A 72089-nucleotide genomic window follows, 5' to 3' on the forward strand; every position below is an offset into this window, starting at 1 on the left:
AAGAACATGATGTGGCAGTTGTCTGGTCATAGCATGTTGTGGGAACGTATGTCAGGGATGTGAATGTGTCCTGTAGGGTTCCCCTGAGGATTCTGGGTGGCTGACCCAGGAGGTTGGGAAGTGTCCTTCTACTCACCAAGACTTTGATTATACACTGTGGACAGAGTGTGGCATATGTCTCTGTTAAGAAAGGAAGCAAGAGGAAGGGAAAAGGCAAGTGTTCAGGAGCTGAGAGGTTGAGAGGATGCATAGTAGGAAAAAGGAGAAGAGGGTAACCTCGTTGGAGATGTAATCACAGAGGGCGCCCTGCCAGGCTAATTCAGTTCCCCACTCAAGGATGTCTTCAACACTGGAGTGGCAGGTCAGGGCCAGTCTTGGAGCAGCTCCTGTGTGAAGGACGTGAAGTGGGCCTGCAAGAGTGAGAGGATAATCACCAGGGGAAAGATCATCCTTCTTCTGGGATTGGGGGAAGAGTGGAGGTCCTGGAGATTTTCAATTTTGTGGGCCCTAAAATGGATGAAGTGTAAGGAGATGTTGGGTTGGAGGCTGAGCAGAGGGACCCCTCTGGCTTGGTGTTAACAGATTCTTTGGGTAAAGTCTCAGGTGCTAGTTTTACCAAGGATAAGTGATACCAAGGGGCCTTTCCTAGTACCTTTACTGCCGTGGGGGTGGTGAGAAGTGCTGTATAAGGCGCTTCCCAGCATGGTGAGAGGGGCTTTGGGATTCAGGTTTTAATATACACTTGCTGTCCCAGGCTCAGTTTAAAATCTGAGGGAGTGGTGGGGAAAGAATGAGGTAATAGAAGGTTGGCTTGTTTCCGAAGAAGATCCCTAATGAGTGAAAGAGTAGGGAGATACTGGCCTAAAGGCGATGAGCTGGAAGGGAGAGGTGTGACAGTGAAGGGCCTACTATACATAAGTTCAAAGGCGCTGAGGCCACTGGGTCTGTGGGGGGGCAGCTCACAAGCGAGTGAGTGCTAGAGGGAGAAGCTGGGTCCAAGGGAGGTGAAGTTCTGTGGACAGCTTAGTGAGGTGTGCTTTTATGAGGTGATTGGCTTTTTCTACTTTTCCTGATGACTGAGGCCAATATGGTATATGTAAGTCCCATTTGATATGTAATGCCCGTGCTGTGAGTTGTGTAACCTGAGAAATGAGTGCCAGGCTGTTAACACACTAGAGGCTGGTGGGAAAGCCAAAATGAGGGATGATTTCAGAGGTGAAAGCATGCATTACTGCTGTAGCATCCTCTGAAATGCACGGAAAAGCCTCAATCCATCCTGAAAAGGTATCTACTAAGGTGAGAAGATAGCATGTCCTTTTGTGGGGAGGCATGTGAGTAAAGTCAATTTCTCAGTCCTGGCCAGGAGTGTATCCTCTGGCCTGGTGGGAGGGAAAGGACTGAACTTGGAGGCCACCTTGATTGGAGCAACAAGTACACAAAGGACAATTTTGAGTGATTTAAGTAAATTGGCCATGTGGGGAGAGTAATGTAAGGGCTAGAGAAGGTGTAGTAGGGGTTCATAGCCTGTATGAACTGAATTATGGAAATCTAAAAGGATTTTCTCAGCTTGTGGGTAGGGAGGACATAGCGACAGGAGAGAGTATACCAGTTGTCCTTCCTCTGTGCTCCCAACTGTTGGAGGTGTTGCATTTCTTGAGGTGTGTATTGGGGTAAGGGCATAGAGGCCATGAGAAGGACCTGAGCAGGAGAGGAAGAGTGGGGGCCTGGTGATTGAGCAGCCTGTTTTGTGGTTAGATCTGCCAGTTTGTTTCCCTGGGCTATGGCATCATTGGAGGTTTGGTGTCCTCTGCAGTTTATAACCCCAACCTCCTGTGGGAGTTGTGCAGCCTCAAGAAGTATCTTGATAAGATGTCCATTTTTTATGGGCCCTCCTTGAGTGGTCATGTATCCTCTCTCCTTCCACAAGGCCACACAGGAGTGTAGGATATGGTAAGCATACTTAGAGTCAATGTATATATTGAGTCGTTTGTTACTTGCCAGAGTGAGAGCATGGGTGAGGGCAATGAGTTCTGTCTGTTGTGAAGTGGTGTTAGGGGGGAGGGGGGCTGCCTCAATAGCTTGTGTTAGATTTACTATGGCATAACCCGCCCGGGGGGGGGTATGGAGGTGGCACTCCCATCTATGAAAGATGTATGTTGGGGCCGCATAATGGGATTCAGGGAGATCTGTGGAAAGGGATTGAGAAAGAGTCTAAAGCCTCCATGCAATTGTGTTCTAAAGGTTGAGAGTGTTTGGGGATGAGAGTGGCTGGATTTAAGGGAGGGCAAGGTTTAAAGGAGAACTGGGAAATTTCAATGAAGGTAAGGTGGATAAGTTGTAGGTGGGAAGGGGAAAGAATTGACATGGCCTTATGGCTGAAAAGGTTTTGAAGATGATGGGGGTGGGGAATAAATGACTGTTTGTTGTCCAAAGTTAATTTAGAGCTTTCTTGTGTTAAAAGAGCAGCTGCCGCCAAGGCCCATAAACAGGGGCCCATCCCCAGGCTGTGGTGTCTAGCTGTTTAGAGAGGTATGCAACTGGGGAGAAAATATCTCCTGCTTCTTGTCCTAAAACCCTGACCACTGGGGCCGGCCCGGTGGCACACTGCTACAGTGCGCCGCTTGGGAGCATGGCCGCGCTCCCGCCGAGGGTTTGGATCCCACATACAGACCGGTTCCCGCTCACTGGCTGAGCGAGGTGCGGGCGCAACACCGAGGGTTGCGATCCCGTTGCCGGTCCTGGTCCAGTACGGGCATGACACTGAGGGTTGCAATCTGTTGCCAGACACGAAAAAAGACAAAAAAAAAAAAAAAACCCTGACCACCAATCTTTGGGTTTCAGTGACATATAAGATAAAAGGATGAGATAGGTTTGGGAGGGATAGAGCTGGGGCTGTGAGGTAAGTGGCTTTTAATCACTAGAAGGGAGAATGAATGGGCATTGTAGGACCTAAGGGAATGGCAGGATCCTCTTTGGCTGCCTCATAAAGTGGTTTCGCTAGCACACCAAAGTTAGGAACCCATAGGTGAAGATACCCTGCAAGCCCCAAGAAAGAAAGGATTTCACCTTTTGTGGTAGGAGTAGGGAGTTCAGAGATTAAACTCTTGTGATTCACCATTATTTCTCGGTTTTGGGGGTGAGGTGGACTCCCAAGTGGGTGACTGAAGAAGAAATTTCAGCCTTGCTGGGGGACACTTGATATCCCCAGGAGGCCAGGAAATTAAGCAGAGCAACAGTGTGGGCCTGTGAATCCTCATAGGAGGGGTTACAAAGGAGGAGCTCATCCACATATTGTATTAAAGTACTAGAGGTTGGAGAAAGTTCAGATAAGTCTTGAGCTAAGGCCTGGCAGAAGAAGTGGGGGCTATCCCAAAATCCGTGGGGCAAAACTATCCAAGTAAGTTGTTGGGAATGGTGCATGTCAGTATCAGTCCTGTACTAAATGGTATGAGCCATTAGGCTTTATGACTGAAAGGATGGGAGTGTTAAAAGGTGAGTGGGTAGGCCGTAAGAGATGAGAAGAAAGGAGTTTTTGTATGATGGGTTAAGCCTATTAGGTGTTTGTTAGCAATGGGGTATTGTGGGACATTAGGGAAAAAAGAGGGGTTTCACAACTTAACAAGTTTAGGGGAATGGTGTGTAGCAATGGAGGGAGAAGAAGTGTCCCATACTATGGGATTAACTTTGTCCAAAGGGAAGTGGAAGGTGGAAGCCTCAGGAGCTAGGTCTGGGGTGGCCTGTAACAGGAGTATTGTAGCTGGAGTTAAAGTGTTTAGGGTAAGGGTAGCTTTGAATTTGGAAAGAATGTCCCATCCCAGTAAAGGGGCTGGGCATTGAGGCATTATTAAAAATTTGTGTGTGAATTGGGTGTGATGTAGGGTGCAGGAAAGGGGTTGAATGATCCGCGTGTGGTATTCTGATCCCATGACCCCTACTATTGTGATAGAGGATGGGGTTGTTGGCCCTGCATATTCAGGAAGGGTAGAGTAAGTGGCCCCTGTATCGATTACAAAAGAGATTGGCTTACCTGCTACAAGGAGATTTACCCTGGGCTCTCACATGGTGATCTCTGTGGGGACCTCAGGTCCTGGGCATCATCAGTCCTCCTCCTGGGCAAAGCTGAGAAGCTCCAGTAGGGATGGCCACAGAGCTAAAGTTTGTGGGTTAGGGACTGGACTGCTCCCTCTCTGGTGAGTGGAACAGTCAACCCCCCAGTGACCTAGCTGCTTGCAGTGAGGACAGTGCTTGGGAGGGGACCTGGGTTTAGGACAGGCCCATACTCAGTAGCCCAGTTGACCACATTTGAAGCCATTTCCAGGTGGCTTGCCCCTAGAGGCAGCCAGCTTTGGAGTGTGTGAGCCATGGATGACATTAGCCAGGAGCTGGTGTTTGGCCTGATCTCTTTTATAACAATCTTTCTTCTCCTCCTCCTCCTCCCTATTGTTAAAAACCTTGAAAGCTGCATTGAGGGGTCTTGTTGGGTTGTATGTGGACCATCCTCAAGTTTTTTTTAGTTTTGTTTGTTTGCTTTTTGAATATCAGGGGCTGATTGGGTAACGAAATGAGAGTGTAAGTGGGCCATGCCTGCAGGGGAGTTTGGGTCTATACATGTGTATTTATGTAAAGCCTCAGAGAGGTAGGTTAGGAACACGCTGGGATTTTCAGAGTATCGCTGTGTGATATCTCTAAGCTTGTCATAATTGACCAACTTGTGAGTAGCCTTTTGGAGGCCATAAATCAAGTGTGTAATCATGTTATCCCAGATATCCCAATCCCCATGGCTGGCCTGGTAGTCCCAATATGGGTCCGTATGAGGGATGGCAATGGCTCCCACATGCCACTTGTTATTTTGAGCATGTACCTCATCTGCCTGTTGTTGGGCCATTATCCAGACCTGCTCCCTGTCCTTGGGGGACAAAATAGTAGTGAAAAATCATAAAAATATCATGCCAAGTGAGATCATAAGACTGGGTGAGATATCTGAATTCCTTAAGATACGTGTCCAGGTTGGACTGGAAAGATCCCAGTCATTTTTCAATTTGGGAAAGGTCCAAAAGAGAAAAAGGGACATGGACTTGGACAATTCCCCCCATCCCAGCCACTTCACAGAGGGGGATATAAAGGAACTGGAGCTGAGGTGGGGTTGTTACCTGACAAAGGGGTAGAAAAAGAGGGGTTGGGTGGCCAAGAGCATGCGCCTTTAGACCAGGTAGGGGGAAAAGAGGAAAAAGGCGAAGGGGCTGGTGAAGGATCTGGAGCATAAGCAGGTGGTCAGGGAGCACAGTGGTCTGACAGATCAGAAGATTGATCCAAGTCCAGAAGAGGAGGTCGAGCATGAGCTAGGAGAATTTGAGATATAGGACAGTTTTGACAAAGAAAAGGACATGATTGGAGAAGTGGGAAAGGCTTGAACATAAGGAATTTCTCCAGCTTTTGCCGTTTTGGTGACAACAATAAGGAATTTCTCCAGCTTTTGCCTAGACAATAGCTGTCTAGGTCTCTGAGAGTATCTAAATCAAGAGTGCCATCTTGTGGCCACTGGGATCCATTGTAATGAGATGTTTGAATTTTAATGTCTCCCTGGAGGCCAAGAGATTGTAGACAGCCCAGAGGCATAGAGCACGGAGGTTTGGATTGTGAGGATCCCATGTAGAGGGTGAGAAAGGAAACAGGCAGTCCTAGTAGAAGAAGAGTGCCTACAAAGAGCATCCTCTTTGCTGTGCACCTTCTTTTTGAGAGAAAAGCCACTGACCAGCTAGAGGAGCATCTTCCAATAGCTGTGGGGCATGAGAGGGGTTCCCTCAGCCAGGTGCCTGGTCTTCAGGAAGTAGACAGTAGTCATAGAGAGTAGTCAGAGGAACCTGTAGAAGTAGGTAGGACAGACCCACTGACTCACACTGAATTGAGGCCTATGTTGGATGTGTTGATGAAATGGCAAAAGGGGAGAGTCCCAGAGGTACCCAGTTTGGCAGGTCCAGGAAGGGCAGCCGGGAGGGCCAATCAACCCAAGAGAGGGAATCATCCAACGTCCTGGCCTGGACCCTTCCTGGGTTGTGGCACCAAAATGAAAGAAAGTGAGCCAAAATGCCGGGTACTGATCAAGCTTTATTAAAAGAAAAGAATCTGCCAGGCTGCACTCAAAGTGGAGGGCAGCCCGGGGCTGTGCTCAAAGTGGAGGACAGCACCAGTTGTGGGGATGGGAGAGCTTATATGGACTGTAGGGTGCCAAGGGCTGGCTGATACAATCAAGGAGAGGCGTTATGCTAATGCAGAAGCTATGCAACCAGAGTGGAGGACTGCGCCCTTGCAGAAGCAAAAGGGTTTCTGTTTCTCAGAAATCATGAGGTTTTTCATAAAGGGAAGTGGGGAGGGGTTAGGGCCATTTTGTGCTTGGCCTTGCCTAAAATGGCGCTGGTTATGTTCATAACATATCATACAGGTGTAAGCTGTATGTTGTGTCTACATGTGTGTGTCTATACATGTGTCTGCATGCCGTCTGCATGGTGCCAAATTGGCTTATAAATAATGCACACTTGAGTGGATAGGTCTGGATGCTTTTCAAGTTCACATGACTTTAGGAAATGAGGCTGTTTTTTAAATTGTTGGTAAAATAATATGTTTTCAGGATTTAAATTAGACATTTTTGCCTAGGTTTGTTTATTGATCAAAACAAATTTATAGTATCTCTGATGTTTTAAGATCATAAAATTGTTTTTGTGATATTTTTGATGCCTGCTTAATTTGTGGACTAAAAGCTGTGAGGATTGGCTGCTGGGCTTCCTCCAAAGCATTGCATCTTGTTGTCAGCTTGTCTTTGATTTTAAATCTCAGATTTCTGGGGTCTAGAAAGTTGCATGGTGAGGTCAAGGGGCTTTTGTGTCCATAGTGCAGGGGCCACCTGTTAGGGATGAAACCCAATATGGTCTCTTCCTTATCTCAGCATGCCTCCTGGCCGTGCTGGGAGAGACAATATCCTTCAGACATTATCTTTGTAGCTTCTGTTCTTGGGCCGTCCTGGATTCCACATGGGTACTTGGGACCCAGGACAACTAGGAAAAGAGTACCAATGTTCAATGCCTCAAAGACCTTAGTTAATACTGGTTAATAAATGTTTGGCTTGGTATGAATAAATTAGACAAATGTGAATGGACTAAATGCTTATAAATTGTCATAGCTTCGGGCCGGCCCGGTGGCGCACTGCTACAGTGTGCCGCTTGGGAGCATGGTGGCGCTCCCGCCGAGGGTTCAGATCCCACATACAGACCGGTTCCCACTCACTGGCTGAGCAAGGGGCGGGCACAGCACTGAGGGTTGCGATCCCGTTGCCGGTCCCAGTCTGGTACAGGCGCGACACTGAGGGTTGCGGTCCGTTGCTGGACATGAAAAAAGACAAAAAGGAAAAAAAAATTGTCATAGCTTCAAAAATTCTTTTCAGTAGTTTAAAATCTTAAAGTCATGCTATGTTAAGTAACAGGTAACCATAAACCCTTGAGTCATTTCTGAGTAAGTTAAAATACTAAAACATGAATTATTATACATATTTAAGTTTATATGTTTGACATTTTGCTTTTATGTGAGATAAAAAAGCTAAATATATTTGAATCTATTAAAAAATATTAAGAAAACATGTCTTTTCAAAAATTAGGAAATGGAATAGTCTGGTTTTTCTTCAGATCGTATACATAAATCTTTCACCTTTTACTAAAGATTTCCATGAAGAGTAACAAACCTGAGTTTATAATTAATTTTTGAGGTCTTCCCTTGGCAGGGCTAAAAAAAAAAAAGAAAGAAAGAAATTAGGAAATGGTTTTTATCTACGAATATTAATATAAAGCAGTTCAAAATTGCTTGCTTCCTAGGTTTTTCACTGGAAATTAGGGTTACTAAGAGTTAAACAATAGGTAATATATATAATTAAAACTTCTAGATAAAAGAAAATTTTATATAAAGAATAGAATGTTTAAGAAAAGTAGGATGTGAGGAAAGTAGAATATGTTTTTGGTAAAGGCTATAAAAAGCATGGAAATGTGATGTGGTTTTCATTAAAGGAAATTCTTTGTCTAGGTTAAAGGGTATTTAAAGCTTATTTCAAATTAAAGGGATAGAAAGAAATGTTAGGGACATAAATAAATGGATATGACTGGAAATATAAATATATAAAGTTTATAGAAATCTTGTTTTGTGTGGTCAAAACTAATTGAGATTGGATAGATTTGTGTAAGTTTTTATTGAAATTAGCTTCAGTGTTAACAGTACACTGGTACAAAAATGAAATTTGGTATTTTCCTTTTAAACAAGATTTTCCTGTTCTATTGATAAGAGTAAAGGTTTTTGCTTTTCAAAATCTTACTTTGGGGCCGGCCCAGTGGCGCACTGGAGCGTGCGCCGCTTGGGAGCACGGCGGTGCTCCTGCTGAGGGTTCGGATCCCATGTGGAGACCAGTTCCCGCTCACTGGCTGAGCACGGTGTGGGCGCAACACCAAGGGTTGCGATCCCGTTACCGGTCAGTAAAAAAGACAAAAAAAAAGGGAAAAAAAAATCTTACTTTGGCTAAAAGAATGACTATTATTTTACAGGGATCTGTAATCCTATTTTTTTTTTTTTTTTGTCTTTTTCCGTGTCTGGCAACGGATCGCAACCCTCAGTGTCGTCCCCGTACCGGACCGGGACCAGCAACGGGATCGCAACCCTCGGTGTTGCCCCCGCGCCTCACTCAGCCAGTGAGCAGGAACTGGTCTGTATGTGGGATCCGAACCCTCGGCGGGAGTGCCTCTGCGCTTCCCAAGCGGCGCACTAGCGCATGCGCCACCAGGCCGGCCCCCTGTAATCCTATTTTGATCAAGTGTTTTAAACGTTTGACATAATTGACAGGCTTCCCAAAATCAAATTTCAAAACCAATATTAAGTCTTTCTGACCTCAAACTAACCTTGGCTCCTAAGGCATTCAAAAGAGAGATAATAAACAGGCTTATCTGATGCATTGTTATATGGGAAGCATTGTCAAACAAACAACAATGTTCAACCTTTGTTTTTTGAGTTATATTTGTATGGATATGTTATTAATATATGTTCCAAAATTGTATAAAATTTCTAAAGTTCTAATATGTCTTGGTATGTTACCAGTTATAATTATGATTATTATGTTAAATTTTCATAGGTCAAAGAAATAACCAAATTTTTCCTATCAATTGCATCTTTAGTCACAACCATTTTAAGTTTTTTTGTCTACAGTTAATTGCTTAATTCTGATGCTTTTTCTTAAAGCTCTTTACAGGCAATTATAATCCTAAAGTGTTGTGTCTTCAAGGAGGTTCGTGGAAAGGATGGGAAGGACTCTGTCAAGTGTAGTTTTCTTTTTCTTCTTTTTTTAAAAGATGACCGGTAAGGGGATCTTAACCCTTGACTTGGTGTTGTCAGCACCACGCTCACCCAGTGAGCCAACCGGCCATCCCTATATAGGGATCCGAACCCGCGGCCTTGGTGTTATCAGCACCACACTCTCCCAAGTGAGCCACGGGCCGGCCCTAAGTGCAGGTTTCTGATAACCTTAGATCATGTCATTTCACAACATCATTTCACTAAGTAAAAGCTTCCTAAACTCTAATGGGGAAAAAAAAAGAACTAACTGGTTTATAAAACTGCTAACCAACATCAAGCAAGACAAGAATTAATTAAATACCAAGGGAATACTTTGGGCAAATTTCACGCTAAGTTAGACTGTACCAAAATTGTTAAGGTATGTAATTTGAATGAACTCCATAATCCAAGTCAAATTACCTGTGATAACCCATTTGATAAACAATGTGATGCACCTAAATTGGAAAAACAAAATCGGTACTTAAAAAAATATAAATATATCCATTGTTAAGTGTGAACTTGTGGAGAGTCTGGATGGCTGCTTGGTCCTTTCTGAGTCCTTAAAGCTTTATTATTAAAAGTTTTGACATTCTTAAAATTAATTATTTACTTTTTTAAAAGATAAAAGCTCTGCACTCCATGACTCATCATGGAAGAGATAAAATGTCTGAATTATGAAAAAAATTGGTGTGACTGTTATAAAATTGCTAAAGTGGTTTATGACCAATGTTTGATTTGTCAAACCCATAATTCTGGTAATACAATCAAAACTTTAGGTACATTTCTGCTGCCTGATGTGTTGTTTAAACATTTAAAGAGGGATGTCATTCAATTGCCATTTTCAATGTGTGTTTTCTGGTTGTATGGAAGCTTTCCCATGCAGGAAGGCCAATGCTATAACAGTAGCTAAAAGATTATTTTTAAATGTGTTTCTCTCTTGGGACATTCCTGAGGAAAATCTCCAGTGACAGAGGTATTTGTTTCACTGGATGAGTTATAAAACAGTTAAATAAGGTATTACAGATGCAGTAGCATTAGGTAAAGCTAACTTAATTGATTGATTTGCCTTTGTCAAAAGTATTGTAGCTTTATGACAATCAGATCTACTTTCATTGGAAAACATAAGTTGACACCTTATGAAATATTTACTGAAAGGCTTATGCCCCTTATATTGGAACCTCACATATCTCCAGCTGTCCTAAACTCTGGTATGACTAAATGCTGCAAGGCTTTAATAAATCTGCCAAAATGCATTTTTACCAGGTAGGAGAAGCTATTTATGATCCACTGACCGAGTATAATCAAAAACCCTTGGGGCCGGCCCGGTGGCGCACTGCGCTAGTGCGCCGCTTGGGAAGTGCAGTGGCGCTCCCGCCGAGGGTTCGGATCCCACATACAGACCGGTTCCCCGCTCACTGGCTGAGCGAGGCGTGGGGGCAACGCCGAGGGTTGTGATCCCATTGCCGGTCCCGGTCCGGTACGGGGGCGACACTGAGGGTTGCGATCCGTTGCCGGACATGGAAAAAGATTTAAAAAAAAAAAAAGGCAGTTATGGCAATGACTAATGCCCCACAGGATGCCCCTCGTGTCTAGAGGCCAGGTCTGCTCCAGGAATAGCTCTCTGGAATAAATCTGCCAAAATGCATTTTTACCAGGTAGGAGAAGCTATTTATGATCCACTGACCGAGTATAATCAAAAACCCTTGGGGCCGGCCCGGTGGCGCACTGCGCTAGTGCGCCGCTTGGGAAGTGCAGTGGCGCTCCCGCCGAGGGTTCGGATCCCACATACAGACCGGTTCCCCGCTCACTGGCTGAGCGAGGCGTGGGGGCAACGCCGAGGGTTGTGATCCCATTGCCGGTCCCGGTCCGGTACGGGGGCGACACTGAGGGTTGCGATCCATTGCCGGACACGGAAAAAAAAAAAAAACCCTTCACAATCTAAAACTTGGGGATTGGATCTTTTGGAAAGGACATTATAAAAAGACTTCCCTTGCCACCCACACTGCAGCAAAACTTTGGGACCCTGATCTTTAGGTTCACATCTCACAGCTCAAGGGCCCCTCTAGACTCTTGAAACTGTACGCCCCTTGGAAACTTTAAGGTAAAGCTAACCAGGGAAGTTTCTCCTCCGATGGCATCCTAAACATGGGCAACTTCCCCAAGTTCATGGATCAAGACTTCTCTGCCATGAAAATCTTATTTCTCTTAATTTTTCCTTACTAACATCTACCTCTTTCACTTGGCAGAATAATGCTGTAATTAGAATTGTACCAAAACACCCAAAGAAGTTTCTTGCTAACTATCTATGTGCCAGGGTATTATAGCACTCTTTCAACCTGTGAGATCTTTACCTCAGACCGTTGGCTAGAAGCTGCAAGTTTCACCATTCCAAGTAATATATTTATGGATAATAGAATTAAAAGAAAGAGCCTCGTGTGCACCCATGGGGTATACTTTTATTTATGAAGGATTTTTCAACCAACCTCATAACAGGCAGCCTTGATAGATGAAAAATGAAGAGTCAGTGTGGGCTAGAAATTTTAATAGTATCTTTGCTGCCCCATAATCAGTCAGAAACAGAACATTAGTTCATGTCTCTAAACCTCCATCATAGGTTAAAGGGAACATTGCAAGAAGGCATTAACCCTTCTGGATGGGCATCATTTGTTAAGTTTTTGTTCTGTTTTCTATGGCACAGAGTAAATATACAAGAGACAATGATATTAAAATTATCCCTCACAATAGGCTCTATAGCAGATTCTACTGCAAAGTCTATGGTTGCACAACAAACTTATTTATGTTCTCATGCTAACGTGCTATATGATAAAAGTGCTCGAGATTGCCCACTGCACAAACAGGGAAGAATCTGTGCAGTTGCTGACATTCTCGTTACACATGGATGAACACATCAGGTATTATAAAGACTCAGTTGCGGGGATGAACAAATGGTTAAAATGGGTAGACTCTTCTGGTTTATTCTTTAATCTATTTGATATTGGTTTGTTTGCTTCATGGGAACCCTGGCTAAGAAATATATTCCAAACTCTTGGTATTATCCTCCTGATAGTCATAATAGTAGTCTCCCTGGGTGCTGTATTCTCTCAAAAATTTTAAGTGTTTGCATGCAGTCACCTGTGGGATGTCAAGTGGTCTCTCTTTGAAGGCCATGACAAAAAGTCAAAGAAATGTGTGATCATAAGAACACTGTACCCTATAAATGACATTGAGATTAGAAACCTAAAATGATCGTAACTGCAAGTCGCAATAATGCCTAAATTTTTGGTCACACTTTCACCTAGGTAAGAACTGAAACAAAAGGAGGGAATTATAAATAAATGTTATGGGAGGCCATTGTTTTGGACTGAGCTCCTGCACTAGTCCCCAACAGATCTGACCAAACCAAGATGGAGTCACTCATGTTAAGTGTTACATAATCAAACTAAAACTTTAAGAAAGCAGATAGACCTCAAAACAGACCAATTTCTTTTTCTCCTGAAAACAGGAGATTCCAGCATAATAAGGAAGTCCCCTCTGCTCTAACCCTTATGAAAAAGCAACTTGATGCTAATCAGTCTTGTTTGTTTATTTCCCTGATCCTACCTTATAAGACCCACTGTTCTGGAGTTCCAGTCAAGATGGCAGAATAGACAGTCCCCAGTGTCACTCTCTCTCACAGATCAACCAATTTACAACTATAAAAATGTAACATCAGCCAAGCTGGGGTCACCTGAGCTCAGGGGAAGAGGAGGAGAGACCTACGGAGTTCATGAAGGTGGGAGAAACCACAATTAGAGAAAGAAAAAGCTGCTCTGAGCGTTTTGGGCTGTGGCTGCTTTAAGGCTCAAGCTGCTGAGCACATGGAGCAGGAGCCAGCAGAAGGCACAGCTGTGCCCTTGGGGTGGAGTTACTTGGAGGTGGCAGGAGAGAAGAGGGCCTCGGCAGCCCCCAGGACAGCAAGACCACTAATAGGGTTCCAGTGGACCCATACAGGAGTGAGGAACCAGAACAACTGAAAAAAGGGAGCCATTCAGAGGTGGGTGAGTCATTGCAAGGGACCGGCACAGGGTCCCTCTCATGGGAAGTATTTGGAGCATGGGTGGTGGGGGAGACAGGCCTACCAAGGGATCACTGGGACACAGCAAGGACAGCCGACTTGCCCCCCAATCAGCACAGGACCACTCAGAGGAGACTGGTTGGGAATGCAGAATTGCATGGGAAGCAGTTTGATGAAAAAACTCAGGCCCAGATCAGAGATTCTACAGAACACAGATCCACCGGGGCTCTGGAGAGCCAGAAGTACCTATAACGTCAACCATTAAACCCTGGGCTGCACAAAAAGCCTTCCCTAGTGAAACAGCAGCAAAGTAGAAACTTAGCTCAACCACACAGGTCAAGTACTGGTTCCCACAGGAAGTACCCCTGTTTCAGATGTAAGCAAAGGACGAAAAATTAGTTCAGGCCCAGGCACACTACCAGTACCTTGGGGCCTTCCTGGGAACCAGAGGCTTGGAGCTGGGGACCAGACCCCATTCCCACATCCAGGCACACTGTGCCAGAGTTTTGGGGCCCACCCGGGGACCCAAGGCATGGAGAAGGGGACCAGATCCCCCTCCCACAACCAGGCACACTGTGCCAGCACCTCAGGAATCACTCGGGGACCCAAGGCATGGAGAAATGGACTGGACCCACCTCCCACAACCAGGCACACTGTGCCAGCACTTCGGGGCCCACCCGGGGACCTGAGGCATGGAGAAGGGTACCAGAACCCCCTCCCACAACCAGGCATGCCACACCGGTGCCTTAGGGCCCATCCAGGGACCCAAGTCATAAAGAAGGGGACCGGATCACCCTCCCACAACTGGGCACACTGTGCCAGCACCTTGGGGCCCACCCAGTGACCCGGGATATGGAGAAGGGGACCGGACCCGCCCACACAACCAGGCACACCATGCCAGTGCCTCAAGGCCCACCTGGTGACCCAAGGCATGGAGCCAGGGACCAGACGCACCCCACAACCAGGTACACCGTCAGCACTAAGGAGCATGCCAAAAACAGCATCTCCATGTGGGTGGCCCACCACAGCCACCACAATAACCACGGCTGCTGCAAAAGCAGCTAGATGCCACAACCACCATGCAGATAGCCCGCCAACCACTGAAGTACATTGACACAAGGAGAGTCACCAGTAGAGATAAAGAAGAGGATGTATCTCTCCACAAAGCCCATTTCAGAGTGACAGAAGAAGCATCTGCTGTATGATAACATTGGAGGACTTGATCACACCTCTCAGCATTGGACAGAGCATCTAGGCAACAAATCAACAGAGTAACCATTATTCTTTCAGATGGAGAGAAGAAATCTAGGGTAATTAGAGGGGGAAGGGGGAAGGGAGAGAGGGATGGGGAGGGATTAGACAAGGGGCATAAATAATAATTATGATTTGTAACAATACATATGCTAGTAATATTGATTTGATCAACATATCTCAATGTTGAACCCCAAAAATATGTCTAATCAATTTTGATTTGATAAATAAAATAATTTTAAAAAATAAGTAAATAAAACCCACCATTCTGATATTTCTCAGTGGAATTTGAGACCAAATAAATCTATTTACAGTGATACAGAGTAATGTCAGTGCTTAAGTGTTGGTCAATCTCTCAAAATTGAGAAGTTGACCAAAAGGGGGGAATTTTTGAATTAAATTTGGTCTAACAGTTTCTCCAGACACCATAAACTGTAACCTAACTTGCTGTGCAAGCAGACTGTAACCTATTCCTGTAACAAGCAGCTGAGTCTCAGCCAATTACAGGCAGCCAACTGTTCTTTATGTCACCTCCTTTTTCTGTGTGTCACTTGCCTTTTTCTGTCATATTAATCTTAACTGGCCACATGGCAATTGCACAGTTGCTCTGAATCTGTTCTGATTCTGGGGGCTGCCCAATTCACAAATCACTCTTTGCTCAAATTAAACTCTGTTAAATTTAATTTGTCTAAAGTTTTTCTTTTAACACTGTCTATTGATTGTCTTTTCCCACATAAGTTGAGATTTTCCTTGTTGTTCATATGCCAGGTAATTTTGGATTATCTCCTGTGTATTTTGGATATTATGTAATAAGACTCTAGGTCTTATTTAAGTCCTATAGAGAATGTACATATTTTTGTTTTAGGCAATAGACCTGCTTAAGTTCAGGCCACAATTTCAACCCATTTTCTGTGGATTGTGATTTAAATGTCAGTTCAGTTTTCAAAGCCCTTGCAGTGCCATTTGGATAAGTCCTGAATATGTATTATCCAGTGACGATCTGGGACCTGGGTAATGGTCAGTTAGTTCGGTTCTCAAAGTCATTGGGATACTGATCAGATCCGTGCTTGTATGACTCGGGGGTGAGTCCAGAAGTTTATAAACAACTTTATGGGAATTTCTCATAAAGGTAAGAGAACATTCCTCTTAGGATTTCTCCATTTTTTTCCGGTTCCCTATGATTCCCCTTTTTGCCTCAAAAGCTGGAGCTAGAAGTTACTCCACTATTGTATACTTCTGTGACTGCTCCCGCATCTGTGGCCAGAAAGAGAGAAGACAGAAAGGTTTTTCTTTAAAGAAATAGGTGTTGGTCTATTGGAGAGGGATGTTCCCCTTCCTCAGAGTTTTGGCTCCTCCCGGCTTCTTTGCTCATTGTGGCCTTTGCTGCTGTCACCACAGGATGACTTGGGGGCTGCGGCTCAAGAAAATGGAGAGAGGGAAAAAAAAAAAAAACACGAAGAATTTCCACATTCACTCTGGGTTTTAGGAGTTTCCTGCTACTAAAGCCAGAACTAAAGGACTTCTCCTGCAGCCCTCTCCACAAGCATCCCAGTTCCCACTTCTGGGATTCAGGCTGTATTGCATCCAGGACAGCAGCTACCAAAAGAACAAAAATGGTAAACTGACCTCCTGTTCACTGGTACTCCAGGCTTTGGTGTTCTTCTCTAATCAGCCTGCTGTTATTTACTTTTCAGTCTTCCCATAGGTGCGCCATGCATTCTGCCCAGGTTATATAGTGGCGTTCAGTGGGAGAGACAGGATGGAGTGTGTTTATTCCATCCTTACCCAGAATAAGAACACTGATACCTTTTATTAAGAATATATACATAATAAACTCTTAAAACTCAATAATAAAAATAAACAACACAATTATTTTTAAGTGGGCAAAAGACTTGAACAGACACTTCACAAAGAAAGTCAAGCAAATGGCCAATAAACACATGAAAATTGCTCAATATTATTAGTCATCAGGCAAATGAATATTGAAACCATAATGACATGCCACTCCACACCACTAGAATGGTTAAAATTTAAGACTGACAACACCCAATATTGACAAGGAACTCTCAGACATTCTCGATGGAAGTGCAAAGTGGTCCAAACAGTTTGGGAAAACATTTAGCCATTTCTTATAAAGATAAACATGCTCTTATCCTTGACCAAGAAACTCCACTCCTAGTAATTTGTCTAAGGAAAATGAAAACATATGTTACAAAGAGACTTGTATAAGAATATTCATCACAGTTTTATTTATAATAGCTAAAAATTGGAAATAGTCCAATGTCCATCGATAGGTGAATGAATAAAATGTAGTATATTCGTCAAATGGATTACCACTCAGCAATAAAAAACAAACTACTGATACATACAACAGGGATGAAACTCACAATAAAGGATGTACATACTATTCTCTTCCTCTGGAAAGTTCTAGCAAGTCATAACTAATCTATGAGAAAAGAGAGTTACTATGTGATTTCATTTTTATGAAGTTTTAGAAAGGCAAAACTAACATATGGTTGAGAGTGACAGAAAATGACAGAGAGAGGGAGGAAGAAAACGGTGGCCTCTCTGAGGGGTGTTGACTAGGAAAGAACACTAGGGAAATTTCTGGGGTGGCGGAAATCTTGATAGGGTGTGGTTTGCCTTTTGGGGTGAGAGAAACATTCCAAATCTCGATGGGGCATATTCATTTTTTAAATTATATACTTAAAATATGTACATTTCAATATAGGTACTTTTTACCTTAAAAGGTTTTTTTTTTTTTTTTACTGACTGGTAACGGGATTGCAACCCGCAGTGTTGCGCCCGCACCGCGCTCAGCCAGTGAGCGGGAAGCGGTCTCCACATGGGATCTGAACCCTCGGCGGGAGCGCCACCACACTCCCAAGCGGCGCACTCTCCAGTGCGCCACCAGGCCAGCCCTACCTTAAAAGGTTTTGAAAATAATTATAATAGTTGAATGGGGAGAAAGGGGAGTACAGCTGAAACAAGAACGTCCGGATGCTGATAGTTGTTGGAGTTGGAGGATGGATAAATGAGAGTTCACCATCCTACTGTGTTTGTTTCATATATGTTTGAAGTTTTCCACAATAAGAAGTGTTTTTTAAATAAAAAATGAATAAATACCACAAACTCACTGCCAACAATTGTCCACTCATGGTCAATCTAGTTTTATCTTCACCCCCTCAATTTCCTCTCCTTTAATATGATTTTGCAGCAAGTTCCAGAAACCTAGCAAGCACTCAGTACATATCTCTAAAATATGTGTTAAAAAATAACCACAGGGCCGGCCCGGTGGCGCACTGCTACAGTGCGCCGCTTGGGAAGTGTGGCGGCGCTCCCGCCGAGGGTTCGGATCCCACATACAGACCAGCCGCTCACTGGCTGAGCGAGGTGCGGGAGCAACACCGAGGGTTGCGATTCCGTTGCCGGTCCCGGTCCGGTACGGGCGCAACACTGAGGGTTGCGATCCGCTGCCGGTCACGAAAAAAGACAGAAAGGAAAAAATAAATAAATAAATAACCACAATACCATGATAACCCAAAAATGTTAAGAATAATTCCTTAATAGTATCAAACATCCAACCATCTCATAAATATCATAAGTGGTGGGGGTTTTACAGTTGGTTTAAATCAGAGTCCAAGTAGGGGCCACACATTGCAAATGGGAGAGAGATCTTTTAAGTCCATTTTTGTTACTTACCCCTCTATCTTTCTCTTTTGCTTTCCAATTTTTTTAGGGATCTTTTTCTTCATTTTTTTTAATTGACAAAATTGTATGTATATATGATGTTTTGAAGTATATATGCACTGTGGAATGACTAAATCTAGCTAATTAACATAGGCATTACCTCACATAGCTTTTGATGCTGAGTGGTAGAAATTCATTCATTTAGAGTTGCAAGATGGTGATTGATATTCTAATTCTGTGATTCCTTCTTCACTTGTTAGCTGAAGTATTTCTGTAAAAACAGATTTCCCTTCATTTACTGTGTAGGCATCCTATGATATCCTATATACAGTATAAGAAATAAAGGATAAAAGGTTAATTCTTTTCCTTTAATTTCAAAATAATGAGTATCCTTCAATAGCAGTGAATATTGTTATTAACCCATGAATTTCAGTCAACTTATTTTAAAATGAAGATAAGGTTAGTCATAAAATATGCTAACGCTCTAATACAGGCCCTTATCATCTCCCCACCACCAGCTTTACCTTCCCCAATTAATCTGCAGATTGTGGAGACTGGAGACTCCTGTGGAGGCTGTAAAAGCCTAATCTGTAGCTTTTATTAAGTCAACCAGCAATTATTAAGCACCCATTGTGTGCAGGGCACTTTCAAAAATACTATTTTGTTTGATCTTAGAACAAAGCTCTTTCTGAATTACACATTTCGTCTTATTTTACAGATCGGGGTTTGAGCCTCGGAAAGCAAGTGACTCAACCCAGGTCTCCCATCCTGTTGCCCAGGCTGTTTCTGCTCAGCACCAGACAGCAGGGGCCCCAGGGCTGGGCCTCTACCCAGCTCACGGCATACATGGAGCCTCATAGCCAGAGCTGGGGCCATGTTCCAAAGATGCCTGGCCCAGGGAAAACAGTCAGCCAAACAGTCTGGCAACAATGTCACCTGAGGACAAGTGGGAAGAACTTGGAGATGATTAGCCCAGTGAAAGAAGCATCCAAGGGAAGCAGGACATCCATCTTCACAATATTGGTGAAGTTATGTGGAGCAGAGATGCAGCAACAGAAGAATAAAGATGTAAAGGTGAAAGGCACAGGGAGGCATATTGGGGGTCTGCAAGAGAGCATTCTCATGTCGTAGAGCTGACCTTCAGTGAAGCAGCTATCCCATAAGGGAGTGAGCATCCTTGCGCTGGAAGTGTTCAAACACAGACTAGACACCAGTGTGGCTTCTATGGCTCTCCTGGATGCTCTGTCACCCTCAGTTTGATACTTAGCTTGCATTACTAGGCTCAATATATACTTTCTGACTGACTGATTTAATACAATAAATTTTAAAATATACCTCAGGTTAGTATGACAGCCAGTTAGTAGAGTCCAAAAGGGCAGCAGAGGAAAAGAAAGAAAGGAAAGAGACAAAGAAACCAAAATAGACAGGAACATACACAGAGAGATGGAGTCATGCAACTGATGACTTAGAGACCAGATGGGGATTTGTGCAGAGATTAAGAGAAGCACAGAGAGAGAGGGCACAGAGGTATGTGGGCAGAGACTGATGGGAAGATGGATCGAGTAACAGAGAGAATGAAGGGATCTAGTCCATCTGGTGACATGGGTGCAGGGCCATGATGGAGCCAGAAACAAAACTGGTGTGTGGAGGAGTGAACAGGAAGGGGAAGTGGACAGTGTGGACAGGTGGCTCAAGAGGCTGAGCTGTGGAGCCAGTGGGGTGGGATGCTGGGGGCGACAACACGGGCTGCTGTGGGTGTTGATTCTGGTTGATTAAATGGGAGGGAGACTGAGCCTGCTTAGAAGCTGAGGAGAAAAAATGAGGACACAAGAATAAGGTTCCAGGGACGGGGGAGGGGTTTGGAGCCCTGAGCATAGGTCCGGAGCAGCTTTGGCCGAGAGGAGAAACCCACTTACACTGAGAGACAGAGGGAGGGGCAGGGGATGGAGGGAGGTGCAAGACACAAAGGGAGCCCCTCACTATGCAGACTGTGTGAACTGGCCACTAAAGTTCATTCCCAACTCCACTAATGGGCTAAAAAAGTAAAAATACTCACCTTTACAGAGCACCTTGCAGCTATAGGTAGCCATGTGACTCAGATTTGCCTTCACTTTCTGAATTAAAAAAAAGAGCAAAGGCTTTTGGCCTTCCATCTTTCTGCCTGGAAGAAAGACACGATGACCAGAGTGCAGGAGCCATCTTGCAACCACGAGCATGAATGAAGCCACATGCTGAGGATGTCAGAGCAGGAAGATGGAGGGAGCCTGTGTCTCTGTGACCTCCCTCCGCCCAGGTCTTGATTGCCTCCCCACAGGCTTCTCAGATTTCTCACTGGGGCCCCTCTGGTAGTTTGGTGACCCTTCCTGAATGACATACACTTGATGGACTCTGGTTTTTCTGTGAAGCAGAGGATGAGAAGGGCATAGGGAAGGACTGAAATGGCTTGAGGGGAATGGGGACATAACCAAGGACATTTGAAATTGGCAACCCTTTATTTGGCTGTGCTTTTTTCCAGCATCCTTGCTGGTTTGTCTTTACAAACCGCCGTCTACCCCCAATCCCTATAGACATTTGCTTCAAAATAATCCAACTGGGAGGTGGGGCAGGAAGGGGGAGTGGAGGAGTGGATGGAGGTACAGATGAAACAGGATTGGTCATTCATTGACACTTACTGAAGCTGGGTGATGGGCTCAATACACTGTTCTCACTACTTTTGCACATTTGAAATGTTCCACCATAAAAAGATATTTTTAAGGGACAAAAATGAATGAAACTGAAAACAAAACTACTAACTACTACAGGCAGCACATGATTCGTAAGTGTATATCTCACTAAGAAAAGCCTTCCAGAAACCCAAAAAGGCAGGCCACAGTAGGGTAAGTCTACAAATCTAGGTTATCCACATAGCCCCTCTCCGGGCACTGACCCCCACTCCCGAGTCTGCACTGGCAAAGGAGTGGCTCACCATATCCCTGGCTCTGTTCAGGACCCTGAGCTCTTCTCATCCCCCAAGTCCATTGGGCTCTCCTGAACAAGGTCTGCTCAAGGGCCTGAACTTGGGCCTGACAGAGCTCCAGTGCTCTCTTTTGAGCAGCTTCAGCAAACTCAAGCTGGTGAATGCTATTTTCAACTAAGAGTCCCAGCTAACACATACCCCAGACAAAGATGGATTTAAGTAAATGTGAAGGTAAAATAATGCAATTATGTAGAGCAATGGCTCTGATGACTTTTGGGTGTCAGAGTGAGCAGTCAAGAAAGTACTGATGTTTCTCCAGATCGTAAAATCGTAGAAGAGTAATTCTTTTCTACATTTCCCCAGGCCTGCCTTTCTTCCCCAACACCATCAATATTCACCACTGTATCAGTATATCAATATTCCCAATTTTTAGAATTACTGACATGCTTGTGCATGTGTGTTTGTGCCTGTAATTAACACTCCATTCTTCAAAAGAGACCCTCTGGTACAAGTTATTTTTAAATCAAAATTAATTTACCAAAAAAAATTATTTTGTCTCAATGCTTCTAACAACTTAATCTTGAAGTTTACCTCTTGAGAGAAGTGGAGTGGTGCTGGCTGTTGGTGATGAGCACAGGGCGTCAGGGCTCAGGGTGGGCATATGGGGGGCAGCACTGGATCTTAGACCACAGGCCTTCCCTGGGCTGTAGGGACCTAAGTTGCTGGGCAGGCTCCCATCCTTTTTGTGCTCTCCCACAACATTCCAGGCACATGGTGAGTGAGTGCACAAATGACACTTGAGATGATCTAGAACCACATTTATAGTTCTATCCCCTTTTTTCAAATGACTAAACTGAGGCACAGCCAAGCTGAGTAAAGTTTTTTCAAGGTCACAAAGCCAATTAGTACAGACCAGAGTCCAGATATACTAGCTGATCTTTGAACTCATCCTGCCTCTTGTTTAGCTGAAAAAATTACTCCTGAGCAGGGACTAATTAAATTGCTGGATTTCTAGAGAAAGGAGAAGTGGTGCTGATGAGATATGATAGGAAGCTTGATATTTTAAACAGAGGGGTACAGTTGGACTCCTATTGCAAGTTTTGGAACAGGAAAATGATGCAGAGAAAATTAATATTGCTGCAGAAACCAGGGCTCAGAAACACATCCTTCCCTCAAGGGCTCATGATGTGCTGGGAGGTCTGTAACAGGTGACCCATGCAAGGAGAGGACCTATGTGAAGAGCATGGACTTCAGAGCCAGAGGGAACTGGGTCAAGTTCCACATCAGCTGTGTGGTCTTGGCCGAGTGACTTCATCTGTCTGAGCCTCAGTCTCCTAACCTGTGAAGTGGGGATGACAACCATGCCTTATGTCTGGGGCCATCGTGAGAACCCATGCATTCAGCAAATGCTAATTGAGCCCCTGTTCTGTGCCAGGCCCCTGGGCTGGGGACCCTGTACAGAACAACAAACAGCACAGACCAAGTCCTGCTGCCATGGGTTCATTCTGGAGGAAACAGGTAAACAGTGAATGAATAAGGCAATTTCAGATACGAAGGTTACTATAACAATAAGAACCAGTAATGGCGGACAGTGACTTGGTTGGGAGGTGAAGGGAGCAATTCTTTATTCAAGTAGTCAGGGAAGGTCTCTCCTTGGAATGATGAGGAAAAGCAGCCACAGGAAGGATCTTCATTTAAAGCAGAGAACAGCAAAGGCCCTGGGTAGGTCTGCACAGGACATTTCTGACAGACAAAGAGAAGGCCAGTATGGCAAGAGCAGTGTGAAGGTGGGCAGGTGAGACAAGGTGAGGCCACGGGGGTGGCTATCAAGCCAGACAGGGCCCTGGAGAGCATGGGCAGGCACTGGTGTTCCAAGTGCAATGAGGACCCTTGGGAGGCCTCTGAGCAGGATCATTCCTGTCCAAAAAATGATTTACATTTTAAGAAGGCTGCTGTCTGCCCTGTGGAGAATGGACTGGGAGAGGTAAGAGACGAAGCAGGAAAAGAAGGTAGAGGACCATGGTAAGGGCACAGGTACGAGAGGAAGGTGGCCGTGGTGGTACAGAGCAGTGGCAGAATCACGATTTGCTTCTGGTGGAGAGTTGGCAGGACGTGTGGGCAGAGCACCTGCAAGCGTGGGAAAGAGGAGGCAGTAATGATGCTTGTGGGGCTAAGATAGAAAAATTCTGGGTGGCTAGGCAGGTTGGTGGGGGAATCAAGAGTGCTATTTTGGCCACTTTGCATCTGGGAAGACAAACTGCAAAGCAAGAAGAGATGCTGAGGAAGCATCTGGATGTAGGAACGTGGTGCTCAAAGGAGAGGGAAGAGGAAGGCTGAAGGAAAACGTGCTAGGAGGCGGGGGAGCGTGCATGTGAGTGTGCGTGTGCTTTACTGGTTAGTGATCTAGAAACAGATGCAGCCACATTAAAAAAAAAACAACTTCCATATCAGGAAGTGGCATTTCACCTGTGCTATGGGGTTGTCTTGAGGATTACATGAATAATACATATTAAGATGCTTGGACAAGTGCCTGGCAGATATTCAGTGCTCATTGCATATTATTTTTATTTCAATTCAAAAGGAAAAGACTAGTTTACCTAGTAAGTAGTTTCACATAACTTATCTGTCTCGAAAAAATGTCAGATGCTCTACCTTACACTTAAGTGAAAATATATTTCATATCGCTTAAAGCTGTACACGGAAGAAATCCAAGTAGAAATGTATGAAGAAAACATGTCGATGGAAAGTTGTCTAACCTCGGCATAAAGTAGGCCTTTTTAAGCGACACAGAAAACCCCGACCCAAGAATGAAAAGAGAGACTTGTCTGACTACATACAAAATTACGTATGGCAAAAAAAAAAAAAAAAATGCTATAAATCGTGCCAAAGAGGCAAGTAAGAAAATATTACATTATATATGAAAAGTAGAAAGTGAATTTCCCCCAAATACAAAGATCTCCTAGAAACTGATAACCCACCAGAAGATTTCTCTTCAGTGCAAACCACTAAGAAACACATGAGAAGCGGCTCTGCCTTCTCGCCCTCCCGGTCGGCCCAGCTTTCCCAGCGGGCCTGCTGCGGGCAGCGCGTCTGCCTGGCGGCGCCCAAGTCCACACAAAGAAACACAGGGTCGCGAATCTATAGGGAGTCCAGGGCCGGGAGGAAACCACAACCGGGCTGTCAGAGAGGAGGGAAGCAGGGGAGAAGACAGAGACGCGGGTGGCACCCTCAGCGCCGGAGTTTGGCTCCCTTGCCCGGTCAAGCAGCCCCTCCGAGCCTCAATCGGACGCAGAACCTCGCTGCGGGCCTGAGAGGACAGACGCGACGGAGGGGCGGGGCGAGCACCACCACCTGGCCGGGCACGCCTGCGCGCTAGACAGGACGCGAAGAAAACCGGAACCACTCGGGCCGATGGTGCATGTTTCCGGAGGGAGCGTGGGTTCCGAAGCCGACGACGGCGACGCTGGGAAGCCGACTTCCGGCGCCTGCTTTTCTCACCGGGTCTGAGCAGAGAGGGAGAGGCTGCGGGGCCGCGATGAGACAGAAGCACTACCTTGAGGCTGCGGCGCGGGGACTGCGGGAGAGCTGCCCGGGCCAGGCACGCTATCTTCTGTAAGAGGATGGGAGGGGAAGCGGGAGGCGAACGGCGAGGAGGAGTTCCTTAGCCCCTCACGAGTCTCTTTCTTTTGCAGCTGGGCCTACAGTTCGTCACACGGTAGGGAGAACACGCGTCTGTTGCGGTTTAGGCTCTAGTCTCCCCGCTCTCCTGCATGACACACGGCGCTCGGAATGATGTGAAAGAGAAGGCCGACCGACTCACTCCCCTCCCTTAAAAGAACGTCAGAGGCTTCTCGGTTTCGTGAATAATCCAAATTCCACCTTGCTTGACCTATTAGCGGCATTTCACACGTTGATTAGTCTTCTCGAAATAGTTTCCTCGCTTTGCTCCCAGATCATCACGTAGTTTCGCTTATCCTTTTAGCCAGTGCGTTCTCGATCCGCTTTGCTGATTTCTCTTAATTCCCCAACCTCTAAATATTGTAATGTCCCCAGGATCCAGCCCTTGGGCTCCTTTTCCAGCTACATTCACTTCCGTGATGATAGTTTTTCATCCAGTTTCATGGCTTCACTGTACACTGAGGGCTTCCAAATTCATATACCCAGCCCAGATCTTTCCCCCAAATTCTAGACTCACGTATCCAAATGCCTTCTTGACAACTTGTTTTGAATGTCTGGTAGGCATTTCAAATTTAATTAATATGTCTAGAACCTGAGATTTATCCCCGACAAGCTCCTCCAGTTCTTCTCTTTTCAGTAAATGGTAACTGTCCTTAGTTATTCAGCCCAAAAACCTTGGAGCCATTCTTGACTTCCTAACCACCAACCCCCTCCCTCTTCCATTCCTAAGCCCATATTCCAGCAAATCTTGTTGGTATTAAAGTACGTGTATCCAAAATCTAGCCACTTCTCATCCACTGCTACCACCCTGGTACAAGTCATCACTGCCTCTCTCCTGGATTACTGCCACCAGCTCCCATGCATTTCTACAGACTATTCTCAGCCAACAACCAGAGTGATCCTACTAAAAACTATAAAGCTAGACTGTGTCACTTCTCTGCCACAAATGGCTTCTCAACTCGTGTAAAAGCGAAAGCCCTTCAAAAGGACTGTAAGGCCCTACATCGTAGGCCCACATTACCCCCTGACCTGCTCTCTTTTGTTCACTCAACTCCAGCCACACTAGGCCTCCTTGCTCTTCTGCTTCAAGGCCTTTGCAGCTGCCCTTCCCTCTGCCTGGAACTATTGCCTCACATATCTGCTTTGATTCCTCCTGCAAATGTCACTCATTGAAGCCTTCCCTAGTCACCCTATTTAAAATTGTGGTAGCTCCATCGACACTCCCTATACCCCTTTCCTATCTTTTTTCTTCCCAACACTTAACATTTGATGTTATGTTTATTATCTGCCTCCATGAATTGTTGTCCTTTGTTCACCGCTGTACCTCCATCACCCAGAACTGCGCCTGGCACTTTATCACTTAGTAAATAAGAATGAATTTTACATTTGGCAGAGCAAAGTTACAATGTGGTCCTTAGCCCTTTGTAGTGCTGTTATATCTATAGTCCTTAGCACAGTGTTCAACAGTAGATAGTAAATATTCATTGTGCTAATTGTTTTAAAAAATAAACAAAATCACAGTGCAAGTTGTTATTTTGTGGTGTGTTGGTAAAATTGGTGAAACATAACTGTTTTTTACTTAAGCAGCAAGTAATGAGCAAAAGTTGGAGACTTGCCTATGTGTTGCTCAAAGGAGTGAATGGATGGAATTATAGTATTTTGTAAAATAAATTATTGCCAGTTTATCTTTTTATGAACTTTCATATTTTGAGTTTGCTTAAGGAGAATGTATATCTGCTTATATTAAATATCAGTATACTTCTTTACATTTGTAATGTTGGCAGTTTGTTAAAGGTAACAAAATATTGTAATGTGCTGAATTGTGAGTTTCAATTTTATAATTTTAGATGATAAGAGCACTTTTGAAGAAACATGTCCATACTGTTTCCAGTTGTTGGTTCTGGATAACTCTAGAGTGCGCCTCAAACCCAAGGCCAAATTGACACCACAAGTACAGAAACTTCTTAATCGAGAAGCCAGAAATTGTACCCTCAGTTTTAAAGAAGCAAAAATTGTGAAAAAGTATAAAGACTCCAAAAGTGTATTGGTAAGATTTCAGTTCCATTATGTATAAATAAAGTAGAATTTTCGTTCACTTAAACAAAACTTGATTAAGAATCCACCTCAATGTTAGTCAGAGAGGTATAGTAGTATATTTGGATTATCGAGATATATACATAAGTTTTCTAGTGATTACTTTTTATTAAGAGTACAGCTTATTTTTATTTTTCATGATTACCTAAAACCAAACATTGTGTGTTCTCAGTTATTCACAGATCTCATTGATGAGCACAGTTATTTTCACAAATTTGAGGATTTCTTGTGCTGACCAGTATGACTCCACCTGAATTGGTTATCACTATATTATTTTTTCAGTTAATGATGCTTTTCTTCAAACAGCAGTACCTTATGTCTGTAGGTACCAGTGTCATTTCTCCAGTCATTTATTCCATGTCAGCATGTGTATTTACATGTGTGCCCAACAAAGGTATGTCTTGTGTTCATTAACATTTATTGAGAGTCTATCATATGTGAAACAACACTGAGTACTGAGGTAATAAATGGAATAAAATAACCAAAATCAAATTACTTATAGTTTACTATATGGAGGCCAGTATCAGATACATTTTATATCCTGCATATTCAGTGTTTTGCTTTTTTGGGGGGGCAGCTGGCAGGTACAGTGATCTGAACCCTTGACCTTAGTATTACAGCTTCAGTGTTAACATTTAGCAACTATTCAAGTGCTTGCTTACTGCCAGGCACTGTGCTGGGCACTTATGAAATCCTGGGCACCTTAAGAAATCCTCAGATTTGTGACAACTTATGTCTGGCCCAAGACTACAATTAGTAATATCTTGGGTTGAAAGCTAAAAACATTTAGGAGTTTACCATTATTTGACAGATAAGTGCATTTTGCTTTGTCATAAAATTGAAAGGGAAAGAGATAAGAGAGTATTGAAATGGGTAGAATTCACGTTCTTACTCTTTGGAGAATTGTATTTTTCAAAAAACATCACTGCCACATATTTGGAAAATGTTCTTAAGTGGAAAGATAATAAATGTTGTCTCACTGCGTTCCTGTGTTTTGTCCTCAGGAAGCTTATTACATGGTAATGTATTTTAATCAGAGGTCAGCTAGGAAGGTGCTAGGGGTGTTTGTTTTGCTGATATATTTTAATCTATGTACAGCCTCTCTCCAAAAAGTATAAAGCAACTGACACATAGACCTTTGATGTATGCAGATTTCATTTGCACTTTCATCTGTTCATGAACATTAGAGTACTTCTCACCTAAGCCAGTTTGTATTAATTTGCTGAGGCGTGGGCTGAATCCTGTGCACTCTGAGTTTGATATGTAGAAGAAAGGCATTTAGCTAGAAAATGGACCATTTATTGAAAAGTGAATACTGAAAAGAAAGTCAGCCTCTAGGCTAATGATGGAAGTTAAGAGATGTGAGAATGTGATAATCCATTTGGTTATATAAATTACTTTAGACCTATGTTTACAGAACTGCTAAGGGTATGAAGGGGCCACTTAAATTTTCAGTGGTATGGGCCGGCCCGTGGCTCACTCGGGAGAGTGCGGTGTTGATAATACCAAGGCCACAGGTTCGGATCCCATATAGGGATGGCCGGTTTGCTCACTGGGTGAGCGTGGTGCTGACAACACCAAGTCAAGGGTTAAGATCCCCTTACCGGTCATCTTTTAAAAAAAAAAAAAAATTTTTTTTTCAGTGGTATTCTGCCATGTTTTATTGGGAAAAGGCTTGAAGTTCATCTGCAAAAATATTAAATGTCATACTGCTATTCCAAAGAACATCCTTCCAAATGTTAAAGGGTATCATCCCCAGTCTCCCTGCCAATCCTCCCCAACTAGTTTTATATTGAGAAAGTAAAGAGTTTATCTTTAAAAAGCTATTTTAAATTAAATATAATGTTTAGCTATTATTTTTTTTTTAAGTTCACAGCTAGTAAGTGACAGCCATTGATTTTTTATTGAAGATTTTCTCATTTTAAATTTGTCAGAGTTCTGCTGCTAGATTGCAGCCTCTATGTTTTTTACCCCTGAAGTACCTGATGTATATAAGAATTCAGTGAATGTGTGGTTAACTGGATTAAATTATAAGAGAAATCATAGAACCAATACTTCTTCTTTTTATGGTAGTTGATTACATGCAAAACATGCAACAGAACAGTTAAACATCATGGTAAAAGTAGAAGCTTTCTATCAGCACTGAAGAGCAATCCTACCACTCCTACGAGTAATCTCTGTCTGAAGACATCAGAGAGAAAGACTCTAAGTTCTGCAAACCTAAATCATGATATGTCTGGTTCCAAAGGCAAGAGCCCAGCATTGATTTTCAGGTATCTTAACTCATTAACTTTATTTGAATTGCCAGTGTTCAGCAAGCATTTCTTCTGATTTACTCTGTTTAGTGCACATTCCCTAAATATGCCATGCAGTTCAGGTTGTAGCCCCTTTTTTCCTTCACATGCTTTTCTCTCTAATGTCATGTACTCCCATATCTTCAACTCTCATCTCAGTGCATACGACTTTCAGGTGTATCACTCACTTCCAGCCTCTCCCTGGGCCTATTCCCAGCTGTCAGTTTCATATATCCACTTCAGCCCACTACATGCCCAAAACTTGGTTCATCATGTCCCCCCAGCTAACCACTCAAACACACCCATCCTCTCAAGTTCCATGTTCTGTGAATGAACATGCCCTTCCACACTTTCTGACCTAAAATGGTGGGTACAGTCAACACTGGTCCTTATTGTCACTTTCTGTCTATTCTACTTCCATGATGTTTGCATCTGTTCTCTCCTTTTTCTCCCTGCTGCTGCTATCCTGGTTCAGGTCTTTATTCACCTTTGCCAAGACTATTACAGTGATTTCCTAATGGTTCTTCTTACTTCTGGTTTCAAACTCTTCTAGTCTGATCATCTGCCTAAAGCACAGACAGCTCTGATTAGCTTTTAACACCTTACTCTGTAGCATATGTATCCAATACGCTAGCATGGCTTTCCAGCCCTCACTACCTGGCACCAGTCTGCCTGTTTTACTTTGCTTTAATTCATCCTATATGCCAGTCTGAACCACTCAATATACTTTCCCGCTCTAAACCTTTTCTCTCATTCTTTCCTATCAGAAATTCCTGTGAATTCTAACCGAATAGGTTAGAATTCTGTCAAATGATACTAAGTTAACTATGGCTTAGCATGTGTTTTATTTTAGTAATTCTCAATACTTTATTCACTGTGATAGTCAATAAATTTAATTCCACAGAAACTATGAAAGGAATTTTGGAATGCTTTGTTACTAAAGAAAAACTGAGTCTCGTATTCTCTAGAATGTAAAAAAATTTCAGCAGGGACTGGATTACTTCTGCTTATTGAATTGAGTTTTTTATATTGAGCTCGAAGTTTATAAAGCTGGGTAAGAATTAGAATTTCAAGTTCAGTGTTCTCCATACTCTTGATTTAATTATTTTGATGTTTGGTGTGATAAGAATTCATCATAGAAGTTTTTAGTTTAATTGGATAAATGTAGATAAAAGAAAATTTGGTTTATTTAAAACAATTTGGTTGCATTTCGGCCAGGCTATTTCTTAGATATATGCAGGAATGGGAAGGACATTTCACATTTATCAGATAGATGGAGAATCAAAAGAAAAATCAGACTAACAGACACCAAATAAAGGTTCGAGGGGATGGAACCCAATCGGAGGAAATGAAATATGCACATACCAGATGGGGAATCATTTATTCAGTGGATATTTTTAGAATGCCTACTGTGTGCTTGGCACTGTCAGAAAACACTGGAATATATAATTAGTGTCTGCCACATGCAGCTTACATTCTGATGGGGAAGATACATACATAGGTTGAGATCCTTCAACTTTTGAGAACTGAAGTTGTCTTGAACTGTAAAGAAGGAACATGTTTTTAAAGTCCTTGCTTAGAATTGTCATGAATCTTGATGTCCGGCTTAAAGGGAACTCAGACCTGATGATACTTTAATCTCATCTTTCAGGTATGAGAGAAGCTTCCAGAACCATCCAGTAAACCTCCTAAATGTTGCCTGTAACCTATTCACAGTGAGGAGATTTTTAACAAAATTTTTCAGAGTATAGCCACTTGCCTGTATATGGCCACAAAACAAGAGGAGAAAATTATTCTAGTAGTAGTCATCTAGGCTAAGCAGGAAGAGCACTTTTTGTCATTCGTCAGTATAACCAAGTGTGGTTTTGTTTCTTTTCAGAACACCTCCATCTGGACAGTCAACACCCACTTGCTCCTCAAAGAATGTAAACAAAACAAAGAAAAACTTCTCTCAACTAAAAATGTTGCTTAGTCAGAATGAATCCCAAAAAACTCCAAAGGTGGACTTCAAAAATTTCTTATCTTCTCTGTGAAGGACGGACTTTGAAAATAAGAAATGCCTTATAATGCAATTTCTTAAGCTAAAGTTAGTAAAACAAACTTTTTTTTTTTTACTTTTATTTATTCTTTGAATACATGGATCTAGGTCCAAGAGCAAACTTTTCTTGACATCCTTCAGTGTTTTATCGGGAAAATACCTCATTAGAATGAATAACTGGGGCCGGCCCGGCCGGCCCCAAGCTACAGTGCGCCACTTGGGAGTGCAGTGGCGCTCCCACCGAGGGTTTGGATCCCACATACAGACCGGCCGCAACACCGAGGGTTGCGATCCCGTTGCCGGTCCCGGTCCGGTACGGGCGCGACACTGAGGGTTGCGATCCGTTGCCGGTCACGAAAAAAAAGACAAAAAAAAAAGAATGAATAACTGAAACCTGCCTACCTCACGGGGTGGTTGTGAGAATCAAAAAGTAAGTGAAAGTTCCTTTTAAACAGTAAAGATATATATGGACATTGAGTGGTGGTATTATTATTTTCTTTTCCCCGTAATTAGTTTTCATTATGTCATTTATTTTCAAAAAGAAATTGAGACCTTTATGAGGTTCTGTTCACTCATGAAGATTTTTTCCATATGTCAATAGCCTTACTGCTAATTCAGAAGAAGGATCAAGTATATGTCCTTATTTTCTCACAATCATCTGCCTAACTGTATTAGTAAAATCTGAACATTCCTATTTTTAGTGCAAAAGTAAGTATCTGGGACATTCTTGATTATAGATGATTCAATAAGATCCTGAAATTTTCGTTTTTACAGCTTTCTATTCCTATAGTAATATTTCACCTTAAAGTGGCATTTTAATTTGCTCAACTGAAGACTTATTTTTTAAGTCTAAAATTATATCAGAATATAATGTAGTAATGGTTTAGCTACCTTAAATCTTTTCTGGGACATAATTTTTGGAAATGATAAGCTAGGATTATATTCATCCTGTCTTTTAAAAAGTTCTTTAAATAAATAATTAGGATACTTTGTTTTTTTGGCTGCTGGCCAGTATGGGGATCCGAACCCTTGACCTTGGTGTTAAAACACCACACTCTACCCAAATTAAATAACCAGCCAGCCCCTGGATAGTCTGAACTATAATGTTTCCAAGCCTCTCTGCTGCTTAAAAGTTTAACACTTAGGGCTGGCCAGTTAACTCAGTTGGTTAGACTATGGAGCTGATAACACCAAGGTCAAGGGTTCATTCAGGTCCCCTTACAAAAAAGAAAAGTTTAACATTTAAATTTTCATTCATTAGGGCTTGGCAAACTGCGAAAGGCCAAAGTTAACCAGTTGATCTTATAATTATATGAAGTGCTAACTAATGCCAGCACCAAAAGTATCGTGAGGTTCATCATTCTGAACTGAGCCAGGCCTTCCCATTGGGTCCATAACATTTAGCACAACACTTTGGTCGTGGTATCCACTTTACCTTTTCGGCTAACTTCTCACTGGAACGTTTTTCTCGAACCTTCTTGCTCTTCTGTTCACTTGCCTTTCTCCCACATCACCCAGTCATAGTGAGCTCTTTGCAGTTCTCAATACATATCAGCTTTGGGTCTTTGCACATGCTTTTCCCTTTAGAACTCATTTTGGAGACTGCTCTCCACCCTAACCCAATAGCATTATGAGGGGCCATTCTTTTATCACAGTACTGGTGACCCTGTGGTTTCCTGTTTCCAATGTGATTCCAACTGTCTGAGAGCACTTTGCAAGCCTGGGTGATCTCACTTATGCCCCCAGCATCTAGTTTGTTGCCCAGCACATAGCACAAGCTCTGCAAATATTGTTAAACTACAACACTTAAATTTGAATTCCTTAGCCCACTTGCTTCACGCTAGGTTTAGAACTAAGGTCCTTTCTGACCACATGACTGGAAAGTAGACAAAAAGTGGGGAATTGTTCACATTACTTCAACTGCAAGTGAAGGACACCGTAGATTCCTGACTTCCTTTTCTGTTTGGCAGAAGGGTTTTGGGGCATCTCTACAGAGAATATTTAAAAATTATAGTGTGGAGGTAAAACTATAAAAGAAAACATACGACAGAATCTTCATAACATTGGCTTAGGCAGTAGTTTTAGATACGACACCAAAAGCACAAGCAACAAAAAAAATAAACTTGTCTTCATCAAAATTAAAGACTCATGTGTTTTAGAGCACACGATCAAGAAAGTGAAAAGAAAATGCACTGAGTGGGAGAAAGTATTTGCAAGTCACATATATGGTTATATATATGTGTCCAGAATTATAAAGAACTCTTAAAATTCAATAATAAAAGAGAATCGGAATAGACAGTTTTCCAGAGAAAATGGCCAGCAAGCACATGAAAAGATGCATCATTAATCATTAGGGAAATGCACATTGAAAACAATGAGATACCACTTCCCACCACTAAAATGGCAAATCACGAAGATAGTACAAGTGTTGGTGAGGATGTGGAGAAACTGGAACCATCACACATTGCTCCTGGGGTTGTAAAATGGTACAGCCACTTTGGAAAGGCTTGGCAATTCCTTGAAAAGTTCAATTGAGTTATCACATGATGCAACAATTCCACTCCTAGGCATATACCCAAGAGAACTGGAAATATACATCCACACAAAAACTTGTCTACAAATATTCACAGCAGCATTATTATGCCCCCAAAATGGGAAGAAAAAAAAAGTATCAGCTGTTGAATGGATAAATAAAATGTGGTTTTTCCATACAGTGGCATATCACCCAACCATAAAAGGGAATTACTGATACATGCTAGAACATGGATAAATCTTAAAAAACATGTTAGTTGAAAGAAGCCAGACACCAAAGACCACATACTGTATGGAATGCTCAGAATAGAAAATACATGGAAATAGACCAGAGGCTAGGGGAAATGGGGAGTGAGTGCTAATGAGTACAGTAGACTCCTTGTCTTCTGCAGATATGTTTCCAAGACCCCCAATGGATGCCTGAAACCAAAGATAGTACTGAAACCTTATACTATGATTTTTCCTATACATACATATCTATGGTAAAGTCTAATTAAGATTAAGTTAATCTGGCAAAACACATTGCCATCAGAACATGTTTTCCGTTCATGTCTTCCACCCACAGATGTTATGCCTTTTCCATCTTAACTAAGCACTTCTCATGCTAACTTCTGCAGTTTGAGGTGTGACAGCAAAGCTGGCATGAATTTCTTTTTTCTCCACAATTTCTCAGACAGAAGATTCAATCTTACTGTAGATCTCAGCAACCTCAGCACAGGATTTTTTTCTCTTTCCCTATTAAGTCAAGAGTTTTCACCTTTTCACTTAAAGGAAGCACTTTGTGGCTTCTCCTTGGCATATCCAAATTGCCAGCATCACTGCTTTGCACTTCGGGGCCATTATTAAGTGAAATAAGGGTTACCTGAACACAAGCACTGCGATATGGTGACAGCTGATTTGATAACCGAGATGGCTACTAAGCAACTAGTGGGCAGGTAATGTGTCCAGTGTGGATACACTGGACAAAAGGATGATTCATGCTGGACGAGATGGAGCGGGACAGCTGGAGATTTCATCACACTATTCAGAGCAGTACACAATTTAAAACTTATGAATTATTTCTGGAATTTTCCACGTAATATTTTCAGACCATCATTAACCTTGGGTAACTGAAACCATGGATTGGAAAACCTCAAATAAGGGGGAGTTTAATGTATGATTTCTTTTTAGGGTGATGAAAATGTTCTGGAATTAGTAACGTTTGCACAACTCTGAATATATTAAAAATCACTGAATCCTACACTTTAAAATGGTGAACTTTATGGTATGTGAGCTACATTTCAGTAAAGCTGTTCTTAAAAAAATAAAAATAAACACTACCTAAAGAATTACGTAGGTTTAAATGAAAAGGATAGTCTTGTAAAGACAAGCAGCAGAGGTGCAATGTACTTTGAGCTCAGACTTGGAGCAGCTCTAACTTCGTGCCTTTCCTGAACCTCCATCCTCTTGCCATGGGGTTTGTTCATATGATTATGCATGCTACCAGCTACTGCAGTGCTTCTTGAAGACTGCTCCACCTAGCCCTGGGCTGCTTTTCTAGTCATGGGATGTGGAGCCTGGAACAGGTGACCAGATTACCACTGACCCTGTGGACTGAACCAAACCACAGAGGGATGGGGTGAGCAGAACCCTATCTGAAAGAGAAAAACAAGCCAACAAGAATGGGTGGGAAAAGGACAAGAGGGAATAAAGATTAATGTAATGTGCCTCATTAGCAACACAAAGAACTTTGGCATGACAGTTGATGACAATCAGTAAGCCAAAGTCATCGTTGATATAACCAGGTCCATGCTGTCCACTACTCCCTCCCTTTGGACATTAACTGTAAATAGGACAACGGTGACTTTAAATTTGATCCCTAGTCAGATCTTAGAACTCCAAGGAATGTTCCTAAGTGGATCATCCCTGAGAGTGGAAGTACCAGTGAATTAACTGGGACTCAAAATTTACAACTGCATATATTTGAGACATTGCTCTGCTTTAAAGTTGAGTTCTCTCATTTTCTCACTGGTGCCTCTCCTGCTTCTCTCCCATTAGAAGAAGAGGCAGCCTTCCTCCCATCCAACAGGGCCAGTCGGGCCCTCTGGCCCTGGATTCCACCCCTCCTCTGATTCAGGGCTCTTGGTCTATGGAATATTTCTGCCTTCTCATCTTCAGCCTCTCCCTGTACTGGATCCTTCTTCTCAGCACTTTTTTCTTTTAGCAAACTGTTTATTGAAATATAACACACATACAGAAAAATGCTCAAAGCTCTGATCTCAAATCTGAGCCGAGTGCCTCTTTACTGGAATTCCAAGGAGCCCCATACTTGCCCTAGCACAGCTCTTCTTACATAGGTGTCTGAAGAGACTCTAGCCTGTGTGCCTCCAGTACACGAGCTCCGTGAGAGTTGTAACCCTGTGGTGTTAACTCAGCTAGAAAGTGTTCAAAATGCTGCTATCTGTCCTGAGACTAAACTTAAAATGAAATATAAAGTATTTTTCAGAATAAAAATCAATTTGCATATAATACTAGTTATTTGAAAAGAAAACCCGAATTTTTCTCTTTAAAAATGTTATTATGGAGACAATTTTTCAGAGTACTTGTTTTAATTACAATTTTTATTTTCCATTTTGATGCTCAAATTGTTACATTTTGGCCACTGAGAGAGAGCTTCTTGTAAGCTGGCTGCTTTGTTCCTTCAACTCCATCAGAACTTTGAAAGCTTTCTTGCAAAGAAAATTTCCAGGATCAAGTTCATTCCCTAAGACATGGAGCAGACACTGTCCAAGAAATCCTGCTATCTTTGAGCAGAAATTAGTAGTGACATCAAAAACAGGACATTGGGGATACTTTTACTCAGGGATAGTAATGGCAGTGGTACACTAGACCACTCCACAGACAGTGCTGGAAAAGATTAATTCAGTTAAAAATCATGAGTTCTCATCTTTATTTTTTATTTATTTATTTATTTTTGGCAGCTGTCTGGTACAGGGATAGAATACAGCACCACGCTCTAATGCTACCAGATACCTACTTGAATGTTTTAACGCTTCAACTAAATAGTATCTTTTATTTTACAACTTAATAAACCAGGCAATTATTCCTTTAACTGAAATTTTAAATTACGACAGAATTATTTGTTTCAGAAGGCACTATGACCTACTGGTTAAGCTTGTAGTCTTTGTGGTACTGCCGTGGTGCAGAACCTGGCTGTACTACTTATTAAGTATGTAATCCTTGACAAACTCTTAATTTCTCTGAGTCTGTTTCCTTATATGTAAAATGAGAATAGTACCTACCTTATAAGAACTTTGTGAGATCTCAAAGATTTTTTCCTAGGAAAGTGAAAGGCATACTACAAGTACTCAGCCAATTTACACTACTATCATTAATCAACAAATCTATAAAATATTAATATCAACACCAATAATAAAGCCCTGGATGAGTAACAAGATTTAGCACTACCCTGTGGTGGCTGTCCTTTGAACACATCCCACTAATGATGTAGGCAAATTGTTTTGAGGTATCTGCACAAAAATTTTTTAGTGGCTTTATTAACAGACTCTCTTCTTGGTCAAACTTTAGACAGGCTTCTCTGAGCCCTCTTTCCAACAAGGCCTCATCCTTGGGCTCTATCTTTGGCTTGGCTAGCCCAGTTTTAGCAAACTGTTAAGTCAATTTAGTGAGAATTACCCGCCCTTGATATCTGATCACCCTGGCCTGCCTTTAACAAGAATCCTGTCAAGTCAGTCAGCAAGAATCCCCCTCCCTGTGATGTCTCCTCTTAGTAATTTTCCATCCACTGACCCCTCTACTCTGCTCTTTGGCTATTACTCTCCAACTGTCTTTGACATAATGGGAACTGAGCCTTATCTTGCTCCCATGTTGGAACAGTCTTGACACCTATCACAAACGTCCTGAATAAATTGTTCCTTACTGTTTTAACAACTGTCAGAATAATTTTTTCTTTAACAATATCAACATTTGTCTGATATATCTTTAGTTCTGTTGTTTAAGTTCAATTCAAGGCAGTTTGGTGTTCTAAGTGACACACTTACTTTGGTAGCTGCTATTACCTATGATCCTTTCTTGAGGTGGCATGAAGGTACTGGTCTGAACTATGAATTCACTTCAGGAAATGTAAAAAATCCAAGTAGTTCAATCTCCAAAGTTAAGGGGTCTTTCCAACCTCAGCTGAGTTTTCCTGTAATGACTCCATGCAAAATTATAAGTACAAGATTGATATATACAAGTTATATGAAATAATTCTAAATCACCTTTTACTTTTCTCAAGGATGGAAATTATAGCAACACTTTTAGAACTGACAGTCTTTTATAAACTGGACATCCCAAAACGTTGGTTATAAATCTTTAATACAATTATCAATAGTCATTAAAATTAACAGATGAAAAAGCATGTAATGGTACTGGTGTTTAAAGTATAGTTTTCAATATATTCAGTTCAACCTTAAGTCCTTTTTAACCTTGTCCTGATATGAAAACTTTTAAATTTACCTTTTCAGATGTGATCTTTTCAGATTAGTTTTTTAGACAATGTTTTCTTACTACCTTTAATATACAATTACACACACGAACATACCAAATTATATATTTAAATTTATAATATTTAAATAATTTTAAAACCCTTAATTAACAACATAAAAAAATCTCTAGATGTATCATTAGACTATATTTATTTCAGATTAGTTATTTCATCATTTCATTCTGGACTTATTAAAAGATCACACAAAGCTCATGTGAAGATTGGGTAATGGAGTTAAGTATCTATGTTTTGGGGCTTTGCTTCGATGTATCTGAATTATATTTACAGTGTACAGATCTAAATAATTCTCTCTGTTAGTAATGGCTAAGCATAGTACCAGCTACTTTTCTTCATATACCATCAGGGAAACACCCCCAGAGAGGATACCTGGTATTTAAATAGAATTATATGTGATTAATAAAAAGAAACAAATAGAACTTTTTTAGGTGAGGTCTAAAATTTTCTTTTAACTTTTTAATTTTGTGGCCAACAGCAGGCCATAAAATTATTTATTACTAATGTAATCAGTAAAATTATTTACTAAATAAGTAAATAAATTATTTATTTACTAATGATGGTTCTTATCTTTTTTTGAAAGCAGTTTTATGTTGAACTTCCAAGTTACTAATACAAGAAATAATTCTGAATTTTAAAATCTACTCAGTCTTCTGTTGTATCTTGATCTTTTTTGTCAACAGAAATATAAAGCAGCAGTTGGGTAGCAGTATGATTGGCTTCATACTTTTATTTTAAAATTCTAACTTGGACTTTTGGGTTTTGTGGGGAACACACTCCTCCACTAAGATTCCAATAAGTGCTGTGTTGGTTTTTCATATAAATTCAGTAAGAATTTCACTATACCCCTGAGCTTCAAGTGGGCAACTCTAAGACACTACCTTTATGTAGGCTCCAAGTCCCAATAAGAGAAGATGGCTTACCTAAAGTATCAATGGCATACCAATTCCATTTTTTTTTTTTTTTTTTTTTAAAGATGACCGGTAAGGGGATCTTAACCCTTGACTTGGTGTTGTCAGCACCAGGCTCTCCCAAGTGAGCCACGGCCAGCCCATACCAATTCCATTTTTAAAAAACTCATAAACTTGGGGCCGGCCCGGTGGTGCACTATGGGAAGCGCGGCGGCGCTCCCGCCCGAGGGTTCGGATCCCACATACAGACCGGTTCCCACTCACTGGCTGAGCGAGGCGCGGGGGCAACACCAAGGGTTGCAATCCCGTTGCTGGTCCCCGGCCCGGTACGGGGGCAACACTGAGGGTTGCGATCCGTTGCCGGACACGGAAAAAGACAAAAGACAAAAAAAAAAAAACAAAAAACTCATAAACTCTGTAGCCATAGTCATATGTGCATTAAATATGCTAATACTCTCCCCAGGCACTTCCTTGAATGCTGCAATACCTAAATTCACTCAAGGGAGAATACTCACACTAAGCATGTTTTTTTTTTTTTTCCTTTTTTTCTTTATTATTTGAAGCCTCAGTTTTATCTGTGGCAATGTGATAACCTTAATGTGTGAGCCTTCAGGCTCATGTAGGAGGAGTTGTTAAGGTCAATAAAAACAGGAAAATATTCAGTTAAGCTGTGAACAGAACGCCCACTCAAGTCCTATGCCTAAGGTCCACCTTCTGTAAGATACACAGCCAAAGCTCGTTGAGGGGTGTGAAGGTTAATTCTAGATGTCAACTTGGTTAGATGAAGGAATGCTGAGAAACCTGGTAAAGCTATCTTTTCAGGTGTGTCCATGAGGGTGTTTCCAGCAGAGGTTAGTATGAGAGTCTGAGTGTCCTGGGTGTGAAAGACCCACCCTCAGTGTGGGTGGGAACCATTCAATCCACTGGGGGTCCGGAGAGAACAAAAGACAGAGGAAAGAGGTGAAGCTCTCTCTCGATCCGCTGGAGCTGGGATATACTCTTCTCTCCTGTCCGGGGACATCAGAGCTCAAGACTCTTCAGCTTTTGGGTTCCAGGACTTACACCAAAGACACCATCAGCTTCCCTGGTTCTGAGGCCTTTGGACTTGGACTGAGCCATGCTACTGGCATCCAGTTTATTTATTTATTTTTTAAGATGACCGGTAAGGGGATCTTAACCCTTGGCTTGGTGTTGTCAGCACCACACTCACCTAGAGAGCTAACCGGCCATCCCTATATGGGATCCAAACCCGTGACCTTCGTGTTATCAACACCACACTCTCCTGAGTGAGCCACGGGCCGGCCCCCGGGATCCAGTTTATAGACGGCCTAGCGTGGGACTTTTCTTCATAGCCACGTGAACTAATTCCCCTAATAAATCCCTCTCATATAATTATAACATATCCTATTGATTCTGTCTCTCTGGAGAACCCTGACTAATCCAAGAGGTATAAATATTTTGCTTCAGTTAGTACATAGTTCTAGCTGTTGCCTCAGATACTTTACATATGCAGTAGTGGCATTCCTCAAATGTGGTTAGACAAATCAGACATTGCATTTACCCAAGAGTAAATCTAATAATTCTAGCAGCAAGAACAAATGGCACGGTCCTGGTCCATGTCATATATGACAGACACACACAATCGGCCCCACTCTTCCTCTGTCAAATACAGTTGATCCCTGTCATAGCCACGAAATAGAGGAAGAAATCAGACTGCACATCTGTTTTTCATTTTCATCTGCTAGAGTCTTTATTTTACTGGTCCATACTGAAATAACTGTTGCAAGAGATTTTCTATATAGGTGTTATGAAGCTAAAGGTCACATTCTAGCCATCACAGAATTTACTACAACATGAAAAGAATAAAAAACTGTATCACCTTTTTAGCTGCAGAGAAGAAAAAAAAAAAAAACATATAGCTTTGGCTTTTGGGGATGGGGAGGGGAGCGGGCAGTAACAATTCTAAAGTCAGCTTGTGACTGTTTGGCCTGAGCAGCATATACATTGAAATCAGGCAACTACATTACTATTTAAAGCCTTACCCTTCTTTCCAATAGACCCACCCCAAGCTTAGCCATGTTATTCACCATGCAGAAGATTTAATGCCTTCAGATTTCCCATAGGCAAAGACCAGTAATAGCACTAACTTTGGTAGTGCTTTATAGATTGCAATAAATAATCTTATATATACTATCTCATTTAGTTTAATTTTCATTTAACTCATCAGTATTGTTGAGACACAAATAAAGAACATATTTTTCAAAGTCCTTTTCATTGTTTATTTGACCCATAGTCAGTTGATCAACCTTCTGAAATAAATTCAAATGTCATTCATGTAACTATAAAGCTCTATCCAACTATTCCCCACAGACATCAACCATTCTTTTCTTATGTTCTGTAACATTCACACCACTTGTGTAGAACTTATGACATTATAATTGACAACTTAGATCTATAAAACACTGAAAAGCTGAGGAAGAATTTTGCAATGTCTCTTCTTAGGAAACTAAAAACTCTGATAACATGTTCCTATTGGTCACTGTATTAGTCAGTTTTCTGTCACTTAGAATACTGGAAACTAAGTAATATATAAGAAAATAAAATTTATTTCTTACAGTTTTGGAGGCTAGGAAGTCCAAGGTCTAGGGACTACATATGGCGAAGGCCTTCTTCTTGATGGTGACTCTCTGCAGCAACGCAGGTATCACACGGTGAGAGAATGGCAAGAGCAAGAACTCTTCAATGTTCTCACTTGCTCTCCTTATAAAGCCACAAGTCCAAACCCATGATAAGTCATTACTTCATGAATGGATTAATCCACTCATGAGAGCATAGTCATCACGATCCAATCACCTTTTAAAAGCCTTTCCTCTTAAAAGCCTACCAGAATTGGATTTCCCACCTTCTTAACACCGTTGCAATGGGGATCAAGTTTTTAACACATGAACTTCTGGTGGACACATCCAACCCCAGCAGTCACAAAAGTTCAGTTGGCACCATTTTTTAAGCTGTGAGCAACCCATCAAACCTTTCACTTGGATGGATGGCAAATAAATATTTCAATTCCTCTTCCAACTCCGGTCAGCTGATGATGGCTGCCTGGAGCTCTGGTTGTATTCAGGCTTCACAGAATTAATGATATATGTCATAAGCAAGAGACAGAGAAACGTATGGTTAGAAGAGCATGTGTGACATATACTTGCCATCTCTTCTCTAAAGGGAATATGGCATGTGTTCAGACATAATAAATACTTGCAGAGTTCTTTGATACACTATTTTCCAGGATCAAAGGAACTGAAGAAGACACAATTTTGAGTTTATAATGAGATTTTGCTGGCTCTTTTGGATAACTTTAGCATGTCTGCATGCAGAGTAAGACTTTTTTAAAAAATGGGCCGGCCCGGTGGCGCACTGCTGCAGTGCGCTGCTTGAGAGCGCGGCGGTGCTCCCGCCGAGGGTTCGGATCCCACATACAGACCGGTTCCCGCTCACTGGCTGAGCGAGGTGCGGGCGCAACGCTGAGGGTTGCGATCCCGTTGCTGGTCCCGGTCCGGTACGGGCGCGACACTGAGGGTTGCGATCCGTTGCCGGACACGGAAAAGGACAAAAAGGACAAAAAAAAAAAAAAAAATATATGAACACTTCTGCAAACAAGTACTGAAGCCATGATTAAATTTTATCCTATAGAAAATGAAAGCACATTGTGCAGAAGGATTTTTAGAGAGCATAAAATACTAAGTACAATTTCATTAAGTAGCATACAAGGACCCAAGTCTAAACATTTTAACACCGTATCTTAATCACACAAGATTTCTAGTATAGTATGAAGTTATAAAGTACTTACAGAATGCTGTCTAAATCCCTGCAAAGCACTGAGTATTATAGCAAAGACTGAAACCAAATCGAAGTCCAAAAATAAAAATGAAGCAGAGGAATATTTTAACCAAATGTTTAATAATGGCTATAACTTTTTTTTTAAATTTCCTTTTTGTCTTTTTTCGTGACCAGTAACGAGATCGCAACCCTCGGTGTCGCGCCCGCACCGCGCTCAACCAGTGAGCAGACCGGTCTCTATATGGGATCCGAACCCTCCGCGGGAGCGCTGCCGTGCTCCTAAGCGCCGCACTCTACTGAGTGCGCCACCGGGCTGGCCCATGGCTATAACTTTTTGTAATAAAAGTTAACTATTTAGAATGTCTAAAATGACAGAAAACAAGCACTTAGTAAATCTCTTAATTAGAGTATTCAAAGGTTATTAACTGACAAAAATATATCTAGCAAATATTTCATTTCACATATGACTGTGATTAAGTAACATCTGAAAATAAAATTGTATACCTATTGCCCCAGGTTATTTAAAAAAGCAATTGTTTCACTATATAACTTTAAGGACTTTTAAATTAAATAATATAGTGTTTTCTAAAAAGATCATACTGCAAACACACTTCCCTTATATTAAAAAATTAAGTTTTCTGATTAAATATTGTTTCTAAGTGGTATGCTTTTAAAGAGATACTAGTCCTTTTAAAAAAAAGATCTTTCTAATTCAAAGCTCTATGTCATTTTGCTCATGTTGCATAAACTGCTGGTTAAGAGAAAATTATTATTATTATTATTTTTTTTCTTTTTGTCTTTTTTTGTGTCCGGCAACGGATCGCAACCCTCAGTGTCGCGCCCGTACCGGACCGGGACCGGCAACGGGATCGCAACCCTCAGTGTTGCACCTGCACCTCGCTCAGCCAGTGAGTGGGAACCGGTCTGTATGTGGGATCCGAACCCTTGGTGGGAGCACCGCCGCGCTCCCAAGAGGCGCACTGTAGCAGTGCGCCACCGGGCCGGCCCAGAGAAAATTATATTTTAATCAATCAATAGTCTCAATCAATAAGCTCAGTCACTGGAAGTTTCCTACTGGTTCCTGGTGGGGAAATAATGCCCAACTGGAAAAAGACAGTGCAACTGATGTAACATTTCAATGCACCTATCACTTCTCTGTTCCGTTGGTAGATATAAAAGCAACAAAGCTGGGCCGGCCCGGTGGCTCACTCGGGAGAGTGCGGTGCTGATAACACCAAGGCCCCGGGTTCGGATCCCATATAGGGATGGCCGGTTCGCTCACTGGGTTAGCGTGGTGCTGACAACACCAAGTCAAGGGTTAAGATCCCCTTACCGGTCATCTTTTAAAAAAAAAAAAAAGCAACAAAGCAAAGAGAAAGGAACTAGAAAGAAGTTCCAGTCTTTCTCCCTCATGTTAGCCAAGACATGGAGAGACTAGCAACTCAAACAGGGATAATGCTAAGCACCAGTGACATTTGTCTCTAACTTGGGCATCCACAGCTCTCACCTAGATAGGGATACAAAGAATTGGACGTGAAGCTCACCTGAGGTTCTGCAGCACTCAAAGACCAGCTCAAAGAGAAGAATGAAAGCAGAGCTTAACATCCCTCAGTTAAGCACACTCCAGCTGCAGCCTAGCTGCTCAAATCACAAAACCACAACCAAGGCACCACTTCCCACCTTAGGGCAGTATAATGAAATTACACAAAGATATCTTAAAGGAATCATTAGCATCATGAGCACTCTGCTAGTAACTTGATCCCATAAAAATACTACAATATTTTATAACTTAAATATCAAGAGCTGGAAAAAGAAGACAATAAATAAATACTAATACAATATTTTGAAAAATCCATGTTAATGTTTGATATAAACCTCTTAAAACCTCTCTTTTAACTTATATTTCCATAAGGAAAATGAAATTTTCTTTACTGACAAAGAAATGACTTTAAAAAGATGATAAAACTAAACAAACAATACCTATGCAACTCAATTTTTCTAGGTATCTCTGAATAAGGTAATGGCTCTGAATCACAGTATAATTAAAATTAATTCAAAATTTGTTTTGTACCTTTTCCATGAAGCATGGAATTCACATGTGATATGTGTAATTTTAAAAATTCATTGCACATTTCACTTTAGTTAATGATCCATTTACCAAAAAGGGATTAAAATATAGTTTCTATTTTTTATGTCATCCAAAAAGTTGGAAATAAAAACACATGGAGTTCAGCAATTAAATTGTTTAAACCTGTGGTGGTATAATTATACCAAGGGTTAATAAGTCTTTTAGATAAGGCAGATGATGGTCAAACCCCAAACTGCATTTCTCTCTCCTTCACTCTACCAACCTCAGAAGAATTACAAGAGATACACTAGGCAGAAAATTGAAAGAAAATATAGAGAAATTTGTCCAGATGAAGAGTAGGATTCATAAGAGTTGAAATAAGGTAGATGAAAAGCATTTATTGGCTTGTCAGGAAGGCACATAATTACAATTGCTTTTGTTGGGCCAAGTCCTTTTACTCCCTCTAAAGGTTTCCCATATATGAGAAGAAATCTATTTGAGTTAAAGCGCTGGATGCTTAAGACAGTGGTGCCTAAAAGAGATCTGGAACTTGTGTATTTACCATAATTAGCTACAGGGCTTGTTAAAAAGATACATTGCTGGTCCCCAACTTCAGGTTTTCTTTCTTTTTTTTTTTTCCTTTTTGTCTTTTTTCGTGTCCGGCAACGGATCGCAACCCTCAGTGTCGCACCCATACCGGACCGGGACCGGCAACGGGATCGCAACCCTCGGTGCCGCGCCCACACCTCGCTCAGCCAGTGAGCGGGAACCGGTCTGTATGTGGGATCCGAACCCTCGGCGAGAGCGCCGCCTCGCTCTCAAGCGGCACACTGTAGCAGTGCGCCACTGGGCCGGCCCCAACTTCAGGTCTGATTCAGTAGGTCTGGTCCTGAGAATTTGCACTTCTAACAAGTTCCCAGATGAGGCTAATGCTGCTAACCTAATGAACCATTGCCTTAAAAGAAATATGCTAGTTTAAAAACAAAAGTAAGCTTTGGTCAATTCTAAAAATTGTCACTGTGTTCTGTTTCCAGTAGATAGTAAACTCTGAGAGCAGACATGCAGTTGAGTAATCTTTGTATACCTCAAAAGATTTAATACCATGCCTAAACATAGTAGAAATTCATTAAGCATTGTCTAGAATATCCCTATCAATAGTTCATTTTAACTCTGCTTTGTTGATATGAATATAAATAATAGCTTTGAATAAAACATTGGAAATGAAGGAAGGGACTCAAATAGATATTTATACACCAATATTCATCGTAGCATTATTATTATTATTTTTTTTTCTTTTTCCATGTCCGGCAACGGATCGCAACCCTCAGTGTCGCCCCCGTACCGGACCGGGACCGGCAACGGGATCGCAACCCTTGGTGTTGCTCCCGCGCCTCGCTCAGCCAGTGAGCGGGAACCGGTCTGTATGTGGGATCCGAACCCTCGGCGGGAGCGCCACCGCGCTTCCCAAGCGGCGCACTATCGCTGTGCGCCACCGGGCCAGCCATCGTAGCATTATTCACAACAGCCAAAAGGTGGAAGCAACCTAAGTGTCCATGGATGGATATATATATACATATAATGGAATATTCAGCATCAAAAAGGAAGGAAATTCTGAGACATGTTATATGGATGAACCTTGAAGACATTATGCTAAATGGAGTAAGTCAGTCACAAAAAGACAAATATTTTATAATTCTATTTATATGAGATACTTAGAGAAGTCAAATTCACAGAAATAGAAAGTAGAATGGTGGTTGCCAGGGGCTAGGGAGGTAGGGAGTTACTGTTTAATGTGCACAGAGTTTCAGTTGGGGAAGATGACAAAGTTCTAGAGATGGACAGCGGTGATGGTTCCACAACAATATCAACATACTTATTGCCAGAGTACATTTAAAAATGGTTAAAATGGTTAAAGTTCACCATGTGTATATACCATTATGTATATTTTAACTAAAAATAATTGTGAGTAGCATGCTTCCACAGTGGTTTTAGCTGATATGTCGCTTTTTAACTTGAATACTTGCATAATGTTAATTTCTTTTTTTTTTTTTTTAAAGATGACCGGTAAGGGGATCTCAACCCTTGGCTTGGTGTTGTCAGCACCACGCTCAGCCAGTGAGCAAACCGGCCATCCCTATATAGGATCCGAACCCGCGGCCTTGGTGTTATCAGCACCGCACTCTACCGAGTGAGCCACGGGCCGGCCCCATAATGTTAATTTCACTTTAACCTGACATGTTATGCAAAATGTGGACTTGGTGGAGTTGCTACACAACATACCATTGTTAAGAGGCAGCACCATGTAGTGGTTAAGGAGCACAGGCTTGAAGTCAAACTCAGAGCCGGGTTTGAATCTGAACTTCAACATGTGACTTCGTTTTTAGTCACAGAGAACTCACATTGTCTTTGTTTCCCTTATGTCAAACTGAAATAATCAGAGTATCTATCACATATGTAAGAGATATGCGACGGGCTTAGAACCATTCCTGGTGCACAGTAAGTGCCATATTTGAGTGAGCTATCATTATTATATGTTACAGACTATCATTTTGCCTTGTAGGGCATTGTTTCTCAAAGTGCAGTCCATGAACTACCTGCATCAGAATCATCTGGGTACCTTGTTTAAAATGCAGATTACTGGAGCTATCCCAAATCTTCAGAGATAGAATCTCTGGATATAGGCTCTACTGTATAAAAACCTACTATTACAGAGCCGGGAAAGTGGATGGGAATGGGAAGCATCTGAATTCAGATAAAGCGACCAGATGCTTATCCAGGAATGGCCAGAGGACTACATTTTCCAAACTTTGTAGATGGTAAGAATCACAGAAAATACTGACTCAGTGGGTATGTGTTCTTTTTGCAAATGCCCTAACTGAGTCTTATAAAAGCTTGGCAAACACTACCCTCGAGATTCCCACAGATTTCTAGTATTGCCCAATTTTGCTTTAAATTCAAGGTGTGGCAAATGGGCCATTTCCAGGAAGTTCAAAGTGCCTAGTAAATCTGTTTACTCCAAAGCTCTACTAAGCAGTAGGTCACAAAAGAAGACATGGTCTTGTTCTCTACCCATAAGAAACTTGCTATATACTAAATTGTAAAACCCATACTTCATTATCTTATTATCTGGAATTGCTTAAATATTTTAAATCATGAAGCAAGGCATGACTTCAAAGTTGGTCTAGAGCAGTGGTTATCAGAATGTGATCCCTAAATCGGGTAGCATCAGCATCCAATTATTAGAAATGTAAACCCTCCAGCCTTACCTCAGACCTACTGAATCAAGCTCTGGGGGCGAGGACAAGCCATACATAATTTAATAAACCCACTAGGTAATTCTGATGCTCGCTCAAGTTTGGGAACCACTAGCCAAGTCAAGTAATCTTCAGAGTTTCTCTACCATAACACTGCTGAATACTTCCAGTACTTTGTTTCCCTCCCAGTCCATTAATCTCTTCCCTCCTCACCCCACTTCCAATGAATCAGATTCACAAAAATAACCTACACATTTCAAAAAGAACATAAAACTTTATTAAGAACATCTTAAACTGTCATCAGATACAGCCAAAGAAATAGGGGTAAACAAACAGGGAAAGTTCATCTTCCCATGTGCTATTGCCACCTCTAACATACTCACATGTTGATGGCTGGGATTACAGTTGGCAACAAATGCTCTGTATAAATTCATTAACACAATGTTCCCTTGCTATACAGAGAAGAACTGGGTTTACACTTTAAAAAGTGTTGATATAGTGCAACAACTATGAAACAAGACTACATCTTTAGGAGTTATTTCTTAATAGAACACAAAGCAGTTTAGTAGCTTTAAGTTTTCATATCATGTAAATTTTTAGAATGAAAAATTCAGAAAGGACATTCTAACTTTCCCAATTAATTAATTTGTACTTTTGAGTTTTTTCTAAGGATGTCTCAAAACCAGTTCAATTAACTATACTTTAAAAGGTGAGTTGCCCATCTACAGTGACAACTGACAACCTAGTTTTGTTCTTTTAATTTTGCAAATCAAGATGACCAGGTCATCCCAGCTTTTGTTGATTCCCAAGGATTTCTTATAGAAAAACTCTGATTCAGAGTGCATGTGAGAAGAGGTACCAAAATAGCTGTATCTCGAGTGGTTTTCCTTGAGGGGGAGATTGGCTACTGAGCACAGCTGATTTTCTCAGACTCCCAGTTCCCCTTTATGGTTCTTCTACTTACTGTAGTGATGGAAAGAGCAGAGGGAGTGCCAGGGAATCTGTTTAAATAGCCACTCCAGATAGCTCTTTGCACTATTCGTGGAGAAAAAAGTGATGGTATCCGTTCAAACCACAGTACCCCTCCTGCAAGTGTGGTGACATGCTTTTCTCTTGAAGGACCAGGCCAAACTGCACTCAAGGTTGCATGATTTGCCTCAGATACACAATGGAGAAAATGCTCATGATTTAGAATTTGGTATTACAGTACCACCATCTAACCCCTTTCTCGAGAAAATTTAGTCTTCCTTTCAGAAAAGAAGACAATTTACTGCTAAGGCTTACCATGTTAACTATCATAAGGCTGAAAACATGACTTCTAAACCAGACCATATTGTTTCATGTTCAGTTGGTGAGTTAACCAACAACTGAGGTTTGTAGAGGATCGGTCAAGGGGTGGGATTCATGTTTTTGAGTACTACGACATCACAAATCTCATCAAGCTCTTTAAAAAAATAATGCATTTTTATCATAAATATTTAGAGCAGATACTGGCATTAAAATCAGTATCCAAGTCAGAAGTTTGTCTTAACTGGTGAAAATATTTAAACAAACTTTGAAAAGACTTCAAATCTTCCCAGGAATACACAGTTTATAAATTAGTTTTAAATGGAAAAAAATACTTTTTGAAGGGATAAATCACCACTTCAGCAGATCATAAATAAGATCAAGATAATGAAAATAAGTTAACATACAAGTGTTTGCTTTCACATTAACAACAAAAACTAACTTGGTATACTTTCATAACAGGTATAACCAGGTTTTATAATTGTGCATTTGTTACCTCTCTCCCCCTTTGCTGAATCTTCTTCTTCCATTTCCTATACTTAGGGATGGAGGTACACAGCACAGGCAGACACCCCAATGTGAGAGACTGGCTGCCGCACACCATTTCCTTAGTTAGAGTGACATACAAATGTTGGTCGGGATCCACTATTAGTAATATGTCAACCACATTAGAAGTTGAGCACATTCATGTTTAAGCGGATTAGATTCCCAGGTGAGCTTTCAGTGGTAATGTTCACCAGGAGCCTAACTACTACTGTTTCTGTGAGAAAATGTGCCCCAAGTCCCAAAAGTGGACTAAAACACTGGAATATAAGCCATATGTGAATGGGGACTACTTATATGTGTCTCTCTGTTTTGGAGAGAGTTCAAATTATTAAAAGCACTGTTTCCAGAACTATTGGCTATTAAAAATAGATGTTTGCCTTCTCCTTCACATGTACATTCATTTTAACTGTAATCTCTAATACTGAGAAAAAAACAAAGTGAAGCTATTCAGACCAATGAGACGTAATTGGCTCAAGGGATTTAAAGATGTTTTATTTACTATCTAATTTGAATCTGCTGACAACAAGGAAAAAAATGTCTAATATGTAAAGCATGAATGAAAAAAAATGTTTATCCTAAGTTATCGTTGAGTACAAATCCACAGCTTAACGATGTGATTTAAAAAGAAAGCAGGAGAGCATGCAACTGCTCTATCACACAGGGTCAGAAGTAAGAGGTAAAACTACATTTGTTTTGGTAACTAAATATACAAATATAAAATTTACCAGACCTACCCTGTAGTGTAGCACTGCTTAATTTCCAAAATTATGGTCATTCAAAAACCTTAAGGAAACAGTAAAAAGGTTTCAAGCTACTTTACTGAACAGTAATGAATATTGTGTTCTTGAGCTATGAGAGCTAAAAATACTACTGCTTTTAAAGTTATATGGCTAAGGGAATAATAAAAGTATCATTATTTCATGTCTCTTTTAATCTCACAGATGGCATTTTGTTGAAGGGATCAATTATGTTAAAAGTAGACTGATTTTGACAAATAGAAACCAGTTCCAGAACCAAAGTTGTCCTCTTGGTAGAATGTCAAAATTTATAACATTTCCAAAGCATTTTCATATTAATCTACTCAATCGAGGGAGTCCTATTTAACGCTTTTTATTCTACACTGGCAGTTGGAATGAAACTCTTACAGTACTACTGGGGAAAAGTTCTCTAGGCTTTCATCTGACCTTCGAAGTGGCATCCATGTTTAGTGTTAAATTACTGACCTCTACAAAATAAGGAATCAAAGGCCTGGAAAGGCACAGAACCAATAATTTGGTTGGGAAGAAGGGTGAAGATCAAGTTGGAACATTATTCCCTTCTACAATCAAGTCTTAACTATACCATAATAAAGTCTCAACCAACTCTTGATTAGTTCTTCTCCTTTAGGAATTACATAGTATACAGTGATTAGATACTGAGGAAAATAAACAAAAAACAATTGAAAATACACACAGAAATAGAAACATGGAATTTCTCACAAGGCCCTGGATCAAAAAAATTTACAAAAAGATCTTTCGAAAATAACCAGTATTTGTGAGCTTATTAATACATAGCGATCATCACTTTGTTTAAACTAAGTCATGTTACCTTACCAATAGAATAGTAAACTAACCAACAATTTAAACAATTTTATAAATTACTTGTCATTTCTTTTGTTAGTGTTACTCTCTCAACAATATACAAAAATAACACTACAAGACTATCCATCTAACCTTTCTCCATCGCTTGCAAAGTTCTGGGCCCTGGATAGAGACTGGTCATCAATCTTCGCTGTAGATATCTCCCGCAAAGGGCAGGTGCATATGGCTGCCAGTGACATTGGGCAATCGAGATAAGTCTGGCAGGCTCTGGATCCGGGACCTGAGTTCTTTGCGCACCAGGGAAACTCTGGCTAACTTGCGCTTGTATTCCTGTAACATCAAAACACTTTCATTAGCACTGGGAGGTTCAAAGGGCTATCCAGCTCATGCACTGAATAAAATCTGGTACTAGACTCAATTAATGTTGAGTAAAAAGAAATTATTCCAATGTGTGTTTTAGGATCAAAGGAGGTGCCTTGAAAAATATATAACTAGGTAAGATATATTATTATTATAAAAAAACCACAATCTTCAACTGCTGTTTCACACCTGTAGGAAGAAGAATAACATATTAATATGCTTAACCTCAGCATATAAAAAAGATCACATATTTATTTTCACAAACCTAAACTGAAATTTAGCATATTTTTCAACTGTGAATGTTGGCAACAAACCATGGGAGTGTTATAAGTACCTGTGACTTCATCTCCAATAGAAACTGGTTGCTGGGGCCGGCCCAGTGGCGCACTGGATAGTGCGCCGCTTGGGAAGCGCGGCGGCGCTCCCGTCCGAGGGTTCGGATCCCACATACAGACCGGCTCCCGCTCACTGGCTGAGCGAGGCGCGGGAGCAACGCCGAGGCTTGCGATCCCGTTGCCGGTCCCCAGTCCGGTACGGGGCAACACTGAGGGTTGCGATCCGTTGCCGGACACGGAACAAGGAAAAAAAAAAAAAAAAAAAAAAAAAAAAAAAAAAAAGAAACTGGTTGCTTCATATTACGTTCCAGATTTTTACAGCTCTCTGAAATATTGGTTACTTTTACCATTACTTTTAAATTATGGTAATTAGACCCTCCAGTAAATGGTATTCAATGTATTAATAAAGAAACATATTATTGCACAAATTTTATTATTTTGATAACTTTACTTTAATATAACTTGTTTCCTTTGTAATGTTATGCATTTTAGTTTCTGCATTTAAAAACATTAACTTTGATGGCTGGCCAGTTAGCTCACTTGGGAGAGTGAGGTGCTGATAACAACAAGGTCAAGGGTTTGAATCCCATTAACAGCCAGCTGCCAATAAGTATATATATATATATATATATATATATAAAAATATATAAAAACATTAACTTGAGGAGTCCACAGCTCCACCAGACCGCAAAAGCAAAAAAAGGTTAGAAAACCATGCGAACAGTAGCCCAAGGAATCAAAGACTGGAAGTATATCAAGATCATCTTTGGCTTTGAGGGAATAGCCCATTTTCTGTAGTGGGAATGTCTCTTTTTAAGTGAGGGTTCCAGACTTCTACATGGGGAAGTAGAGGATCCTTCTATACCCCATTACCTAGTGAAAGTAGGGCGTAAAGCACGGAATCTAGAAATTACGTATTCTTCCTTCTAGAAAGACTAGAACCCTTTCTCTCCCTCTGACCAAGACATCTCATAGATGAGACAGAGCACAGGAGTAATAAGGTTTACATTTTGTGTAGATAGCTTATCGACCAAGAGCCCCTTTGCACCAGTGTATCTCAATCCTGGCAGCACATCAGAACTACCTAGGAAACTTCTGAAGAGAACTCGCTCTGATTTTTCAAAAGAACTATAGACCCCACTGCATATCAATTAAACAAGAATCTCTGCAAGTGGGCCCAGAGCATGTATACTTTGTAAAAAGCTCCCAAAAGGACGCTAAGCATAGCCAGAATTATGAACCATTTCTTTACAGTTTTTTCTTAAAGAAAATGTAACTTTATTATTTTTTACATTCTAGGATGTTGTTGCAGAGCAGTTGGGAGGGAGGGGGAGAGGGGAAAGGGGAAGTAAATGGGATGAAAAGAGGAGGGAGGAGGAGGGGCAGTATTGAGGCCTGTGGCACCCCCTCATTCCCACATGGGAGACTGGGGGGCTTCCAGCAGTGGCTTGGTCATTGCCAGGCTGGGTGCAGATGTCAGGGGTGTGTGGCAAAAGCCCTCGTTCCCCGACCATCCCAGCTCAGGAACCCAGGGCCTTCTTGCTGCAGCTTGGTGGTCATCACTGGGCTGGTTGCACATGTTGTGGGGGGAGTGACTGAGGCCCTCAGCCCCAGATCAGGAGAGCCCAGGGCGCTTCCTGTGATGGCTTGGTGGTCACCTCTGGGCTAGCTGCGTGTGTTGGGGGTGTGTGGCCAAGGCCCTCGTCCCCTACCCTTGGGATTGGTTGCGGGTGTCGGGGGGCATTGCTGAGGCCCCTGGCCCTCCCCTTTCTCTGGCTTGGTAGCCCAGGAGACTTCCAGTTCTTCTAGGTATTATCAGGTGTTCTCTGGTGAAATGAGACCTTTACCAACTGTGCTGCAAACACTTCCCATGGGATGGGCCATGTACTGGCTCCTTGTGATGACTCATCAGCCTCTGAGTGTTTCCTGTCTTTCAGTTGTTGTGGCTCCTTGCTCCTATGTGGGTCCACAGGAACCCTATTAGTGGTCTTGCTGGCCTGGGGGCCTTCTCCCCTGCCACCTCCAAGCAACTTCATCCAAACGGCACGGCTGTGGCTTTTGCCAGCTCCTGCTCCATGCGCTCAGCAGCTCCAGCCTGGACATGGCAGGGGCTCGAAACGGTCAGAGAGGTTTTTTCTTTCTCTCATCGTGGCTTTTCCCACCTTCATGCACTCTGTAGTTCTCTCCTCCTCCTCCCCTAAGCTCTAGCAGCCTCAGCTTGGCTGTTGTTGCTTTTTTTTTATAGTTGTAAATTGGTTGATTTGTGGGAGAGAGTGACACTGGGGACTGTCTATTCTACCATCTTGACCAGAAGCCAGCTGAAACTTCTTTTTCTCTTTACAGTTTTAATGCCCAGAATGAAATAAACTAGTGAGGTTTCTTTGTATTATTGAACCTCCTCTTTTAAAATATAATTGGGCCGGCCCGGTGGCGCACTGCTACAGTGCGCCGCTTGGGAGCGCCGTGGCACTCCCGCCGAGGGTTCGGATCCCACATACAGACCGGTTCCCGCTCACTGGCTGAGCGAGGTGCGGGTGCAGCACCGAGGGTTGCGATCCTGTTGCCGGTCCCGGTCTGGTACGGGCGCAACACTGAGGGTTGCGATCCGTTGCCGGACACGAAAAAAGAGACAAAAAGACAAAAAATAAATAAAATAAATAAAATAAAATAAAATAAAATATAATTACATCTGGTAAGGGATTTGTCAGAATTAGTAAAACCCAATTGCTCTAAAGGAATGAAGAGAGGGAGAAGGATTCTAATGCACAGGGAACTGGGCACATGGGCAGACAAAGCAGGTAATGTTGAAATCTAGAAAAATACAAGGATATCCCTGGGCCCATGAGAGAGGTGTCAAATTTTGCCATGTCCACATGTCTTTGCATTTCCAATCTATCATGAAGGTCAAGATGTAGTAAAAGATAGTTCAACAGGGATCTATAATCTCAAGGTATGATTTTTTTCCCTTTCTCTCTTCCCTCCACCAGTGATACGCATTGGAACACCAGGTAGGTTTCAGCCTGGTAGCTCAGAGTGGCATACAAAAGATAGGCAATGGGGTATTGCACATTCTAGATGCATATTTCTCAGTAGGATCTTGTTATACACCTTCACATTTAGCACACGTTTCTTCTCAGAACACAGTGGTATGATAGAAAACACACACCTCCATCTACATCACATCAGTGAACCCCACTGTTCTTAGGTGACTCACTCTTGAATAATAATACCTAAGGCACTTTGGAGTCAGCCTGATATATTCGGATACTGTTCATACATGCTCAAAGGGAATTTACTCTCTGCTCCTCTTGGAGCTAGATGTTTTGGGAAATGTCATATGTGCCCTTAGTGGTCATTACTGCCCACCCAATTTCTAGTTCCTAGCAGCCAGCTAGGCTGTTTGTCAATTATTAAGACTTATTTTAATTCTTTGATTCAAATGATATGTGGCAACTGAAAGCCTTCAGCCAGTTCGTATATACTGCAAACAAAGAATCAGTAAAAATAAACAAAAGCTGCCATTTATTAATGGCCAGTATATGCCAGGCATTAAAACATGAAATCATTTAATCCTCTCAATAATCCTATGAGAAGAGGAAGGGCCCTTCATAGGCCCATCCTTCAAATCATGAACAAAAGAGAACAAAATATGAACAAAAGTAGTAGTCAAATGCTTTCTGCTTACTGTCACAGTCAGAGTTTCATTCTAACAATAGAAGATGTAAATAGTTGTGGTAAACTGCCTGATGTTAGCCTGAAAAAGAAACCAGATGAAAACTGATACCTCTCTGACTGTATGATCCAGGCCATAGTCCTAAAAGTTTTAAATTGCCTCACTGGTGGTCTAGAAAAGGCCCCAAGATTACAAAGCCTAGTATATTTGTTACTTTGGTTCTTTTTTTCTTTTTTTTTTAAAGATGACCAGTAAGAGGATCTTAACCTTTGGCTTGGTGTTGTTAGCACCATGCTCAGCCAGTCAGCTAACTGGCCATCCCTATATAGGAGCCAAACCTGTGGCCTTGGTGTTATCAGCACTGCACTCTCCCAAGTGAGCCACAGGCCGGGCCAGGTTCTGATGTACAATACTATTAATCCTTCCCTTAGTTCAGAACCATCACTACACTATGTATGTAAATTCCTCTTTCAAAGCATTTTAGAAAAGTGTTGTGACTGCCCATTTACTCTCCTCTCTGACCCAAACGACTGTAAGTGTTGTGATGGCACTCCTGACATATGACAGGTGCATATTTATTAAGCACTGCGAATACATTGCTGAACAAAACAGATTAGGTCTCCTGCCTTCACAAAACTAACATTTCAGGGGGAGGGAAGCATAAAAATATAAATATTATTTCAGATATAAAAACAACAAAGAAAATAAAATTAGGCAATAGGAGAATAAATAGAGCAATGTGGGAGGGGGGCTAAGGCAGTTTTACAAATAAACCAAAAAAGAGAGGATCAATGGCTCAAAATTTTTCTTTTCTTTTTTTTTTTTTTTCTTAAAAGATGACAGGTAAGGGGATCTTAACCCTTGACTTGGTGTTGTCAGCACCATGCTCACCCAATGAGCTAACCGGCCATCCCTATATGCGATCCGAACCCATGGCCTTGGTGTTATCAGCACCGCACTCTCCTGAGTGAGACACAGGCTGACCCTGGCTCAAAAATTTTAAGTTTCAGAACCCCTGATCTAGAGGAGACTGACTTCCAGAATGACAGTGTGAGGAGCTCCACTGACCTGCTCCCCAGTGAAATATGAAAACTAAAAAACCACAACCACCATCTAAAGCTTCTGGAAATGGTCTTCAGGGCAAAAAACAAGTGAAGACATATCTATTCAAGAAAATCTATGAAAACTCAATACGAATGGCAACAGACTGTGGTACCTGAACCAACACTGCTCCTTCTCTCACCCCTCCCAACTCAGCAAGGCAGAGACTCCACTCCAGACTGCTGCAGCCAAGCACACAGGAATGACTCTCCAAAACTCCCAGTCAGAGGGCTTCATTCCCAGAAAGAGCAGAACAGCAGCATTTCTCATCCTGTCCTCAGCTATCTGGTGCTGAAGCTAAGTCCCAGGCTACAGCAGTTAAGAGCCTGGGGGATCACTTCTCCTGCCCAGCCCCAACAGCCGTTCTTCCTTGGATGTGCAGCATTGAGAACACGGGCCCTGATAATCCCTCACCCCCAAGTCATAAAGTGGTGGTTCCATGCCAGGAGAGGAAAGCTGAGACAGCTTCAGGCTGCTGTACCCCTCCCCTTCACCAAGAGCTCAGCTTCTAGAGTGGGAACATCACTCAGAGAAAAGCTTGCCATTGTACCCACCCCCAGGTCCAGAGTCCTGACTCACAGACCTGGTCTGAGGGAAGAAAAATGCAGTAAAATGGATACCTCCTAATTTCAGAGTAGAATAAACACGAAGCAATCCACAGAAACATCATCAAAAAAGTATGGAAAGTTGGGCCGGCCCGGTGGCGCACTGCTACAGTGCGCCGCTTAGGAGCGTGGTGGCGCTCCCACCGAGGGTTCGGATCCCACATACAGACCGGTTCCCGCTCACTGGCTGAGCGAGGGGCGGACGCAGCACCGAGGGTTGCGATCCCGTTGCTGGTCCCGGTCCGGTACGGGCGCGACACTGAGGGTTGCGGTCCATTGCCGGACATGAAAAAAGACAAAAAAAAAAAAAAATTATGGAAAGTCAAAAGAAGAGAAAATCTTGAAAGGGGCAAGAAAAAAACAACTATATTCCTTAAAAGAAAACCCCAGTATTAACAGCCAACTTCTCAGTAGAAACAATAGAGGGGAAAAGACACTAAGATAAAGTGCTCAAAGAGCTTCCCACCGAGAATCCTAAATCCAGAAAAGCTATCTTTCCAAAATGAGGGCAAATGAACAACTTTCCCAGATAAACAAAAACTGAGGGAATCTGTTGCTAGCAGAACTGCCTTATAAGAAATACTAAAGGAAGTTCTTCAGGCTAAAAGCAAGTGACCCCAGACAAACAAAGACCACCAGTAAAGGTTATTGTTATGAATTGAATGTGTATCCCCATGCTCCCAAATCCATATGTTGAAGCTCTAACCCCCAATGTGACTGTATGTGGAGATGAGGCCTTTAAGAAGGTAATTAAGGATAAATGAGGTCATAAGAGTGGGGCCCTAATCCAACAGGACTGGTACTGTTACATGAAGAGGAAGTGACACCAGAGCTCTCTCTCCACACACAAAGAGGAAAGGCCATGTGAGGGCACAGTGAGAAGACGAGAAGACAGACAACTAACTGCAAGGCAGGAAGAGAGGCCCTCACCAGGGACCAACCCTGCCGATACTTCGATCTTGGACTTCTAGCTTCCAGAACTGTGAGAAAATAAATTTATGTTGTTTAACTCACCCAGTCTGTGGTATTTTGTTATGGCACCCTGAGCAGACTAATATAGTAATTATGAAATTATAAAAAGACTGTCTAGATGCATATTTTTCTCCTTTCTTCTCTTACCTGATTTAAAAAATAATTATATGAATATATATTAATGTACTCTTGGCCTATTACAAATAGGAACATAATGAATGTGTAATGTGTTTGCCAATACCAGCACAAAAGGAGATAGGTAGGAGAAATACTGTGTTAGGTAAGGAAATGACTACAAATGATAAAGTAATAATTATAACAATGTATCGCTGGGTTTGTAACATCAATAGATATAATATGTATAACAATAATATCACAAAAGGAAGTCATATATAGTTATATAGGAGTAATGTTTCTATATACCTGAAGTATATAAGTTAAGTTAGTATAAATCTGAAGCTGATTCTGATAAGTTTAGGCATATACAGTAATACTAGAGCAGCCATTAAAAAAAACCCTCAAAATATAGTGGCTTTCCCACCATATGCTTCACGTACTACAACTATAATCCAACCCTTCAAGAAAAGTACCATTCATATCCATTCCTGAATAACTCAGTAATTATTCTTAAGCAACTCAGAATACCTGCTCTCCAAATTCTTATATGAGAATTCAATAGCAAATGGGTTGTAATTTCATATTTGAAAAAGGTTTACTTGGAGAACTTCATATTTGAAGTTTATTAGACTCCCACTTAAGTGTGGGCTGTCTGTGGTGACTGACTTCCAAAGAGTACAGTATGAAAAGAGGAAAAAAAGACTAACTTTACAGTAGTGAAACCTGACAAACAATACCTAAACGAGGTGATCAAGGTCACAACACTGGTAAGTCATGTTTATACTGTAGTATGCACCCTTGATGTGAGATGAAAATGGCACTCTACTTCTGTGGTCTTCCTCCCCAAAACACATAACTCTAGCCTACCTGTGAGAAAAACATCAGACAAATCCCAATTGAGGCACATGCTACAACCAGTAGACCTCAACACTATCAAGGTCATCAAACACGAGGAAAGTCTGAGAAATTGTCACAGCCAAGAGAAGCCTGATAACTAAATGTAATGTGATCCTGCATGGGATCCAGGAACAGAAAAAGAGCATCAGGTACACATTAAGAAAATTTGAATAATGTATGACCTTTAGTTAATGGTAATGTATCAGTACTGGTTCTCTAATTAGTGAACCACTATAAGTATCATACTAATGTAAGATGTTAACAATAGGAAAAACTGGATGTGAAGTATATGAGAACTCTTTGTACCATCTTCACAGTTTTTCTGTAAACATAAAATTGGCCTAAAGTAAAAAGTTTATTTTTTAAAAAAAAGTCTAATGGACAAATAAAATATTTTCAAGCTATTATTCAAGCTATTTTGCATACATTCTTAATCTTCACAAAAATCCTGTAACATAGGTATCAATGTCTCCGTTTTATAGATGAGAAAACTGAGGCTTTAAAAACTGAATGTAAATTGCTCAAGATGCATTAATACCAGACACCATATAACATACTATTCATCAAATTTAATGAATTATAAACTAATAGATCTCGGTTATTCCTGGTCAAATGATATAACATTCAATATTCAATAAGATGATACAACCAAAAACTATTTGAGATGTTTTGCAGAATAGCATTTTTATTAAATTATCCACATTGTGATGTGGATTGGGTTAAAATTATTGCAGATCTATAATTAAAGATTCCAAATAATATATGGCTATAAAGTTACTAAAAAATAATATGTCAAATTCTGTACTCTTAAGCCCAGACTGAACACAAAATTTTCTTGAACCCAAATATGATACAAATTCCTATTTTAAATCTTTTGCTCAAATTATTTCTTCCTTACTGTTCAGGGTCCTTATCCAACTTCTTTCCACATTTCAAGTGCCAGCTCAAATCCCAAACTCTCCATTGAAACTTCCCCAGTTACTTCTTCCACACTGAACTTTCACTACTACTTTTTGACCATGTAACGATGTAGTGCTTTGACATGCTATTGATTATTCATGTATTACACATATAAGATATACTTTTTAAAAAGTGATGAATGGGGCCGGCCTGTGGCTCACTCGGGAGAGTGTGGTGCTGATAACACCAAGGCCCCGGGTTCGGATCCCGTATAGGGATGGCCGGTTCGCTCACTGGCTGAGCGTGGTGCTGACAACACCAAGTCAAGGGTTAAGATCCCCTTACCGGTCATCTTTTAAAAAAAAATAAAAATAAAAATAAAAATAAAAAGTGATGAATGAGTGAAATGCCAAAAAAAAAAAAGGCAGGGGTGGGGGGAATTCTAATCATTTGAATGGTTAAAGCACTTTGACATACATGTATATACATATATATTTCTTAAGATATTAAACACTCATAAGCAAGAGAATATAGACTTTTTATTCATACAATGACTTAGCTATATGACTTTCAAAATTATTTTTGGAAAGAGGAAGATGTAACAAAATGAAGAATTTGCCAGATTGTCTTTTCTACTACAAACAAATTAAGACCATTAAAGAAGACCTACTTTGCACCTTTTTTCTCTACAAATTCTGCTCTTCTTTTCATGTTATCCAATGCTGGTAAATCAATAGCTATTTAAAGTTTTTAAGCTGAGGCACGACATAAAGTCCATAACTATTAAGTACATCCTTCAATCATTATATACATGAGTATGTGTGTATCCACCTATGCAGCCAACACTTGATCAAGATATAGGCTTTTTCAGAACCCCAGTCTTCCTCATACCATCTCTCCCAACTTTTTATCACTATTTTCCAAACATCAATTAGCTAAGTGCCATCTTTCACAATGTCTTTACCACATGAGTCACCTATACTATTATTTACTCAATATTTCTACTTAAATCAACTCACTTTCTAACAGTTCTTTAAGAAATACAATCCACGCAGTCACAGGTTCATCGTGCTAGTTTTGATTCTGACTCACACATCAAATTAAACCTAACTAGGGGCTTGCCGGTTAGCTTAGCTGGATAGTGTGTGGTGCTGACAGCATCAAGGTCGAGGGTTCGATCCCTGTACCATCCAGCCACCAAAAAAGTAAATAAAAAAATAATAAATGTAATTATTAAAATAAATGTTCTCTGGCAGCACATGGCATGTGTGCGTTTGGGAACCAATACTTTCTTTACCTTATTCTTCTCAACTCTGTTGGAGGGAGTCCCTTTACGTCTCCCCCACTATTCTTATTCAATAAGGCCCATATTTCGGTCCATAATTTACTGATTTACCCTTTACTTGCCAGTGTCATCACTGCCACCCTAAAGCTTGCCATCGTCTCAGTCTTTTGCAACCCACAAGTCAGTTCTTTCAGTTCCAGCTTCATACCAAGGCTCACTTCCACTGGTCATATCCACACCCTCCATTCTTCAAAACTTTACTCACATGTTATAGTCCAGGTAAATTTTCACTTTGTTTAAAAGCCCTTCCCCTGTCCCTGCCATCCTTACTCCAGCTTCCCAGCTGAAACTATCTCTGTACTGTTTTTTTTCTAATATATGTATATGTTAGTCTGTCTTGTCTTCCCAAGGGCAGAAGCCTTCTTTACACTGCCACGTTTCATCACTTATGAATTAGGTGTCATTTGCCTTGTGTGCACTGCAAGTAGGTTAGAGCTGGCTTGAAATCTGAACTACCATTAGAAGAACTTTTCTTTACAGCTGAGTATCCAAATCTTATATATTTTGCAAGACCTACATTAAGACCAAACACAGCCACTTTTACTACTCTAGCCTCAGGCTAACTTCCTGTGATATGCTAATATCTGAGTTATTTCCTATGTGTCCTTGGGCAAGGACCCCCCCAAATTATCTAAGTCTCAGATGCTTCCTTTATAAAATGGAGTTATCTATTTTACTGGGCTGTGGGGCTTAAATAAGTTAATGTGGGGCCGGCCCGGTGGCGCACTGCTACAGTGCGCCGCTTGGGAGTGCGGTGGCGCTCCCGCCGAGGGTTCGGATCCCACATACAGACCGGTTCCCGCTCACTGGCTGAGCGAGGTGTGGGAGCAACACCGAGGGTTGCGATCCCGTTGCCGGTCCCGGTCCGGTACGGGCGCGACACTGAGGGTTGCGATCCGTTGCCGGACACGAAAAAAGACAAAAAGGAAAAAAAAAAAAGTTAATGTGGAAGTTTTCGAATTATGAATTGTTAAATAATTGCGGTTATCATTCTGGGATGGTATTGGAATCATCTTGCTGTAAGAGCTACGAGAATAAATTTCCTGAAATTCAGAGTTCTTATTCATTTTAGGGCTGACCCATACATTGTTATAAAATTTTAGTTGTTTTAAATAAATGTTTTAACTATTTCTGAATTTAAATATTCAAAGGGCTACATTTTTCTTGCAGATGCTGATAATTCTGCTCTCCTCTTTCATACATAATTGTGACTTTCAAAAAAAAAAAAAACTTGGAGAATTTCAACTGCATCCACATAGGGATCTTTAGTGGCTGAATAAAGGCCGTGACCAATTCTAAGCATCATGCCTACTCTGTTACAGTCTGATGGCTTCCTACCCACTTCCGGAGAGACATAAGTTGTAGCAGAAAAGAGGACTGCACCAAACGGGATCCCAATCCTGATTCTAGTGAGCTAATTGTGTGACTTTTGTAAGGAAGCAAGTATGAACATAGTCCAGATTTCAGAATGCTCTAAATAAGGCTTAGATAAGTCACTCTCTCTGTCTCATTTTCATCTGTATAAACAATCTCTAGAGTACCTTTCAAGTTTAACAACATGAATAGGCTGGGCAATACCCAGTTTAAAAGATGTACTAGGATTTTTTTTCAGCCCAGGAAAAGTGACATCCTAGAATGATGGCTAAAGACTACACCCCAAACAGTATTTCTTAAAGATGAAGACAGTGGTGTAGTATTCCACTATGACACCTATATCCATAGAATTGCAGAAGTTACATCTATGCAAACATCCAAGCAATTTACTTTATCTCTGTGACTCCTCTCTCTCTCTCTCTATATATATATAAATATAAATATATATAAAGTATAAATATATATATATATATATATAAAATCTCCTCAGCCTGAAATCCAATTACTTCAGTTCTGGCTACTTCAAATTTATCTATTTTATAACTCTTACCAGTTTTCTTTTTAACTAAGTATTTGAGAATTAAAATAAGTAGGTTCCTGAGTTAGAACAGAGTAATGTTGAAGGTAAAGCTAGTTATCTTCACTCAAAAGTAATATTGAGACATAATCTTCAGAATATATTACAGAAGTACTTAGACTGATGATACTTTCAAATTCTGATTCCTTTCATTCTCCAGCAAACTCCTAAATGGTTTTGTTCTTTGATATGTGTTTCCTCATGTCCTTTGCGTCTCTTAAGAAGTTAACATACAAGTCTTTCTTAAGGCCTTCAATATAACTATTAAGAAGCTTTGATTCTGATTTTTAGAATCCACCATAATTTACTTCATTTTGCTTGCCCTGGAATTGGGACTCTTCCCTAAGTTAGACAGGAAAACTTAATTGAAGTAACAATCAAGATTTTAAAAATAAATAGTTTTTAAAAACAGGACAAGAAATTCCATGACTCCAAGGAGTTTCTGCCACTGTGGCAATTAGTCAATTCTATTACCATTCCCAGAAGACAGAGTGCAAAGCAGATAAAGATCTCAGTGGTTTGCCCTTACTTGCCTTCTAGAAAACAAATGCTCAAATTTAGCTTGGTATCTAATCCTGGAATTGAGACTTTTTTGTAAATATAAATTCCAGCATATAAAATACTTTCTTATTTCTTTTCATGTATTATCTTGTACCTCAGATCAAGCTATCATTTTTTCCTTAATCTGTAGATTAAGTTTACCTTTTAGTGTGAATTACTTTAGTGTAAATGAATGTCATCTAACAAACTCTTACTTCCTTTAGTTCATTTCAGGGCTTGACTATAATTCTCTTAACAATTCTATTACAGCAAAGTGTCATTAGCCTTCTAGACTGTTAATGAACGTGTGGAAAGACAATGTTTTACCAGGTTTTCTGCGAAAAACCTAATGCCTAACTGGATATCGACTAGGTTTTAAAAAACCAGTAATGCTAAATTGTTATGAGGGTAGATAATGTAATATAATGAGATTTCATCTAACACACTGTGATCCTAACCAAATATCTACTGCATTTTTCATATGCTTACTAAGTACCAACCATTGTCCTAAGTGCTCCATTTAATCTTCACCGGTAGAGATTACCGGCCATGCATTACAGATGATGAAACTAAATCACAATTAACCGCTGATTAAGAAATTTCACCCAAAGTCAACAGATAGGGGTGAAAATGGGCTCAAACATATGCAGTTTGGCTTCAGAATTCTCATGCTTATCCATTATGCTACCCCGCCTCTCATATCCTGGAATGATTTTGAGGATGGGTATTCTAAGTATGTTACCCAACTGAAAGCAAGCTACTTTATATAAACTATAGGATCACCAAAGTGACAGAACTGTCATGTCCCTAAAACTCAAAATCCAATAAGGAAACAAACTGTGACTTCTATCAGGTAGTCTAATTCTATCATTAAAACATCTCTGGCATGCCTAGTAGTGGAGGGATTTGTCATTTTCTCATGAGTAATGGCATATGGGCCTCGAGATGAATGTTTTCAAACAAGAATAGCAGCAATAACAGAGAAAACACAAGAGAAAAGAAGACATGGATTTAGTCCAATCAAGAATGGTGACCAACATTTCAGGAAACTGAACCTACTGATAATTATCAGTTTTGACCCTGAGCATAGAGGGAAGACGGGTGCTTAAACCAGGAGCTGACAGCTTATAACTGGCTATTTCCCTATTAAGCAACTTCAGAATCAAGCAGGGAAAAGGAATTTAAGGAAATTACGTATAATGATCTATTTTTCTTTTTTTTTTTTTTTTGTCTTTTTTTTTTTTCCGTGTCCGGCAACGGATTGCAACCCTCAGTGTTGCCCCCGTACCGGGCCGGGGACCGGCGACGGGATCGCAAGCCTCGGTGTTGCTCCCGCGCCTCGCTCAGCCAGTGAGCGGGAGCCGGTCTGTACGTGGGATCCGAACCCTCGGACGGGAGCGCCGCCGCGCTTCCCAAGCGGCGCACTATCCAGTGCGCCACCGGGCCGGCCCGAATGATCTATTTTTCTAATGTACTGATACTTAAATAAGAAAGTTGACTTAATCATGTTACCTTTAAATTATTTCCATTTTCTTTGTGAATTCATAGCCTCACAAACCCTTGTATATATACAGTTACTACAGTACAGTTACTAAAGAATCACACGATCTTGGGGTCAAAAATGTCATCGAATCTGGTGTTTCCCAAGTTGGGTGTCCCATGGAACATTATTCCACAATGTTTTAACAAGCAGGCCAGAGAATAAGAGGTTTGGGGCTTATGTTTGGGAGTAAAAATAGGATTCTTTGCAACAGCCCTGATCAGATCCTCAATACACTGATATTCAAAGTGAAGCTCCAAAAGTAGTCTGGTTTGCAATATTCCTCAAAACCATCGAAACACATTTTTGCTGAACACTTACCAACATCATCCAGATCTAATAGTTTATATACAGAATGCAGTTAGGCAAACACTGGGCCCAACGTTTCTCTTCTCCTTGCCATCCAGCCTCTTCTTGAACACCTCCAGCAAACTCATTGCTTATCCTCCACTTTTGATTAATCTCACTGGATACAGAATTCTAGGTTGGTGGTTTTTAATTTGAACACTTTTGGTTCACCCTCCCTTGCTTGCAAGGTTCTCCTGAGTTCACTGTAATTCTTATCTTTGTTCCTCCATAGATAAGGTATTTTCCCCTCTGGCTTCTTCCAAGGTTTTTTGCCTTTGGTGTTCTGCCCTTTGAACATGATAATGCCTAAGTATAGCTTGTAGGTTTTTTGGTATACTGCCTGCTGTTCTCTGAGTTTTCTGATCAGTAGTTTGTCATTAATTTTGGAAATTCTTGGCCATTACTACTTCAAATATTAATTCTACTTCATTCTCTCTCTGTTAGGCCAAGCCCACGTATGTTACACCTTTCCAAACTGTCCCACAATCCTTGGATGTTCTATTTGTGTGTTGTTTTGTTTCAGTCTGCATTTCAGTTTGGGAAGTTTCTACTGACCGGTCTTCAAGCTCACCAATTCTTTCCTCACCAGCGTCCAGTATACACTGAGTGCCCATCAAAGGCACTCTTCATTTGCTAGTGTTGTTTTTATTTCTAGCATTTGCTTTTGATTTTTTCTCAGCATTTCCACCTCTCTATTTACATTACCTATCTGTTCTTGCATGGTGTCTACTTTTTCCATTAGAGCCCTTAACATATTAATCAATTATTTAAAACTCCTGGTCTGATAATTCTAAAATTTGTGTCTTATGTGAGTCTGGTTCTGATTATTGTTGTCCTTTCAGACTGTTTGTCTTTTAACACACCTTGTAAATTTTTACTGAAACCTGAACATGCTGTATCAGGTAACAGTGAGGTAAATAGATCTGTAGTGTGAGGTTTTATATTAACATGGCTAAGAGTTAGCCTGTGTTTGAGGTTTGCTAGAGATGCCAGAGACTAAAACTCACTACTTTATTAAATAACCCTTTCACATTAGGCAGTTTTAACTGGCAGAACAGTTTTGTCACCTGTAACACAGCCATTGATCCTACTTCTGCCCTTGGAAGGAAACTCAATTATTCTTTCCTGACAGCTTTCAAACCACCTGAAGACAGATATTCATAGAAATTATATGCATCCCCAACTCTGAACTCCCCAGTTCCCTCAACTGTTCTCCAAGGTATTATGTTTCCATTTCCTCTGTCATCCTGGCCTCTGTCTTTGGATACATTGTGGCAAGTTAATTTATTTTGCTAATGTGGAATCCCAAGTTGAACACAAAAATCCAGCTGTGGTTTAACCAGCATGCAATGAAATAGAACTTCCTTCCCATTATTCTGAACGCTTAGTTTATCAGTGTACCTTAACACAATATTAGCGACATCATCATGCTGATTAATAGCCATTTACGATAAGTACTTTATCCCATGCAGTGATGCTGAGCCAGGTCCTGACTATACTAATCCAGTTAGCTTGGGAACCTCTAAATGTAGGAACTTATGCTGGAAATTTTTAGACAGAGAAAGGGGACAATAAAAGCAATGCAGTGTTTCACAGTGATCCCCATTCAATTTGCACTGGTCAGGGACCAGTGGGCTAACCTGTCAAGAACATTAACTGATAATATATCTTAACTGTGGGGTAAGTGAATTAATCAAGGGTGAGTTCCAGAGAAAGCCCTAAATCAACTTACAGTTGTAAGCAAATTTGTGCACATATGTGCATTTTTCAAAACTGCCAGCAATTCAAAAAAGATTAAGAACCTACATGTTCTTCTCTTATTCTATAATCTGCCCTTCTGATGTTTCACGGACACACGCTTTTTTTTAAATCAGAAAAACTAAACATATGTAGCTACGCTCCCAACAGTCATGTAACTAAAATATAGAGATTAGAATTAAAACATGTTTACTGTAGCACTAACAAAAGTTATCAAAATTTATCAAGTTTACTGGTAATGAGTTGCCTGCTTAATATTTGTGCGTTTCACTGTATGTAAATTATACTTCAATTTTAAAATGCATTATATGTACTAATCCTACAATACTCCCAAGAATATTACTTTATATTGGAATAAGACACCTTGATTTTAGAAAGGCTCCACGAATGGGACAGGTTTTGCTCTGAAGCAGTTACTTTCTCCATAGCCTGACTTAAATATGACCAGATTTGGGGGATGCTTTACAAAGAATTCCAGCTTTAGGAAGTTAAGCAGATTCTATGAGATTATGTCAGTCTCAACGACATAAGGCTCTCCTTAAAATTTTGATTGATATAACTGCTTAAGAAGTTCACATTTCAGGGCCGGCCCAGTGGCGCACTGCTACAGTGCGCCGCTTGGGAAGCGCGGCAGCACTCCCGCCGAGGGTTCGGATCCCACATACGGACCGGCCGCTCACTGGCATACGGACCGGCCGCTCACTGGCTGAGCGAGGTGCGGGGGCAACACCGAGGGTTGCGTTCCCGTTGCCGGTCCCGGTCCGGTACGGGCGCAACACTGAGGGTTGCAATCCGTTGCCGGTCAAAAAAAAAAAAAAAAAGACAAAAAAAAAAAAAAAAAAGTTCACATTTTAAATAAGTGGATGTGTGCAATAATATCAAAATTGTCAATACTTAAATTCTAGCTCTAACAAAAATAACTTCAAAAGCTAGGAGGGGTAAATACATTACTCAGTTACCAATAATACCACTCTACCAATAAATTACAATGGTGCACTGAAGGAACTGGACTTAGGCAACAAGGACTTTTATTAGTCAAATAACTTTGGATATTCTTTACAGTAAATCCTCCCCCGCCCTCCACATCCATTTGTCATGTAGACCTAGTTCTTTCAAGAGGTCCGACAAGTATAACTTATTTACCCTCATGTGGATAAACAGACCTTTAAAAAAAAAAGTTCCACTCTTGTTTGAAATAAAAAAACAACAAAAGATAACAATAAATGCTGACTACCTAGAATGTTAACTTTTTTTTAAAAAAATCACTTTCACAAACATTTTTTAAAAGATAAAATTGCATATATGCAACTATTTAAACAAGAAACAATGTGGAACAAATTACATCAAAATATCAATAATGGGGGGCCGGCCTGTGGCTCACTCGGGAGAGTGCGGTGCTGATAACACCAAGGCCACGGGTTCGGATCCTTAGGGGAAAAAAAAAAAAAAAAAAAAATCAATAATGGTTGCTTTCAGTACTTGGTGTAAACCTGTGAGGTTTTTCTTCTATTTTTCAGTATTTTCTGGATTTTCTTATAAGCATGTATCGTTTTTATGATGCAAAAATTCTTAGAATAAAAAGGCAAAGAAAGAAATTTTAAATTCTCCATATTGCTTTTATATGTTGAATTAAACTAAAGTACTCAGAGTACCCAACTATGAGATAGGAAATAGAGAAAAGTCAAAGGCACTGAATTTTAGAAATAGAAAAGTTCTTATAAATCATTAGGTTTGAAATCCACATAGCACACAATTTGTTCAAGGTCACACAATACGTTCTAAAACCCATGACTACCAATTCTCAACTTATCATTTTACTCCATATTCCATACTCACTGAAAACTAACCAAGATAGACATCTAAGTAGGAAGTAAATTTGTACTTACAAGATGGCTACAACTATTTTCTTCTTTTACAACTATGTTTACAGTGACATTTTAAATCTGATTTTTTTAAAAACTAAAGGAAATACGTCCAAATGTTATTAGTTTTTTAAATGGTATTTTAATGTATTTTTCAAATTTCTCTTGAAAACAGTATGTTAACACCTCTATGTCTCAGTGTTTTCATTTGTAAAATAGGTACTCTTTTAGTAATAGCACCTAGCTCATATAGTCGCAGTTATCGATAAAATCAGGAAAAGTACTTAGAACAGTGCCTTCACACAGAGCCTAATTTATCTTCCCTACAATGGAGTTTAAGTGCAACAGCAGGGTTTCAGGTTAGGTATAAAGACTGGCAATTTTTCACCCATGTGGTATATGGAAATGTTTCCTTTATACAGTACTGGGAAGTTTCATTCACTCAGGAGACCTAAGAATTCTGAGAATCTCAAAACTATTAAGTTATTGGAGGCTTCAAGGGCAGCATTTCCTCATTAAAAGGAATTTTTTTATCCCATTATGAGCATAGATGCCCAAATGAAAAGAAATGATGCTCAGTGATTAGTCAGAAAGCGACAACACTGAAGTACACACAGAATGAAATCTAGCAGGCCAACCCTGGACAGACATCGTAGAACTCAGGCTAGTTCACTAGCACTAAACACCCAGATGCTTCAGTCCATCCTGCAGATGACATTCTAAGACAGATGTAGGTAGGGAGTTGAGGAAAAGGGGTCATCTGGCATATGTGATCCCACTTGCTGGATGGGGACACAACATAAAATTCTGACAGGAATGAAGAAAGCTGTACTGTTTGCTCCTTTTATTTCCTCTTCCCAGTTTTTTTTTTCTGGCCTTTCTTCATCTTTTTTCTCTTACTTTCAATTTTTGTTCCCTTGCCTCATCCTGTATTCTACTGCCAAAGGTAACTCTTTTTTTTTTTTTTTGTCTTTTTTCCTGTCCGGCAACGGATCGCAACCCTCAGTGTCGCGCCCGCACCAGACCGGGACCGGCAACGGGATCACAACCCTCGGTGTTGCTCCCACACCTTGCTCAGCCAGTGAGCGGGAACCGGTCTGTATGTGGGATCCGAACCCTCGGCGGGAGCGCCACAGCGCTCACAAGCGGCGCACTGTAGCAGTGCGCCACCGGGCCGGCCCCCAAAGGTAACTCTTAATAATTCCATAATTCACAACTGTACTGTGAAATTTTCAGCGTTCTGAATTATCAACAAGGCATCTCCAACTTCCACACAAAGTCCACTTTAATACACTATACACCAAAAATCCTAAACAGCTTTTCCAATGTCAAATGCAGGCTTCCATACATTAGCTAGCAAAGCCCCATAATGATGCTACAGTCAGTTATTTCAGTTTTGTACAGCAGGGTCTGTGGAGTTATGTGGGTGCTGATACTTCTGACAAGAAACAAGGATAGAAATTACATATGCTGAGTCGCAAATATTTAGGTCTACTCACTCACTGGATTTCAGCTGGCTGACTATGCGTTCCATGTTAAAAGAAAATGAGAAGATAATTTTATGATTCTGAATTGGGACTCAGCATCAAAAAATTCCAGTGATCCAAATATAAAGGAAATTTCATGGATTTGAAGAAGAGGACATTGCTTCCTTATATCTCATGAAAAAGCAAGAGATGATAATTGTTACATATCTTTTGCTTGACAGATTAAAGTTAGTGAGAGTAAGATCACAATCAAAATCAGCATCACAATCTCCAGCTCAATCCAGCAAAAACTAAATCCTTCTCAACTTGCTCAGTTCCTCCTGACTACTAAATG

General features: G+C 41.1%; 2 protein-coding genes across 4 annotated transcripts in view; one reads left to right on the forward strand and one right to left on the reverse strand.

Moving 5' to 3' along the window:
- Positions 1–24767: 24767 nt before the first annotated feature.
- Positions 24768–31655, forward strand: LOC103595299 (chromosome unknown open reading frame, human C18orf21). Of its 2 annotated transcripts, XM_008578664.1 has the most exons (5): positions 24770–24920; positions 25001–25023; positions 26834–27033; positions 29154–29353; positions 31254–31655. In XM_008578664.1, exons 1-5 carry the CDS (start codon positions 24844–24846, stop codon positions 31405–31407), a joined length of 654 nt encoding a protein of 217 aa, XP_008576886.1. In that variant the 5' UTR covers positions 24770–24843; the 3' UTR covers positions 31408–31655. The 2 variants fall into 2 exon arrangements, with proteins under 2 accessions (XP_008576887.1, XP_008576886.1); XM_008578665.1 differs by lacking the exon at positions 29154–29353 and having other exon boundaries at positions 24768–24920.
- Positions 31656–42183: 10528 nt separating this feature from the next.
- Positions 42184–72089, reverse strand: part of RPRD1A (regulation of nuclear pre-mRNA domain containing 1A) — an 85709-nt gene continuing 55803 nt past the window's right edge. The window contains exons 7-8 of one of the 2 annotated variants that reach the window (XM_008578668.1): positions 52097–52294; positions 42184–42517 (exon numbers count right to left, since the gene is read on the reverse strand). In XM_008578668.1, coding sequence (XP_008576890.1) covers positions 52145–52294 — 150 coding nt within the window. In that variant the 3' untranslated portion in view covers positions 42184–42517; positions 52097–52144. Of the gene's footprint in view, positions 42518–48805; positions 52295–72089 lie in introns of those variants that run through there. The other variant, XM_008578667.1, reaches the window with a different exon arrangement.

This window comes from Galeopterus variegatus, unplaced genomic scaffold, assembly GCF_000696425.1.
Source record: "Galeopterus variegatus unplaced genomic scaffold, G_variegatus-3.0.2 Scaffold1738, whole genome shotgun sequence".
Classification (NCBI taxonomy): Eukaryota; Metazoa; Chordata; class Mammalia; order Dermoptera; family Cynocephalidae; genus Galeopterus; species Galeopterus variegatus.

What these genes read in the sequence shown, in the direction of transcription:
- LOC103595299 (XM_008578664.1), top strand. Translation starts at nt 24,844, where the DNA reads ATGAGACAGAAGCACTACCTTGAGGCTGCGGCGCGGGGACTGCGGGAG. An exon ending in AAGACTCCAAAAGTGTATTG is followed by an intron (nt 27,034 to 29,153) that starts GTAAGATTTCAG and finishes TTTTTATGGTAG; the next exon opens with TTGATTACATGCAAAACATG. An exon ending in AGCCCAGCATTGATTTTCAG is followed by an intron (nt 29,354 to 31,253) that starts GTATCTTAACTC and finishes GTTTCTTTTCAG; the next exon opens with AACACCTCCATCTGGACAGT.